At 33.6% G+C, this 68,774-nt stretch overlaps 4 protein-coding genes across 4 annotated transcripts; 1 reads left to right on the forward strand and 3 right to left on the reverse strand.

Moving 5' to 3' along the window:
- Window positions 1–12,352: 12,352 nt before the first annotated feature.
- Window positions 12,353–14,469, reverse strand: LOC132755612 (fibrinogen-like protein 1). Its single transcript, XM_060746503.1, has 4 exons — window positions 14,310–14,469; window positions 14,074–14,156; window positions 13,141–13,309; window positions 12,353–12,895 (listed from the first exon to the last, which is right to left on the reverse strand). Exons 1-4 carry the CDS (start codon window positions 14,398–14,400, stop codon window positions 12,507–12,509), a joined length of 732 nt encoding a protein of 243 aa, XP_060602486.1. The 5' UTR covers window positions 14,401–14,469; the 3' UTR covers window positions 12,353–12,506.
- A 2,128-nt stretch (window positions 14,470–16,597) lies between these two features.
- LOC132755611 (tryptase-like) lies at window positions 16,598–27,423 on the forward strand. The gene is made up of 7 exons (XM_060746502.1): window positions 16,598–17,015; window positions 22,106–22,252; window positions 22,964–23,151; window positions 23,751–23,906; window positions 24,740–24,959; window positions 25,476–25,615; window positions 26,291–27,423. The coding sequence occupies exons 1-7, from the start codon at window positions 16,955–16,957 to the stop codon at window positions 26,450–26,452; spliced, it is 1,074 nt and encodes a 357-aa protein (XP_060602485.1). The 5' UTR covers window positions 16,598–16,954; the 3' UTR covers window positions 26,453–27,423.
- A 2,301-nt stretch (window positions 27,424–29,724) lies between these two features.
- Window positions 29,725–35,398, reverse strand: LOC132755613 (filaggrin-like). Its single transcript, XM_060746504.1, has 3 exons — window positions 35,323–35,398; window positions 34,159–34,209; window positions 29,725–33,645 (listed from the first exon to the last, which is right to left on the reverse strand). Exon 3 carries the CDS (start codon window positions 33,634–33,636, stop codon window positions 30,142–30,144), a length of 3,495 nt encoding a protein of 1,164 aa, XP_060602487.1. The 5' UTR covers window positions 33,637–33,645; window positions 34,159–34,209; window positions 35,323–35,398; the 3' UTR covers window positions 29,725–30,141.
- Window positions 35,399–56,457: 21,059 nt separating this feature from the next.
- Window positions 56,458–64,729, reverse strand: LOC132755614 (histidine-rich glycoprotein-like). The gene is made up of 7 exons (XM_060746505.1): window positions 64,572–64,729; window positions 62,764–62,897; window positions 61,507–61,713; window positions 61,039–61,106; window positions 60,031–60,176; window positions 57,492–57,609; window positions 56,458–56,879 (listed from the first exon to the last, which is right to left on the reverse strand). Exons 2-7 carry the CDS (start codon window positions 62,876–62,878, stop codon window positions 56,715–56,717), a joined length of 819 nt encoding a protein of 272 aa, XP_060602488.1. The 5' UTR covers window positions 62,879–62,897; window positions 64,572–64,729; the 3' UTR covers window positions 56,458–56,714.
- Window positions 64,730–68,774: the final 4,045 nt, after the last annotated feature.

The raw sequence follows: 68,774 nt of genomic DNA on the forward strand, positions 1-68,774 counted from the left end.
GCGGTTAATTTAACTTAAGGGTTTCCCAAAGGGGTTTAATTTACGGGAACCCTTGGGTCACTTGTAAGTAAAAATGGGCCCCGTAATAACATCTAAAGTAAAAAAATGGGAAATAAATTGGGGTTCAAATTTTTTTATTTGTTTTTACATTTAAAATTCTTATTTGAAAAGGGAAACAAATTTTTTTTTAAAATTTTTAAAACGCTTTTAAAATAAAAAAGGGAAGTTTTTTTTAGTAATTTTTTAAATTTTTTTTTTGCATATTTTCTAAATTTAAGTTTCCACAACTGATTTTACGGGTTTTTTGGGCCTGTTTTAGTTCATTTAAGTAAAAAAAAAAATCATATTTTTTTGATCATAACATCAAACAAATTTATGAAAAAGATTTTATAAAATACACAAAGTTAAAGATGTATGCAAAATTGAGTGAAAGTTTTTTTTATGTCTTTAACGGGATTTTATGCTCATTTTTTTTTGTTTTGAATTTTTTCACTGGGGTTTTGGGAAAATTTTCAAAGGGAAAAAATGGAAAGGAAAAAAACAAATGATTGGGTTTTTAATCAACTTTTAAACTGTTATCTCCCGGGGTGCAGAGTTTTTGTAAAAATTATAGTAAATATATGAAAAGAGATTGTTATTGGGTGGGGGACATCGAAAAGGGTGTTTTTCTGAAAAAAATGGGGGGGCCCTAAGGTTTGAGAGATGTTTTTTTAAAAAAACAAACCCCAAAAAGTCACCCGCCAAATGTTATAAACCCTCTTTACTAAAATGTTTTTAAATTTTTTATTATTTAAAATTATAATTGTCATTGTTTTTATTCTAATAATATATAATTTTTAAAAAATTGGTAAGGCGAAAAAAGTTTTTTATTTATTAAACAAAATGGCATACGGAAATAAATCATTAGTTTTTTTTGGGTACGAAGAAAAGGGTTTGGCTAAAGAAAAAATAAGCATAAGTTCCCCTCCCTGTTGAACGGTTTTTAAATTTTGATTTGACTCCCGCCACCCGTATAGAACCAGAGAAATTTGGGGGACCTTTGGGGCTATACTAGGGAGCTCAAAATTTTTACTTGAATTTTTGAAAATCCTTTTAAGGGTTTTTTTGGGATTACCCAAAGGACAACTAGGGCTCCGTTAACTTTTTTTTTCAAGTGTTGTTATCCCCCCCGAGCATATAGTTTTTCCACCCTTTTCCTCTGTCCCCCCCTCCGTCTGTCCAACCGTTTGTTTTTGTCCGGAGCATAAACGAAACAAGGAAAATTTGCCCCCAAACTTCAAAACAGTGATAGAGGACATTGAGGGGGGGCGGTCAAAAAACCCTAAAATCTAAATTTTTTCCCGGTTTTTTTAAATTTTCTCCCTTTTTTTGAAAAAACTTTTTCCGGGACATAACTCAAACATAAAAGGGTATCAACATGAAAAATTTGTAGGTAAAAAAGATCACTATGTGTAAGGGTGTGGGAGTTTCGGGAAAAACCAAAAACTCTTTTTTTTCCTAATTTTTGAAGCTATTGGGCCTTTTTTTTAAATTTTTAAAACTTTGAACTTTGTCCGGAAAAATAAAACCCAAAAATATAAGAGATATCAACATGAAACTTTTTTTAGGCAGATTCCCCTTTTTAATTTTTAAATTTTACTTTGGGTTTTGAAAATAAATTTTAAAAATTAAAGGTTTCCTGTTTGGGTGGGGAAAAACTAAATTGTTAAAATCCATCAAAAAAACAAAATTTTTTTTTTGAAATTCCCTTTTTTTAAAAAAGCCCCGGTTTTGAAACTAAAGGGGTTTTAAAAAAAATTGAAAAATATTTTTTGATGGAAAATAAATCTGCCTTTCCAAAAATTTCCCATTTTTCTTTTTTTTTGCAATTCTCAAATTTTAAAGAAAAAACATCTTTTTAAAAAAGCTTTGTCCTTTGGAAAAAATGAATCGTAAAAAAACCGTTTTTAAGAAAATTTTCTCCCTTTTAAAAAAATTACCGGGAAAAATTAAATTTCAAGATATCCAAAATTTTTTATTAAGGGTTCAAAAGTCAGGAAAACAAACCCCCCGGGTTTTTTTAGCCCTTTGATTTTTTCATTTTTAACTTTGTCCCGGGCATAACTCGGGAAAAATAAGAGGTATAAAAAAAAACTTTGTAGGGTTTATAGATTGGGATTTTATTAGAAGTGCAGGCAAAGAACAGTAAAATCTGCCCTTGGGTTTTTTTTTGGGAAATTTTTGCACTTTGAACTTTTTTTAGAGACTAACTCTGAAAAATACAAGAGGTGTACTTTTTTTGTGTCCCCAAAAATTATTCGGGAGATTTTAACCCGGCCCCAAACCGGGGTCTTGTTTATCTTTTAAAATGTTTGGGTGGAAGCTGCTGAATTTGTATAAGGGGTAACAAATTTCCTTTGGGTTTAATCCAGAAACAGTTGTATTTCAAGTTTAAAGGCTTCAAATTTCAAAAAAAACAAGAAATTTTTTAACAGGTTTTCAAAGCCCTACCCAAAAAAAACAACAAAAAGTAATTTATAAAATTTAGGTTTGGATTCCCACCTTTTCATTTCAAAAAACTTGGGTAATGCTTTAAACTGCATATCAACCCAAAAAAAAATTTTTATAGAAATAAATGAAAAGTGTCAATGGAAAAATTTTTCACTGGAAAAAAGGGACATACAGGGAGATAATTTTTAAAATTTTAGGGTGGGTTTTGTTCTCTTCCCCGTGCATTCTCACTAGTAATTTTATATTTAAATTTAAAAAAGGAATCTCTTTTTTTAAATTTGTCACTTGGGGCAAGGAAAATACAGACCAATTTTTAATTTTGGGGCCCTTATAGGGGGGTGACTTTGATTTGGGCGGGTTTTGTGTTTTTGCAAAAATGAAAAGGTCCCTTTTTATGGTTTAATATTTGTGGGACTTTGTTTTAAAAAAAAAGTTGTTTCACCTTTTACACCAAAAAAGACCATGTAAGCCTTTTACCACTTAGTGTTTAAATTCTTTTTTCCCAGGTGGCCAAGGGAAAATGTCTTTTTTATGGGGAAATTAGAGCCCCAAATTATTTTTAAAAAACCCCTTATGGGTGGGAAAGAAGTTATGGACCGGACACGAAGGGTTGCCCCCCACCCGACTGTTTGACCATTTGTTTTCCCCCTGGGGACTTGGGGTTGGAAAAAGGGTGGGTGTTGGGGATGACAATCGTCTTTTTGATTTACCATTTTTGGGAAAAAAATTTTTAAAAAATTTTTCCCCCTTGATGAATGCCTGTTTAATGGGAAAAAAACGAAGGTTTACGGAAAGGATGGACCAAAAGGCATTTCTATTCAGAAAGGGGGGGAAAAAAAAAAAACCCCGAGCCACCAAATAAATAAAATTTTTTAAACCCCTTTTTTTTAAACAAAATATTTGAAAAAAAATAAAAAAAAATTATATCTTTTAATGCAAATATTTTGCTTTTAAATTAAAAGCGAAAACAAATGCCCTTTGGTTTAAAAAAATTTAAAATTTTAACCCTTTAAAACATTTTAAAAATAAACTAAATAAAAAAGGGAAAAAGGAATTTTTTGGAATTGTTGAATTTAGGGGACCCCAAAAATTCCCGGGGATTTTTTAAAATTTTAAAAATTTCATTAAAAAAAAATTTTTAAAAAAAATTAAGTACGGAATTTAGATCTGATAATGTTTTTTCGAAATTTTCCCGGGAAAAAAAAATGGGGAAATTAAAACAATATAAAGGGATTGGGTTGCGAAAAGGTTTTAAAAGTGATAAAAACCTAAAAATTAATTTTTATTCAGCGAATAAACCAAAACCTTTCCCCGTCTTTGTAATATATCCGTTTGTAAAAAACCTTTCCAAAGGGGTGTGTTGGACCGTAAGGGGAAAAGTGGCCCGGGCGGGGGTGTATAGCTTACAGTAGTTGTTTCACCCCCGGGTTTCCCGGTGAAGGCACAATTGTTTTGCGTCTGGGCCCAATTTTAAAGGGTTTCGAAAGGGGATGCCGTTTCTGAAAACCAAAAACGTCGGAAGAAAATGACTTGTGAAAGTAATTTTCCCAAAGCGGGAATGGAAGCGTAAACTTGGCCCGGACCCCAACACGAAAAAAATTTGTAACCCGGGGTGGGACGTTTTGTCATGATCCAGTCTTGAAGAATTTACAGCGGGATTTGATATCCTAAAAGAAATTAAAAAAAAACATCAAAAAAACCCGGGCATAACTTTTCATTTTATTTTCAAAAGGGTTTTTATAACTGTTGGACCAAAGGGTCCTTTCCCCAGCCCCGCAGCGTGAGTTTAAGGGGATATAAATTTAAAAGGGATCTGAGATGGATGACTTTACTGAAAACCAAAAACGCTGTTCTTGATAATTTTTTAAAATCCAAAGTTTTGAGCTGTTTAAAAATTGTGCCTGGGGCTGTATTTTTACATATATTATAAGTTTTTTTTTCAAAAAAAGTCTTTCTTAAAAACTTTGAAGGGCGTTTGCCCAAAGGGTTTAAAAAAACCCCAAATTGGGCCCAGGGGGAACCCTTTGAAAAGTTTCTGCTGCGGGGGGAAAAACTATAAAGGGTGGGCCAAAATTTTAAAAATTCCCCCCATAGTTTATTGTTAATTTTTTCATGGATCAATTTTTCCCCCATAAATGGTTTTAGGGGGAGAAACAACCCAAAAGGATAAAACATTGATAACAGAAAAAACTTTTGCCAAAGCGTTTGTCAAAAAAGAAAAAGAAATAAAAAAAAAAAACACTTTTCCCCCATATTCAATAAAAGTGACCCATTTTCCCTTTTTTGAAATTCGGGCGGAAAGCTTTTAAAAAGGGGAGCCAAGGAAAAAATCCTTTCGGTCCGACTTCCCAAATAATCAAAATTTTTCAAAAATCAAATCAAAACAGAAAGATGTTGTTAGCAAAATTAAAATTAAAATTTCCCAACCTTTCCTGGGGTTAAACTTTTACTTTTTGCCACAAGAATTTAAAAAACTTCAGTTTTCCCTACGTTAAATTTTTAAACCCACTTAGTTAAAAGGGGGAAAAAAACAAAAAATTGGGGTTTTACGGAAAACCAAAAATTTTGGTTAAAATCGTTGGGACCCAAAAATAAAATTCATTGAAAATTTTCTGCCATTTGGGGAAAAACCCGGGCAATACCCCAAAACGGGCGGGTTTTCCCCCAAAATAAAAAATTTTTAGTTAAAAGCCTTTTTTAAATAAACAAAAATTTTTTGTTTCAAGTTTGGTCCTTGCTTTAAATTGGGGGTTAAAAAAAAAATTTTGGGTTTCTGGGCTATTAACCCTTTTTATTTTAGAAAAACCCCCCTTTTCATATTTTTTAACCTTTTTTTAAAAAGGGCCCGGGCAACTTGGGGTTGTGGGGAAAACAAATTTTATTAAATACCAAAACCAAAAAAAATCAAATTTATATTACCCATTTTAAAAAAAAAAACGAAAAAACCTAAAACCCAATAAAAACTTTTGGCCTGTTTTCATTACATTAAAATTTAATCTTCAAGCATAAAAAAGCCTTTGGGAATTGGGCCAAGGACATTTTCGCAAAAAACCCTTTTTAAAATTAGAAAACCAAAAGGCGAAACCCCTGAAAAAGGGGGGCCCGTTGAAAAACTCCTTCCCAAAGTTTTTGGTTATTAGACGTCAAAATTAAAAATTTTTCAAAAAGGGGGAAATTTTTTGCTTGGGGCCAAAAAATTGGAAAATTTTTCCAAATTTTAAAAACAAATGCAAAATTTGAAAAAGTTATTCCGGGGAGCCAAGAATTAAAAACTCATTTTCCCAAATTTTAAAGTGTGGATGTTTTTCCGCTGTTTTAAAAAAATTCCCTTGGGTTTAAAGGAAAAAATTATTAAATTAACTTTTTCTTAAATTTAAGGGCCCTTTTTTTTTCCTTGGCAAATTAAAAATTTTTCCATTTTTAATAAAACCCCAACCAAATTTTGGCCAAAAAAAATAAAAAAAACCCAAAAAGTTTTATTAAAAAATTTTAAAATGATTATCCTTAAAGGGAAGCCCAAATTTAAGGAAAATCAAAGTTTTTAAAAAATTTCTCAAAAAAATAACTCAATCACCCGGGGGGTAAAAACCTCCTTTTTTGAAATTTAAAAACCCCCTTAAACTTTACAATTAAAAAAGTTTAAAAGGGATAAAAAATCTTAATTTTCTTGGGTTTAAATTTTAAAAATTTTTTCATTAAACCACCCAAAAAAATTTCCGGGAAATGTTTAAAAACCAAATTAAATGATTTTTTGAAACCATGGTTGGTGCATCGGAAAAATTTAAAAAAAATAAAAGAATCAAAAAGGTTGGGGTAACCGGGAAAAGGGGAAAAAACCTTTGGGGGAAAATAAACCCAAAAAAATTTAGTAAAAGGGAAAAATGTCAAAATTTCTATTGGGCCAAATTTTTTCCCCCGGTTAACCTTTAAGGAAAAAAAGTTAAAAAAGTTTGGTTTTTATACCCGTTTGAACAAACCAAACCTTTTACCCTTCCCTTTTTAAAAAAGATTTGTTTACCCCCAAAAAGGAAAGCACCCATAGGGAACCCTTTTACTTTGGGTTTGATTACCCAAAGCCCTTTTCCGTATTTTAAAAAAAACATAACCTTAGAAAATTGAAAAAATAATACAAATCACCCGGAAGGGAAAGGGGAAAAGGGGGATAAAATTTGAATTTGGGCACCCCCATAGGGGTTAAACCGGGTTTTTGGGATTTTTAAAAAACCTTCCACCCGGGGAGACCCCCGTCCCGAAAGAAATAAGAAAAAGGGAAAAGGCCCCCTTTTCCCGTTTAAATTTTTAAAAACCCGAATTTTAAAATTTCAAAGGAAAATTTTCAAAAAAGGGGGACAAAAAAAAGTTTAACCATTGGGGGAATAATTTAAAAATAACCGGAAAACCCATTTCCGTATAGAATTTGAGTTTAAAAAAAATTGTAAAGTAACTACAAATGCACCTGTGCGCATGTACGTTCATCTGTTATATGAACATGTATCCCATTAAAGTCTATTATACATTAAAGATTTTAATGGTGATAAACAAATCTATACATGTATATACAATTTCAATAAAATAATTTGTAATTATACCATACCTCAAAAGGCTCAGAAGTGTTAAAACGCACCATATAAAAGTCAGATTTGTTGTTACCATGTTGTAGGGCATCGTGACAATCTGTGAAACAAATAAAAGAACATTTAGCTTGCTGGAACCGGAAGTGGTTAGCCTTTGCCACACGTATAGACCATTGTCACCCGTATATAGCAATGTCACCCGTATTGCCACCCGTATAGAGCATTGCCACCCGTTTAACCATTGCCACCCGTATATAGAGCATTGTCACCCTTATTGTCACCTGTATAGAGCATTGCCACCCGTTTAGACCATTGCCACCCGTATATAGCATTGTCACCCGTATAGAGCATTGTCACCCGTATAGACCATTGTCACTTGTATATAGCATTGTCACCCGTATATAGCATTATCATCCGTATTGTCACCTGTATTAAGCAGTACCACACGTTTAGACCATTGTTACCATTATATAACATAATCACCCGTATTGCCATCCGTATAGAGCATTGCCACCCGTTTAGACCATTGTCACCCGTATATAGCATTATCACCCGTATTGTCACCTGTATAGAGCATTGCCACCCGTTTAGACTATTGTCAACCGTATATGGCATAATAACCCGTATTGCCACCCGTATAGAGCATTGCCACCCGTTTAGGCCATTTTCACCCGTATATAGCATTATCATCCGTATTGTCACCTGTATAGAGCATAACCACACGTTCATACCATTGTCACCATTATTTAGCATAATCACCCGTATTTTCACCCGTATAGAGCATTGCCACCCGTTTAGACCATTGTCACCCGTATATAGCATTATCACCCGTATTGTCACCCGTATAGAGCATTATCACCCGTATTGTCACCCGTATAGAGCATTGCCACCCGTTTAGACAAAAAAAAAAAAACAAAAAAAAAACGTAAAATTATTTCATCCTTCAAAAAAGTTAAAAAGCTTTTTTTGTGACTACAATGACATAATGTTCCTTGCGATTATTAAAATTAATCAATTATGAAATTTCGTAAACTTAACTTAGGATGTCTCGGAAAACGATCAGCTTTTCAGATTGTATGTTATGAAACACGACTGACACGACTCCATTTTAAATTTAAACGTTAAAATAGAATGACTTACCAAATGGAGCGCTCTTTAAAACCGTGTGATTAAATGGACATAACTACAGTGTGATTATACGGACACAACTACCGTTTGATTATATGGACACAACTACAGTTTGATTATACGGACACAACAACAGTATGATTATATGGACACCACTGCAGTTTGGATATACGGACACTACAGTTTGATTATACGGACACATAACTACAGTGTGATTATACGGACACAACTACCGTTTAATTATATGGACACAACTACAGTTTGATTATACGGACACAACAACAGTATGATTATATGGACACCACTGCAGTTTGGTTATACGGACACTACAGTTTGATTATACGGACACATAACTACAGTGTGATTATACGGACACAACTACCGTTTGATTATATGGACACAACTACAGTTTTATTATACGGACACAACAACAGTATGATTATATGGACACTACTGCAGTTTGATTATACGGACACTACAGTTTGATTATACGGACACATAACTACAGTGTGATTATACGGACAGAACTACAGTGTGTTTATACAGACACAATTACAGTGAGATTATACGGACACAATTACAGTGTGATTATTCGGACACAATTAAAGTATGATTATATGGACACAATTACAGTGTGTCTAAATGGACGATTTAATGGACACAACTACAGTGTGATAAAACGAACACAACTACAGTTTGATTATACGGACACAACTTAATGGACACAAGTACAGTATGATTATATGGTCACAACTGCAGTGTGACCTTTGTCTAATCAAAATAAATTGACCTCTTTCTGGAAAGAGCAGATAGACTATAGATAATTAATATTTTGTGCCAATTTAACGTAAAGGAGTTATTGCCTATGAAGGTAATAAAACGACTCTGATTTTGTGTTATTCATTCCTTTATTCAAGTTGTAACATTTGTTGAAAATCTATTCAATGGTGAAATTCAATATGCATCAAACTACCTCAACGTTATTTAACCGTGTCTATACGGGTTTTAAACCGACCTTATTTTATGTTTTTTTACCGGTGTTTAATCATTTTACATGTTATATATATAGGCAAACGAATGTTTAGTATGAATCAATTTACTCATTTATATGTATAATAATCAAAAGTAAATATAAGGAGTTTATGTAAGCATCTTTATTGAAAATATTGCTTGTTCTAGTAATCATATATTGTATTGTTTGTCAAATCGAAAGTACATGTATATAATATATACATGCCTCTGTGTCATGTCCTACATAATAAACCTCTTCTAATAACGAACGCGTACACATACAGCGTATACGTTTACATCAACAGACATTTTCCAACGGGGTGTAAGGATGTCTTCATCAATCAAAGATCTAATTCAGTAGTACATGTAGTTACTACTTTCGATTTTAATTGAACATAAAAATGTATATTAATGAACGTTACATACCGTTATAGATGATTCTTCCATCAGCTGTAAGTAAATCTATGGCATAAATGTCGCTGACAATTGCCAGGACAATCAGTATAATTCCTCCAATTTCCATCTTACTTTCCACTTCGAAGCGTTCAAGGCAGTATAGGATGGTCGCTCAGCTCAGTTACTAAACGGGGTATATAACATGCTGGAGTGTAGAGGGCGCTATTAATGGGGAAAATAAATGTTAGGGTGTATTTACTTAAGCTACAAAGGTCAATCACGGGACCATGACTCACTTGTAATGTATAATGACTAAATAATAACATCTAAAGTGAAAGATGAAGTATTGGCTTCATTTTTTGATTTGTTTGACATTTAAAAGTTAACATTTTTTTATATCGCTGTAAAATAAAACGCAAGTTAATTTAGTATATTTCTAAATTTTCTTTTGCATATCTTTCTAATTTAAGTGCCACAACTGATTTTACGCTTATGGACCTCAGTTGAGTTCATTTAAGTAAAAACAAAAATCATATATTTGATCATAACATCATCATTCATGAACTGCACAAGTGATGTATGCATATTATGTTAACTCATTCAAGCTCATTTTATTTGTTTGAATTTATTCACTGGTTATGAAAATTGTCACGTAAAGTGGAAAGCAAATAAACAACTGATTTTTTTAATCAACTTAATCTGTTATCTCAGCGTGCAGATTTTTGTTTATGTAATAGTTATAGTAATATTATATAGGATATAAAACACTGGTTGGGGCGACATCGAAGGATGTTTTTGCTGAAAAAATGGCGAGGCAGTAAGGCCGAGACGATATTTTTGAAGAAGTATCCCGTGATGACACCCAGCCAGTATTATATCCCCGTTACTAACGAGTTTCATATATTATTATATATTTCAATTGTCATTCATAATTTGAATTGTTGGTAAGTCGGAAACGTGTATATATTTATTAAACAATATGGCATACGGAAATAACTCATTGAGTTTTGGATACGGAAAAGGATTTCCGTTTATTGTTGTTTACTATAAAAATTATATTATTATCTCCTAAGTTATACATGCATGTGTTTTACTTTCTGTTCATTAAATGCGTTCATATCCTCATATTATTATATATTTAACCATGAAATATCGATAAATATTTATGAAATATAAAATGCGTATTTTCATATTCTGTGGTTTCACTGTAAAAAAATTATGTTTTATTGTAGTGAATCATAATTTCCGTATTTTCACTGGTGTCTTGCCGGACTACTTTTTTTCTAAATTCAATCAATATACAAGATTTAAGGGGAAGTCTTTCAAACTGTTTTATAAAAAAAAATAGAAAAATGTATATAATAAACAGAAAATTCAAGATTTTTTCTATAACTATTTTCATCTTGTGGTATAGAATTATCATATTTTACTCGTGGCTACCGCCACTCATAAAATATTTATTTTCATACCCACCTTATTATTAGCTGTAAGGAAGCTAACGACATCATTAGCTTGTGTTGGGTTATTTGATCTGGGGTTTCCATTTGAAACATAAGTGAAAGGGCACAATTAAGGGAGAGAAGCGCACATTTTTTTTTTTTTTTTTTTTTTTTTTTTTGTTTGTTTGTTTGTTTTTTTGTTTTTTTTTTCTGATTTCTATTTTAAAAATGCGATAAAACAGTTATAATATATGAAACTCGTTACTTATGGGGGTAAACACTTGCTGAGATGATATCTCGGGATGTTTCTGCAAAAGAATCGTCTCGGCCTGACGGCCTCGACATTTTTTTACAAGAAACATCCCCTCGATGTTAACAAACTCGTTTCGTTTTGACACAATAACTATTACCTAAAACGGTACCCACTTTGTACATGGATAGATCACTCTCTGCTGAAAACAAATCGGCGACGGAAACCAATCCAGTGAATGTTCATGTCGGTATGTGGTGTGAAAAGCAAGTATACCATGGAACGCTAGAATGTTTTAAATATATCTTTCTTAGAAATGTGTTCATTTTTCAATTACCACAACTCTACAATAAGCTACACAATATTGCGATATTTGCAACGCCCACAGCCTCAGCATGCTCTGTGGGCTAAAATGAACGAGTGATTTGATTAAGTACACACCATACATATTACTAGCATATGATTCCATTTTTATATAATCTTCAAACAAATGGCTAAATAGTCAAAAATGTATTCGAAATTCGTTATTGACTCTCTACTTTTGCAGCGGCACGGGTTACCTCTTTTCTGTCACTGGTACCCTCTTAGCTCGGTATACGTATAGATTAGCATGATAATAAGCAATGTTATTCTCTTTGATGTTATATACTAGTACTGCGTAAACTTTCTATTGCATACTCTTCTTCAGTCTCAACAACGCCAAATACGATAAAATAAATAATTAAAATTAAAATTGATTACTTAATTAATGAAGTGCTAAGAGGGTCCATTGTTAAACTAATCTGCTGTTCTGCAGATGTGTAGCAATAGGCGAAAATCCGAAAACACGAAGACAAAAACGCGAAAGGAAGTTTTCGCGTTTTTGTCATCGTCCCTTTTTGTTTTAGTCTTTTCGCATTTTTCATCCTTTCGTGTTTTCGCGTTTTCGTCTGAGACCCTTCTTGATTTCGTCAGCGTCTATTCGTGTTTTCAATTTTTCGTGTTTTCAACTTTTCGTGTTTTAAATTTCTTTTGGCCCTAAATGAACACCGTAGATGGCCCTAAAAGGACAAAGAACAAAGGTATTCTGCAATATTTTGTTTTATTTAAGCAGCATAAATTTAGTTACGCAAACACCAAATAGACATGTCTTAAATAATTCATGCATGTATATTTTCTTTACAGAAGCTGTTTTTTTAATGTTTGTTTTTTAACGAGAATACTATTTTAATGTCGGTTTTAAAAGTTAGACAGTTCCATTTTGAAATATTTCATCGAATACCCAAAACCATGCCAGTCTTTGTAGTAAATGCCGTCATAAAACTTTCCCGACGGCTTGTAGTAGCATCCGGCGTAGTAATGCCCCGTCGGGAGTGTAAGTGTACAATGGTTGTACCACCATCCACCTTTCTGGTAAATAGCACAACTGTGAACATCCGGACGGTCCATGGTGGAGAATGGCATGCCGTTGTTGTAGCCGAAGTCGTCGGGAAGAACATGGCTAGAGACGTAACCACCAATATGGAGTGGGTAACGTTGATGTGCCGGACCGAGAAAGAAGTAGTTATAACGGAGAACTTTGATCTGGTAATCACAGTCCTGCATCGTAACAGTTAGGACACGATAGCCTGTAAAATAGTATGTGCTCAATTTTAGGTAAAAAGGTGTTTTTATCAAAAATATAAGTATTCGATAAAAAGAATACGAGTATTGGCCGAAAACTTTCAGTTGAAAACGTTTAAGTAAGCTAAAAGATATTCGTTTTCATGTATTACGGTGAATAAATTAGGATGCCAACACCTTATCCTTATAATTATTTTATTAAGCCTTCATTGTGATTACTGTTAATTTTTCAAAGCAGAGATGAAATTACCATTGTCTGTGAGTGTCTTTATTCTTGCCAGACCTAACCAGAAGTCACCAAGCGCTTGATTCCCGAACCCGATAACATAATCACGAAAATAGCGCTTAAATGAAATGTGGCCATATTTCTGCTGCATGATGGGTACAACGGTTCTCCCAGCAGCAAAGTCACAATGCACCTTCAAGAAGATAAAAAGGAAATATTTAAAAACTAATTTTATAAATAATCGTACAATATCGTTCATAGGATTTTGATGTCGTAATAACAGATTACGATGGAAGTTAATAGTCTACACAAACCACACAAAATACACAACGATAATTAATATATTTCAACATGCAAACAATAGGGCCTAAATAGAGGATATGTCCCAGTTTTTTTTTTCTATGAATACATGATTTATTTTCATCGAGTGGTATGAAAATAAATATAGCATTGTGGCGGTAACCACGAGTGAAATGTGATAATTTTCATACCAGAAGATGAAAATAAATCCTGACTGTGTTTATGGAAAAAAACTGAAAGTTTCTGTTTATTACGCTCGTATATACATTTTTTTTCTCTTTGAAAACATTTCGATTTGAAAGAATGCCCTTATTTTTTTTGTATTGGCTGAATTTAGAAGTAAGTAGTCGGCAAGGCACCAGTGAAAGTAAGGAAAATATGTTTCACTGCAGTGAAAAGTAAATTTTTACAGTGGAAATAGGGAAAATAAAAATACGCATAAGCATGTTATTTCATCAATACGTGTAATTCTCAACATTTTATTAATAACTATAAATTAAGATTTTGTTTCGAAAACTTGAATATTTGTTTAATAAAACATGAAAACATTTTTATTTATCATATACTCTTTCTTTTAGAAATCCCAGAAATTAGAAATTTTCAATTCCCAGCTTATCATTTATCAATGATATTCATTTTATATCAGAATGTTCATACCTGAAATGGTTCTGTACTGTTTAGAAAGACATTGTAGCTGCCCGAGACGTTATAATAGCCGCTCCGGAACACATCGTCACAGCCTGGTAAATAATAATACTATTATTGAAAAAAAGAAGAAAAGTAGCAATCCACATTTCTTCATTTCGGTATTCTGGCTTCAATTTTCGGCTCTTTCCGTCAGTGATTAATTTTAGTATTATAACATACAATTAACATAAAAAAAGAAGACTTACTATTATATCTCGTTTTGTCGTCTGCATTTCTGATCTTCTTTCCATAAACAACATAGACGAGAAACAATATGCTTAAAAACTGCACGCGCATTTTGACTGTAATCAAAGTAACTGCTGGATCCGTGTTTCTGAAGTGAGTTGAGCGCGTGTTGCTTTCATTTATAACTTGTTATATTATGTTTCATGTATATATACATATTGTTTGATTTCCGAAATAAATTAACTGAAACAATTAATAAAGATAGACATCCTTTCATTGTGAGCACGTGATGTAAACAATATACATTGTATAAAAAATTTGTGAACATCATCAATTTTTATTTCAGGTTTTACACTATGTACAATAAGTAGGATGAGTTGTTATTTGAAATAAACTTTAACGGAACTAGTTAAAAAATAGTTTTATAAAAGTTGATTTGCCTATGGAAACAATATCATGATATTGGCACATATATTAAGAGAACAAATGTTTTTTTTTTTTATTATTATTCATGCGACAGATAGGACATCATCATGACGATCTCTACGTTCCCTGCGTGTAATTGAAGACACTTCCGTAATTTTTTTGCTCTATAACTCTTTAGTTCTACAAATGATACTACTTTGTACATGTAGTTGTTTTCCCGTTTGAAACAAACTTACTTAAATTTTCTAGAATGTCATTTGTTCAACTTCTTATGTCCTTATTAACATCATTTTTGTTTTTGTTTTCTTTGCTTTTGTCACGTAACCACATAATTATTGTAACGAGATTATTGTAATGTAGAAGTTATTCTGAACCGTATAGAAATACATGTTCACGTGACGCAGACTCCACAACAATTGATGATCCGTAAATAATAATATTATCGCAAATTTATCATGGGTCATTTAATAGACACAATTAAAAAAAAACAATTTTGTCAGTAAAGTGCAAACTTTCAAAGTTTCTATTGAACATGCATTGTTTACTTCTCGGTATGTCAAATGTATACATACGTGATTAGTCGTTGTAAGCTAGTCACTGATTGGCTCGATTTCCCTCTCATACATTTTTAGCAGAACGGATCGATTCGCAGGAGAGAAGATGATCTCATAAAAGTTGAACTCACCTCTATCTTTTGAAAGAAAAAAATGTTCGACGTTTCATTTTTCTCGCCTCAAATTATGTTATGATATTTTAAATAAAGCAAGTCATATATAAGAAAATGGCATACAATAATTTATTATGTGACTGAAATTCAACGCGTGATGATGCAATATTTATATTGATGATGCAATATAATATTGTTGCTTTTTGTATATTTGAAGAAATTGCTATCTTTGTATTTATATATGCTCAAAAAAGTCTTCCACTGTCCAGGGTACTTACACACTTTTCTTATGAACTTTATTAGCGAAAAATGAATCGCATCAACAAAAAAAAAACAACAAAAAAAAACAGGCCATTTACTTATATAAAACGCATTTTTAACACTTAAAATATGATACTTATCTGGATCGAGTCGTTGATGTATGTTTACAGATATATCTAAAAATAAACTTTATCAAAATTGAAACAATTAACCTAGAGTAGAAGTCGACGAATCTGTCAGCCATCTTTCTAAAAATAACATCCTCAAAACATAATATTTCAAATGGAAGGATTGTGAATTGATGAAATTAGGGTGTAGTGTTAAACAATTCAGGGCGGTTCTTATTTTTTTCAAATCTGTAGTGGAATATAAAACCACTCTGTTGTAGTACCGGATTTATTCAGCCGATGTTTTGATTTCTGAGTAAAAAAATACAGGAGCCTAGCCCCTCATTGTCAAGAAATAGTAGATAAGGACATACTAAACACATCTTTATTTACGATGCTTCCATTTTCATGTTTTCATGATATATATTTTCTCTCTCACAAGTTGAACTTTTTAGACAATGATTGAACGCGCTAACGTTATTTTTGTTGTATATAACCAACGTAACATTTACTCTTGCATCTCATGTATTCTTAGATTGCTTGTTTACTTTAATATAATTGGTGAAATACAAAAGTAATATGAAAAAGAAAATATAAATATAATTTGTGCAAAGAAAACCGTTATCATATAATATTAATAATTTCTAGTGTGTGTATACATGTACTTTTCATGTAACAAATTTTAGAATCTCTTATGTCGATATCCTTAATAACAACGGACTCAATACAATATTAAATATGATCGGATTTTTATTTCTTTTGCTTCACGTCAGAGGAAATCTCCTAAACGAGACGCATGACCGGAAAACCAAACATTGAATTAATGATAGCCTTATATTTGAGTATAATTATGAAGCTATTTTCTGTTTAATATCAACATACAGTTAGTATAGTGTTTCTAGAAGTAGTTATCTCAGCTAAATCTGAAGCTAAAGGTCATCATATCATGATTTGATAATTCAATTCCAATCATACCTATCGTGAAATCCGTGCAAATTACAGCAAAAAACAACTAACTAGCCACTTCTTATATCTATATATAACGTATTTTTGACGAAAATAAATTCTCGGATGGTGCGAGATTTTTTTCTCTCTCTCCCGATCGTTTATAAAGAAGTGGCAACAGTTTGTGAACTGTGGTCATACGGTCCGGGTGCAGGAACATTTCACACAGCAACAAGACGCTCTACTTATTAAGGCAAAAATGAGGATCTGTGACGAAAAAGTCGTTCTGCTACTGGTTGTTTTCATGCACACTGTCACCGGTATGTTGTTTATTTTATTTTATTTAATGCCATTAAAAAGAAATTATTTTTTAATGTTGTATTTTATAATTAATTCTAAAAATTACAGAATGTATTTTATATTTTTGACATAACCAAAATGTTTTATTAATGATATTATTGAACATATCTGATTTATAATACTTAATTTATTATACAAAAATACTCGTAACTTTTACGTTTATTTCAAATCGCGTTTTTTTTTTTAATTTTCTTTTATTTAGTTTTGCAGTGTTAAGCTTATTAAGACTTAAATCTTTTTTACTTTCTGAAAAAAGGTAAAAACCAACAAATGTCCTTTTCAAATATTAATCTATAATTATATTTTTAAAAGTATTTTTGCGAAAATTTTCAAAGTAAACAAATAAAATAAAGTTTCAAACAGAATACTCGTTTATTCAAAATGATTTTAAAAAAAATTAAACGGAATTAAAAACAACAACAACAAAAAATTTCATTTTTCGCATTTTGAAGAACAAACCATTTTAAATATTTATATTTCAGTTGTAAGAAATTTTACAATAGTTTTACAATATTTGCGACAGTTTAAAGTAAAGAATTCGGCAAGAATTTAAAACTCGATAATTTTTAAAATGTTTGATATCAAAAAAGGTATACTAAATATTCCAGGCTCTCAATATATAGCAAGACTCTAAGACATGTTTCCATAATCAAAGCTTGTTTTTAAAATCTAGCGTTCTTTAAGTTAAACAAGTATTTTATACTTTTTATTTCCCAAACTTTGCCTTAATATTTTTTGCATTGTCTTTTTTTTTTCATATCATAATATTTTAAAATATACAAAACGTTAAACTTAATATGCCTATAATAAATTTCATATGAAATGTTGAATGTTAAGAACAACCCCTTTTTTAATACGTAAAATCAAAAATATGATTTTGATGTATTTGTACTTTTATTTGTATTTGATTGAAATATAAAGTTTTGTCAGGGTTAACTTAAGTGGTAAATCTACAACGTGAAACGCCCCAGAAAATAATTTATTAATTACTTAAAAAGGACACTATTCCATTTTAACGTTCAAAGTACCAAAGTGTTTTGCATGGAACATTAATGGGAAGAAATCATATTGTTTTGAAAGACAACATTTCTTGTAAAATGTATTAAAAACTTTTGTTTCTTCGGTCTGATAAAACCATTATACTGCCATTATATAATGAAAGAAGGAAGACGTTAATGTAAGGTATAATAATAATATGTTAATAATATGTTAATTACGACAAAAAGGAGCAAATTTAGATCTTAAATTTTGATTGACCATTTCCAGAGAAGTTTGTTTTCATGTTCGCCCATTTTAGGAAACACAATGCGGGTTGATTTAGAAATAAAAACACACTTTGAAATTAAAGTTTTGACTTTCATAAATTATATGTCGTTGGAAATGATTAGTAGAGTAATATTTATTATACACTTATAAATGAAATATTGAGAAATAAAATGCGTATTTTCATTTTCCGTATTTTCACTGTAAAAAATTAGTTTTCACTGCACTGAAACGTATTTTCCGTATTTTCACTGGTGTCTTGCCGGACTACTTTTTTTTATTAAATTTATCCAATACACAAATTTTAAAGGGGAGTTTTTAAATTGTAATGTCAAAAAAAGTATATAGTAAACAGAAAATTCAAGTTTTTTTCCCTATAAATACAGGATTTACTTATGAAAATTATCATACCATTCAATGAAAATAAATCCTGTATTTATAGAAAAAACTTGAACATCTTCTATATATTTGTAAAACTTTGATAAAAATGACATGTTTAGATTTCAAAGAATGAGATTTGTAATAACAAGCAAAACACCTAAATAGACGTGTAATTCCGTAGTACTATATTTTTTCTGCATTTTCATAAAATTTTTAAACATATTTTCAAAGTAAAACATAGGATAATATACTTATGTTGTTGTTTTTTTTCATCAATAATCATATATATAATTTTTTGATCATTAAGTACACATTTATTTGATTTTATTAAATACTTTGTACGTTATTTTGATAAAGACAACTGTCGAAACTAGTAAAGATTAAAGAAATATGTGTTGTTTTGGTGTACTTTAACTGATTTTATTTTTATATAATTTTCAAAAATTATTTTCCTTTTTTTTTCTCGAAATTTGACCATTGACCAATTTATTCGGTATCAAAACATTTATGATTAAAGTACTAGAACCAACAATGACTTGTCCGGTGTCACCGGTATAGAGCCATGTTATTCTGTATGTCCGTGCATTCCCATCAATATATTTTATTTGTGGACTGCTTGATTTTATTATTTTGATATTGAAATCTGCACAAACTCGTAGCTTGCATTTACAAACTTAAAGCAGGACAAGATCTTTCATTTAAATTAAGCATTGTAGTTTTTGAAGTTCACCCAATGCGTTACAGCAACAAGCCAGTTAGAATTTGCCAAAGCGCATAGTTCCTGGGAAGGCTGTCAAGCACTTTATCAGGACTTTTGAAAGAAACTGTTAGTTACTTTTAGCAAAGGTACAGTGCGAATGACCGTTGAAAGGATTTCATGAAAATGACATTCATTGTCCGGGCGCTCGATTCGCAGTCCGACCCTCTACCAGTTGAGCTAACCGGACAGTTAGGGTTTCAAAGCTCTTGGTATTAAATTGCTTAATATTTCAATGTTTCTCTAAAATATAGATAATAAAAAGAATTAAAAATTAAGAAATGACAAAATAAAATAAAAAGTGTAAGGAATGCTGGAAAGTCAATTACTATACGTAGAATCATAATTAATTATTAGTACCACGTTTTCTGTATTTTCAAATCACATAGCTAAGGATTTAATGGACAAAATCGGTCGATGATCTTAGAACAATCCCGTAACATATTCAAAATAGAACGTATTTTTGATAACATAGGTAATATTTAGTAACAAAAAGTTATTTTTACATCAACCTTTTACTAGGATAGGGGAATAATCTAAAGTTACTACCGTGTGAGAAGATAAGAAATTCTCTACAAATTTGTAACATTTTTTATGAATCGGAATACTTCCGTTATCATCTTACAAGAATTCCTCAAGGTTATCTGGGAAAATCGGAAAGGTGAATGGGTTGGCATATTTCCGTTAAATAGGGCCAATTTATTGTCTGGCGAATTGTAACTATTCGATTTATTTACGGTTTATATGAACTATATGAGTCAGTTATTTTCTCGGGATGAGTTATATATTATAAGTGTTTGTATTATACATCTGCTCTGTGTATTATAATAAAAATTGCTCTCATTTCTTGTGGCATTTTTACAAAAAAAAATCAGAAATGTTTGAAATAATAACTGATGATTCGTTACTTATAAAACAAAATTGCATTAGATTTCTACAAGTTAAATGTTGATGCTGCACATCAAAGACACCGCCAAATGATGTGAACAGTCACAGGTAATATACAAAATCAACCTTGACAATTGTTCTCAATAAAAGTTGAATATCCAAAGCACTAATAAATTTTTCTATCTGCTTTTTGTTTAACAACTTACATATTTTTGCGAAAAAGTAGAAACTAATGCATAAATTCACTAAGTAATTCCATGTCTGAAATTCTAAAATGTTTGTTTGTTACGACAAAGATTGAAACGTCTGGTCGAAGCTAAATAAATTGGATAACAAGTAAAAATGAAATGATTGGTATACTTAAAATAAATTCAAGACAAAGACAGAGGTATGAAAGGAAAATATCTCCTTTGTGTCGAGAATATGTCCATTTTGCAGGCATATATAATATATAATATATAATCCTTCAAAACATTAAAAATATATGAAAAATATTCCTATTGAGTTTTAAAACTAACTTCCACAATGATTATATATTCAATATATAGAATAAATTTTAGTTTGATAATTGCAATTTATAAACATTCATTGTGCTTTTTATACAAAAATATCTCCGTTGCACTGAGATCCCGAGTAAGTCAACTTTGTAGGCATGTACAACTGTCCAAAACATTAAAATAAAAAAAATCTGTTGAAATTTACAACAACCTTTTATGTTGATACTGCATTTAATATATATAATTTATTTTAGTTTGATAATTGTTATTTATAACCATTGTTCTTTTACAGAAAACTATCTCCGTTGCACCGAGAATATGTACATTTTGCGGCCATTTTTTCCACCATAGAATCCTTCAAAACAACATATTGCCAATATTTGTGAAACATTTAAAAAAATTTTTTTACCTTTTTACACTCAGTTAATCTGTTTAATTACTGTTAATTATTCATTTTCACGACTAAACAGTCGTTGTGCCTGTTTTGAAAAAAGTCCGTTCGTTCCGCACCTTGCGACAAAAAAATCTCCTGTGTGTATTTTAGTCATACCCTTGGTTCCCTGTCCAAATTTGGTTCCCGTCATTAGAATATAGACTGGCTCATTGACACGTCATTTATTTGGTAAATGAAAATTAAGATACAAATAAAAAGAATATGATATTCAAACATGACACTATCACCTAAGCTAAACATTTGTTTAATTCCTTTAAGCTTGGTGATATGTTGTACACCAGAAAGCTATTTTTATTAAAGAATCTGAAAACAGTGTAATTTTGTTAAAACAAAAAGAAAATAAACAATAGCAAGACTTAATTTTTCTAACTTCTGAATGGACGAATGCATATCTACTAGCCGCCGCGTGGACGCGGCGTCTTATAAAATTAGAACGTGATTAATTTGTTTTAAGCTGCATGTAACCGGTGTTACGGTACTCGAAAAGCTGGAACAAAATAACTTTTATAGCACTGTCCAGTTAGCGATCCGGGTTCGATTCCCGGACGGTGCAGGTGACTGTCTTCATAAAATCCTTTCAACGATCATTTGCACTGTAACTCTGCTCTGGCATGTACAGAAGTCATCAGTTCCTCAATAGGGAAAGTGAAGGCAACTGCTTGTCAGTTGACAGCCTGCCCAGGAACGATGCGGTGGCTGAACTGTGTTCTGGTAAATTCAGTGTGGCCTACTGCCGTGATCCAGAGTGAAATCTACCAACACCATTACCACGTCTGTCTTTTATTGTATGCTTTTAAATTTTATTGACAGGATATACGTTTAACCTGTGTGAATACTTTATCAACGGTGGATGGTGCAGTAACGAATGCAGATATGAGGCTCACCATGCCTGGGGTATACCATTATGTATGCACAGCGGTGCCAGTGGGCCTAAATGCTGTATCCCAGTAAACCATAGTAAGATAATTGATCTTCTTTATTGAAACTTGTGTTTGTTTTGTTTTTATAGCATCGGATTTTTAATCGGGGGGGGGGGGGCGCTAATTCGATCATCGGGCCAAGCGGAATATCTCCGTGTCACGTGACCTCGAACTTTGAGTCTAATGGTCATTTGACAGTGATTTAAAATGATGTGGGATGAGTAGTGGTCACTAAACTTAACTCAACCAGAAAGAATAGTACAATTCTTTAAACTAACTTTTCCCTATTATGACGCGACTCTATCACAACAAACAACCTGTGTTCCAAGCCAGGTTCGGACGATTATATCATAATGGTTATATTGGGGAATTAATTATTCGTCTAATTGGCAATAAATGTCCTATTGAAATAGAAAGATCAGCGTTTCTATTGGCTTTCTACCAATTGCTTAAACTGTATTGAACAAGGTCTTCTTTTAAATTTTGTCGAGGACTTAGTGTAAGATATATATTATACGTTCTTGATTTTGTTCATACTATAACATTATGAAGTTTTGTGTGCTACATTTAACGAACATTTCAATCCGTGCTGTGTCCAGAACATTTTCTGGGAAAAAGGAACACTCGTTTCAAATTCTGTCTTGAATTTTAGTTGGTCAAAATCAATGTTACGTTACACGTATAGTTTATCCAAGCAAAAAGATCTTGTAAATCTCGTACTTCTTTTAAAACAAAGTGATATTTTCAGGACTTATCGAAACCAGGGATCCGACAACTACAGTACAACCGACAACCATTGCAACCACATTGCCACGATTAGAACAGGAAGTATCGTGTGGTCGCGCGAGATCTCTTTCACGTGTTCGGCGTGTAATTGGTGGAAATCACGCGCCATCTGGTACCTGGCCATGGCAGCTCCTTAAAATTTTAACTGGGGCAATTATATGCGGGGGGGAACTCAATTATTCAACAGCTTGGGGCTGACAGAGCACTTGACAACCGAAGTACTGGTCAAAGTATTTCCTTATTACTTATTTTTAGGGAGTGGGGGTTCGTCGCACCAACACAGTAAAGGCCATGTGGCGACTTCCGAGGAAGACTTCATTTGCTCCTCCGTGTATTATTTCAGGTACGAATCGGAACCTCAGGAGAAACACCGAAGTTCTGTAAGGAAATTGGATAGCTTCCTCACATTAAAAAATCCAAAGTCTCTGACGGGATTTGAACCTACAGCGGTGAGGGGCAAATGGTTTGAAATCAGCGACATTTATCACTCGGCCTCGGACGTTCATATTTTCCTTGATAAAGAGAATTAGCTCGTTTTCGTAGTGTGGTCTATGAATTATATACTTTACGATTGTGACGAAAAGGCCATTTGGTATTAACATATACTATATCTTTGTATGAAAATTGTGGACGGTTGTTTGCATTTTATGATAATGTTATAAAACTTTCACGTTTTGGACAACCGTTTACAACTCCTTTATAATTCCTGTGATTAAAATACTTACGAGTATGTCTTAATTCAATTGCAGTCTTTTATCTACAAAATTTATGATGTCTGTTTTTATGTATATTTTTTTTCAAGGGACGACGATTTAAACCTGTTGAGGGTGTACGTTGGGGATCAAACATTATCGTACGGACGTCATGGAAGAGAAAACTCCAAAACTATCCGTAGAATAATACGCGTAAGTATGAAATTAGTTTAACCTGACGTGTTAGCCTTTTTAAAATTTATTTATGAAACTTGGTGTATAAACAACTTACTAAATGCAGGCTTTATCCAAAACAACGAAAATGAGATACACGTTATGGCACAAAAAAAAAAAGCGGGGTTTTTAAAATATACTCACTTTTTACTGTTCCAATTTCTTTAAACTTTATCTTAAATATGATAACAGAAATATAATAAAAAACAAATAAGTAAAAAAAATTAAGTAAAAATAAATAAATAAATAAATAAAAAAGAATTTATAAAAAGATAGGTCACTGATTCACTTATGAATATTCAAAGTGAACCTAGTATCGGAATGGTCATGAAGTTATAACTCATTCGAAGTTCATTTACGATACTGTAGCCTAAACGAATTATTTCCCTTAGTTTTATAGCTGAACTTACAAAGGAAAAACATTGTGTTTTTTGTTGTACCTATGGCATTTGTCATGGCTTTTTTGCAGTATTTTAAATATTTCAGAATGTTTCTAATTTTGCGCTCTCTTCACTTGTTGAACCGGCCCGCCCGCTTAGCTCAAAAGGTAGGGAGTCGCTTGCGAGGCGAACTTTCTCCGTGATCAAGGGCATTGAGTCCAATGGTCATTATCAGAAATCAGGAATGAGTGGTCAGTCACTTTCGGAGAAATTTGTAATTAATTGTTATCCAGGAAAGCCGGTAAGGTGGAATGACCGCCAAGATACGATCTAAAATATGATAAGATCGGCGTGAAAACCATTCCAACAAGACGTTCAACGTCTTGGACCACTGGAAATATACGGGTATTGATACTATATTGTTTTTTTCAGCATGAAAACTTTGAACAGAACGTGGAGTTTCCGGTAACAAATCCACAAACCGGAGAAGCAAGTGTAATTAGACGCCATTTGCACGACATTGCTTTGATACAACTGAACGACAGCCTTGTTTATTCCGACAATCTCCGCGCTGTGTGCCTTCCGGAAATCACCGAAGCAGACGACACTGTTTTTGATGATTGTTGGGTTGCTGGATGGGGACAAAATCATGGTAGAGAATTGATTATATATGTTTAATGTTTAATTAGTTTCTGTACAGCCAGAGACTTGTTTTCAAACGGCCATCTTGCGACTTATCAATTACTAACAACGATATAAACGTTGTTCTTTGTTTATAACGATTTTTACAAAAATACAAAGATGAGTTCTGAAGTTCTTATTTTTCTAAATTAAACTTCATTGTTGTTTACAAACCATTTGACTCGTACATTTATGCCATTATTGCAACCTTTTTAAAGAGAGTTCGTATAATAAAAAATGCGCCGTTATTTTTTTTTAATTTATAACTTCTTAATATATCATCTGACTGATTACATATACCGGATATTAACTTATGTTTACTTATATTATAAAAACCATGCATCGTTCCGTTACCCGTATTTTATATATCATTTTTGAATATCATCGCCGGAAACCTAGTGATATATTCCATTTGTTGACGATTGTTAAATGGACGCGTTCATGTGACTTTAACACGACTGACCCTAACTGCTGATTTATTTTACAGAAAATACCTTAGGGTCGACAGACACACTGTATGAAGTCCAAGGACAATCGTTAAACAACCAGCAGTGTGGCCTCCAGTGGGGAGCAAACTTTGAAGACGATGTCGTCTGCTTCAGCAGTCAGGGACGTGGACCTTGCCAGGTATAAACATTTATTAAAATATCAAATTTGTAAATTGCTTAACCCATTATTGCATGAGCATATTGTAAAAATGGCTTATTCATTGAAAAGATTCCTGTTGCAAGTTCAAACAATTATGAAACTGTATAAAATGCTTCAATACTGATCAAACTTGTCGCAAATGTTGACTAGACCATAGCCTTTATAACAACATGCTCAATCCTAAATTTCATGTAACCATGGATACGGGGGCCATCTCAAAATTGCCAAAAATCACTATTTTGTTTTGATATTTTCCATTAAAACTGATTTCAAACTGCCGCTACTTCTCAATGGATTGAGATAGGGCCAAAGACTTTTCAGCGTTTGTTACACGTTACATTAAGATCGACCATTAGCCATATTTAGCCATTCACAAGTACAAAATTTGTTTGGAGATGATGGGGGCTGCTGAGCCCCTTCACACCCCAAAGCAGAAGGGTGCACATCTGGCACCCCTTTGAGAGTCGTCAAAACACGTCTGTATGAGGTTAAAGGTTAAAGTACAAGTATCTATTTATTGTCCTTGCTGGAAGATGACCTCCGATTTTGAATGAATAAATGAATGAATGAATGAATAAATGAATGAATGAATGAACGAACGAAAAATATGTATACATATTAAGATATTTAGATAAGTTTTAATTTATATGACAGGGAGATTCAGGCGGTGGTATGGTGTGTCGGGGGAGTGACGGCAGATACCGAATTAATGGTATCATATCATGGGGTAGAGAAGACTGTATTCATGACGACCATCCGAGTGTTTTAACAAAAGTTTCATCATATCGGGAGTGGATTAATATACATGTACAATAAAAATACCGGTTATGTTGTTGTTGAAGTGCACGAGGAAGGAGACAGTACGTGTTGGTCGATTCAATTGTACGAAAAGAAACAATAGAACAGAACTAGATCTTTATAATATCTTTAAACTTTGTACAAGAATGACCTGCGCTTCAAGCGTGATCTTGATCATAAAAAGATTCTTCTTCTCCAAACTGCTTTGTTAAAAAAATTCACACGTTAACAAATTTTACATCTGTACATTTTTCAATGTAGATTTCATCCAAAATTTATTTGATAAAGTCTTACAATAACTCCGCTGACTTCAAACTGGATGCTTACAATATTTATTTGTAGACTTTTACATACTTTTCGGAGAAAAGGCCTTTACTTCCGTTACATATTATTTTTACCGGAAGCTTCCGTTGCTCTGGATCTCGGCTGTTATTCATATTCCGAAGTTTGACGGAAAGGGCCGAGATCCGGATCCGTCAACATACAATAAGTTTGACTTTCGGAACATTTTTCAAATTTATTCGCTGGAACTCACTTGTTTATTTGACCCTCTTTTCAAGCTCGTTACTGTATGTTATAAAAGCTAACACTGTTAAACATTGAAGCAGTAAAACAATTGTGTAAACGAACGTTTCATAAAAATATAATCAGAATCGTTTTAGTTTGTTAATTAACAAAGTAACAAATCATATCACAGCAAATTCGACGACCCTCTTTCGGCGGAGGGAAATAATTAAAAGGATTGTTTTAAATGTGTTAATCAGAAAGGATCTTATTATCTTACTCTTCAATTATTATCTTAGTTAAAGGTTTTGTAAATTTAGAAAATGCCTTTGTCAGCATCGGTTCTATAAAAAAAAACATCACTGTTAAACTGACCCAAAATAAATCTTATTGTACAAATATTATAGTCATGTATCTATGTATACATGCATGTTTTCAGTATTTTTTATCTGTAAAGTTACACTAAATAAACATCTGAATTCTGACATTTTTATGTTGATTTATATTCACATGACAACAACGTGACGTGCCTGGTAACTGATATCGTCGTCACGTTATCGAACAAATATCATAAAAATACTTTCTAATTGTCATTATTTTATAAGCCTTTTAAGAACTTCATAAACTTGGGCGTTCCTTTCGATTGGTTTAAAGGTCGCCAACAAGACACACCAAATTTACTAGCATCTTTATTTAAAAAACCACGCATTTTAAAACCATATTTTTTTCCTCGCCCGTGGGTGGTTCTAACCCCAGTTTCCGCCGTCCCTAGAAATAAAGGGGCACCTGAGGACTTCCACCACCAGTCAAGCTGGAAAGTCGCCATATGACAATTGCAGTATCAGAGTGAAAACTTCATTATCATTTTCAAGCTCATATCTTGATATTGTGACCTAACAATATAGTTTAAATTAAAACATAAAGCATCAATTTAAGCGTTATCTATTTTCAGCCAATGGAATTGCTCGATGGTAGTTAAAGTTATTGTCCTTTATTATATAGAATTTTTGTTGCTTACAGTTTTAGCGGTTTATGAAGCTCCCTTGCTACTGTACCATATGCTTTTACATAAATTATTTGTTGATACTCCGGGCAAAAATAAAGGCCCAAGCAATTTAGAATATATGACTTACTGACCGGAAGACGCACATAAAAGGGTCCGGTCAGCTCAATAGGTAGAGCGTTGGGATTCGATTCCCGGACGGTGCAGGTCACTTTCGTCATGACTGATCATGAAATGCTTTCTACGGTCATTCGCACTGTACCACAGAACGCTGGGGGTCAGATCCTGCCCCCCCCCCCCTGTGATACGCCCCTGTTAACACTTCTACCAAAACTATTTTAATATTTAAACACGGAATTGTACATCTGTTACAACGATAAAAATGGTTTTCAAACAATTTTAACGTATATGAAAAAAATACCGTATACCATCAAGTCTCAATAAAGTAAAGATTGCAGACTCCAAAATGTAAAACACGATCACCCTTGTATAATAAAAACCTTTATAAATCATTATTAAATGAACCTTACCGTGACTTTTTCCGGTGTAAATCAATAGAAAAATAGAATTATCTCCTAGATGCAATCAGAATAAACATTTCTACATCTCATTGTAATATGAAAATCAACATTTAATTAAAACCGAAAGTAAATTTTGCGTTCTGTCCAACCAATACGAGACCTGAGCCCGGCTCTGCGTGGAGCGCTTGTCAAGCCGGTATCCAAAACGGTGTACATACTTTCGACTAGATATCTACTCGAGCATTATACTCCTCATGTCCAAATTCAAAATATTTAAATTGTGCATTTATAGAATCAAAATAAAACTTGGGAAACAACACACTGTGCATCTTGGTAATATTTTTATTACAAATAAATTTGTCTTTTAAAGGAGTGTTTTTTGCAGACAGCTAATACGCGGGACACGAAGGATATAATGCCTCGAGTAGATATCTAGTCGAAAGCATGTACACCGTTTGGATACCGGTTTGACAAGCGCTTCACGCAGAGCCGGGCTCAGGTTTTTCTCGTATTGGTTGTTACTCGAACAGAACGCAAAATTTACTTTCGGTTTTAATTAAAATGTTGATTTTCATATTACAATGAGATGTATAAATGTTTATTCTGAATTGCATCTAGGAGATAATTCTATTTTCTATTGATTTACACCGGAAAAAGTCACAGGTTTTTAGGGTTCATTTAAATTTAATGATTTATAAAGGTTTTATTAATTTGCAAGGGTGATCGTGTGTTTACATTTTGGAGTCTGCAATCTTTACTTTATTGAGACTTGATGGTATACGGTATTTTTTTCATATACGTTAAAATTGTTTGAAAACCATTTTTATCGTTGTAACAGATGTACAATTCGTGTTTAAATATTAAAATAGTTTTGGTAGAGTGTTTACAGGGGCGTATCACGGGGGGGGGGGGGGCAGGATCTGACCCCCAAGCGTCTGTGCACTGTACCTCTGCTCTGGCATGTACAGAAGTTATCAGTTCCTTTCGGAAGTGAAGGCAACTGGTACTGGTAAACTGGTGACCGCATGCCCAGGTACGATGCTGTGGCTGAAAACTACACAGCTAACTTCACCACCACCACCACCAACAACAACAACCTTTATAATTTCTAGGGAAAATATACGCCTGATTTATATTCATTTACTGACTGGACTGACTGTCGTTGCGAAGAATGCAGATATACACTAGATATGGACAGGCCAAGCCAATACCCCATTCTCAAAAATAAGTCTTTCTTGGCAGCATTTAATCCAACGAAAACATAACATTTATATTTTTATTACATTCTAAGAGTTAGAGATACAATTTGTCAAGAATTAAGTATTAAAACCATACATAAAGTCGGTACTCATAAAGAAGCAGTTTTCTAAACATTGCAATATAATAAAAACAATATAAAAGCACTATTATATCGTATCTATACCCAAATAAGTAACATCGCTTCAAAAAATGATATTGATACACTTAATGAAATATTTGTAAACATATTTAATGTTTGTCAGAAGAGAGAATTGATTTTATTTGAAACAAACAACTAATTTATGATATTCATCATCAATATTTTAGTGTTACAAAGGTTACATTTCTTGAAATTTGTATTGTCGAAACCGCTATTTTAGGAACGTTTAGTTAATTTGAAATCTATCACTACTGTCATCAGTGTTATTTTATTGAGGAATCTAGTGACGTACATGGACATGAGTGTCAACTTCTACAGACAAATCAGATTCATGCAGGGAATGTTCAGCGTGGTGTGAGTGATCAGATCCAGAATGGTGAGAATCATCATGATGTGAGTGGTGAGAATCATCATGTGAGTGGTGTGATCCAGAATGGTGAGAATCATCATGGTGTGATCCAGAATGGTGGGAATCATCATGGTGCGAGTGGTGAGATCCAGAATGGTGAGATCCATCATGGTGTGAGTGGTGAGATCCAGAATGGTGGGAATCGTCATGTGAATGGTGAGATCCAGAATGATGAGAATCATCATGTGAGTGGTGTGATCCAGAATGGTGAGAATCATCATGGTGTGATCCAGAATGGTGGGAATCATCATGGTGTGAGTGGTGAGATCCAGAATGGTGAGATCCATCATGGTGTGAGTGGTGAGATCCAGAATGATGGGAATCATCATGTGAGTGGTGGGATCCAGAATGATGAGAATCATCATGGTGGGAGCCAGAATGGTGAGAGTCATCATGGTGCGAGTGGTGAGATCCAGAGTGGTGGGAGTCATCATGTGAGTGGTGAGATCCATCATGGTGTGAGTGGTGGGATCCAGAATGGTGAGAGTCATCATGGTGTGAGTGGTGAGATCCAGAATGGTGAGAATCACCATGGTGCGAGTGGTGAGATCCAGAGTGGTGGGAATCATCATGTGAGTGGTGAGATCCATCATGGTGTGAGTGGTGGGATCCAGAATGGTGAGAATCACCATGGTGTGATCCAGAGTGGTGGGAATCATCATGGTGCGAGTGATGAGATCCAGAATGATGAGAATCACCATGGTGTGATCCAGAATGGTGAGAGTCATCATGGTGTGAGTGGTGAGATCCAGAATGATGAGAATCACCATGGTGTGAGTGATGGGATCCAGAATGATGGGAATCATCATGTGAGTGGTGAGATCCAGAGTGGTGAGAATCATCATGTGAGTGATGAGATCCAGAATGGTGAGAATCGTCATGTGAGTGATGAGATCCAGAATGGTGAGAATCATCATGTGAGTGGTGTGATCCAGAGTGGTGAGAATCATCATGGTGTGAGTGGTGAGATCCAGAATGGTGGGATCCGTCATGGTGTGAATGATGAGATCCAGAATGATGGGAATCATCATGTGAGTGGTGAGATCCGGAATGATGAGATCCATCATGGTGTGAGTGGTGGGATCCAGAATGATGAGAATCATCATGGTGTGAGTGGTGAGATCCATCGTGATGTGATGAGTCAGAACTTGATGACGAACTATCATGGTGAGAACCAGAATGGTGGGATCCATCATGGTGTGAGTGATGTGATCCAGAATGGTGAGAGTCGTCATGATGTGAGTGATGTGATCCAGAATGGTGAGATCCATCATGATGTGAGTGATGTGATCCAGAATGATGAGAATCATCATGGTGTGAGTGGTGAGATCCATCGTGATGTGATGAGTCAGAACTTGATGACGAACTATCATGGTGAGAACCAGAATGGTGGGATCCATCATGGTGTGAGTGATGTGATCCAGAATGGTGAGATCCATCATGATGTGAGTGATGTGATCCAGAATGATGAGAATCATCATGGTGTGAGTGGTGAGATCCATCGTGATGTGATGAGTCAGAACTTGATGACGAACTATCATGGTGAGAACCAGAATGGTGGGATCCATCATGGTGTGAGTGATGTGATCCAGAATGGTGAGAGTCGTCATGATGTGAGTGATGTGATCCAGAATGGTGAGATCCATCATGATGTGAGTGATGTGATCCAGAATGGTGAGAGTCGTCATGGTGTGAGTGATGTGATCCAGAATGGTGAGATCCATCATGGTGTGAGTGGTCTGAGCTATCAGATGATGAACTTGAGCTGTGGGAACTATCAGAATGGGAATTATGGTGAGAATGATGAGAATGATTAGAATCATGCATATCTTCATGTTCTACTGAATGGTTAGAGTGGTGGGAATCCTCATGGTGAGAATGGTGTGAATCATTGTCATGAGAATGGTGACTTCCATCATGATGAGAGTGGTGAGAATCATGTGATGAGTCAGAACTTGATGACGAACTATCGTGATGAGAACCATGATGGGAGTGGTGAGAATCGTCATGTGAGTGGTGGGAGCCAGAGTGGTGAGATCCAGAATGATGGGAATCATCATGTGAGTGGTGAGAGCCAGAGTGTGATGAGTCAGAACTTGATGACGAACTATCGTGATGAGAACCATGATGGGAGTGGTGAGAATCGTCATGTGAGTGGTGGGAGCCAGAGTGGTGAGATCCAGAATGATGGGAATCATCATGTGAGTGGTGAGAGCCAGAGTGTGATGAGTCAGAACTTGATGACGAACTATCGTGATGAGAACCATGATGGGAGTGGTGAGAATCGTCATGTGAGTGGTGGGAGCCAGAGTGGTGAGATCCAGAATGATGGGAATCATCATGTGAGTGGTGAGAGCCAGAGTGGTGCGATCCAGAATGATGGGAATCATCATGTGAGTGGTGAGAGCCAGAGTGGTGGGATCCATCATGATGTGATGAGTCAGAACTTGATGACGAACTATCATGGTGAGAACCAGAATGGTGGGATCCGTCATGGTGTGAGTGGTGGGATCCAGAATGATGGGAATCATCATGTGAGTGGTGAGAGCCAGAATGGTGGGATCCGTCATGATGTGAGTGGTGGGATCCAGAATGATGGGAATCATCATGTGAGTGGTGTGAGCCAGAATGGTGGGGATCCGTCATGGTGTGAGTGGTGGGATCCAGAATGATGGGAATCATCATGTGAGTGGTGAGAGCCAGAATGGTGGGATCCACCATGATGTGAGTGGTGAGATCCAGAATGATGAGATCCATCATGGTGTGAGTGGTGAGATCCAGAATGATGGGATCCGTCATGGTGTGAGTGGTGAGATCCAGAATGGTGGGATCCGTCATGGTGTGAGTGGTGAGATCCAGAATGATGAGAATCATCATGTGAGTGGTGAGATCCAGAATGATGGGAATCATCATGTGAGTGGTGAGATCCAGAATGATGGGAATCATCATGTGAGTGGTGAGAGCCAGAATGATGAGATCCATCATGGTGTGAGTGGTGAGATCCATCATGGTGTGATGAGTCAGAACTTGATGACGAACTATCATGGTGAGAACCAGAATGGTGGGATCCATCATGGTGTGAGTGGTGAGATCCAGAATGATGGGAATCATCATGTGAGTGGTGAGAGCCAGAATGGTGGGATCCATCATGATGTGAGTGGTGAGATCCATCATGGTGTGATGAGTCAGAACTTGATGACGAACTATCATGGTGAGAACCAGAATGGTGGGATCCGTCATGGTGTGAGTGGTGAGATCCATGGGTTGAATGTTGTGAGTCAGGACCATGAGTGTGTGAGTGATGGTGATGGTGGTCATGGTTGTGAGAGTGTTCCTCGTGGTCATCAGTTGAATTTTCATGGCCATTTACCTCAGCTGAAAAGAGAAAATAAGAAAATAAATACTCAAATTGTAATCAAATATATGAAATTGATAAAGTAAAAATTATCATACAAATGTTATCTAATTTCGAAAAATACAAACACGCTATTGCTTTACGCAATATTGGAAGCCCCTGGCATGTGCATTCTAAACTCCCGGTATAACGTATAGTCATTCTTTTGTTTAGATACCATTTTTTCTGATACAAAAGTTTAAGCCGAAAATAACATATAGAATAGTCGCTATACAAGTGTAAAATATTTACGAAGTCCTGTAAGGGTCATTCAAAGACTTACTTTCTTTGCTAAATGCCTTGCATGCTTTTTTTTTATAATTTATACTTATCAACATGTTTAATACATGTAAATTCAAAAATAATTTATTTCTTTAATCATAAATACAAACGAATTAAGAGATAATTGCTCTGATACAGTTCAGTAGAATTTAGCAATTCAAAATAGATGACATTAAAAACAAAACAAACAAACAAACAAAACCAAAACTCACCTAAAAGGTTATCGACATCTAACGGTGCCCTTTTTTCTCTTTTGAAGGCATCTGCCACACCGGAAATATATAAAAATATTCAATAATATCTATCGTTTAACAGGTTAATTGTCCTGACAAAAAAGTACCTGACAAAAAAGTAAATATCTTAATTAAGAGTTCCTTCTCCTTTTTTAAAAAAAAAATAACAAAAGGAAAAAAGAGAAGAAAGTGGTGAAATATTCAAATTTAGTGATGCCACAACCGAGAATATAGTGCAGTGGTGAACGCCTATATGAAACTAAACCTAAATCGTTTGTATCTTAAATATTGACAATGCAAATTTGATAAATGTAGTTTACTTTGTTTAAAATTTGATAAATATCAGAATTTTTATTTCGTGTAAATAGTTGAGGGTTGAAAAATAAAAGTTGTAGTATTGTGATTTTTGGAAACGCTTTTCTGACTCTTTGTAATACTGCCCTCACACATACCTAGGACATAGAGAAAACGTACTGAACACAAGACTGCAGAGCCCCGGACCGTCTGCGAGAGAAATTTTCTGCGAGAGAAATTTGGAAATTTGAAAGAAAACCAATGATTTTCGAAAGAAAAATGCTATTTTACAAGTTTTCAGGTCGCAGTAAGGTCGTGGTTTATGTGTGAGGGCAGCATAAGTTTTGCGCCTTTTTCTCGTCTGCGGATGAACGCAAGCGGTCGATACTTAAACAGCATGACGTAACGTCTAATTAGGTTGGTTGGAATGGTGTACCGTTTAGATATTCAAGCATCAAGAAGCAAATACGCAATAACAAAATTCACAAGTTTGCAACTTTTACTGACTCAATTTAGTTACTGATAATTCTGATTTTATCATATATAAACCACCGTGTAGTCAACACATTTTTGTGGGCAAACTTTGATACCAGAGTTGCCAAAATTTAGCTGAAATAAGTTGTAACAAAGTGCATTCTTTTTCTTCTTTTTTTGCAAATCAGTACTTTTCTTTTCTTCTGGGTTTCGCGTTCATTTTCCTTGTTAAGATTATTATTCTTGTTTACTTGACAATGTTTTTAAACATTTGGAGGTGTGATACTTTAAAATGAATCGTAAATAATTTATTTAAAAATTTGGAGGTGCGATACTTTAAAATGAATCGTAAATAATTCAAATATTGGATCCTACCTTCAACAGCTGGTCTACACAGCACTGTTGTCACCAACATACAACCGACAGCTAACAACAGCAGCTTCATCTTGTCCTGAAAACAACAACAACAATTATAAAAATAATCATTTGTGTTGATATCAACATAAACACTTAAAAGCTGATTGATTCACATATTCGGAAATGTCTCATCTTTCTCCCTTACAGCAGCATGCCTCCACATTCATGCTAATTTTCACGAAATTTTAAAAATGATTTAAAAAGTAAAGTATTGTCATGCAAACGGCACTTAAAGACAGTTAAAGTGTATAAAGCTATATATCTGCTGCAAAAATTATTATTTGCATTTTAAAGAATACATCCAAAATGCTCATAATTATGACATAAACATGGTAGTTAATTGCCTTAAAAACGAATGGGGCATGCACAGAATCATTGATAAACGGAAAAAACGACTTAATTTAGCAAATAATATTTTATTCGGAACATTTTATTCTGTTTGTGTACAATATTCATGTGTGTTAAATAACTGAGACATTCTTTTTATCAACATTTTCGGGAATCAACCATATAATAATGTAACCAATATAATTTTACTGCTGATAGATTTTATAAAAATATTTCATTAGAGAAAGATTAAATCTACGAAAATTACAAAAATAAATAAATAAATAATAATAAATAATAAATATATGGTGACTAATATTGCAAAATTAGTCATTAATTGCATATCTGCATATCATGTTAATTATTTCTTGAATTGTGAATAATTTTACAGTTCTTAAAATCTTAATGAATTTTTCTCAAGTTTGATCATCTTGGGGAGTTAACAACTTAAAAAATTTCTGAGACAGTGACTTCAGTATAAACAGAAGGTGTGACTTGAAACACTCTCGCAATTTTTGTACAGAAGCGATCATCATCACATAAGACTAATTTGATATTAAGATTGTTTTTATTTTCTATAAAAGTACAATAGTGTAACGGGTCCCGGTCTTGATATGGGTGCATTTTTTTACTTTTGTAGGTAAAATAATTCTCAATTTGTCACAGCCTAATAGAAGGAAAATAATTAAAGACAAATGTATTTAAACATGTACGAAATATCAATGTCTATAATCAAAGAGAAATGCTTAAAACTCTATACATGATCATAATTTCTGCTGCCAACAACGTCTTGAAAATAAAGCATACGTTTTTAAGAACGATTGTTAACTGTTGTTTGTGCACATTATGCCCATACGAGAGTATATAGTTAGTGAACATGTGAATATATAAATAAGTTTTCATTTTGCAATAATTCCTTTTGATTTAATAATTGACTTCGCAAAACAATAAATAACGCACGGATCCTAAGGAATTTTCTGTAAATATCCATTAGAATTACATGTAACGTGTACCGTTCAGTTTATGAAAAGAGGGGGGCAGTCTTTTTATATTTTAGGCAGATTTATAATTTTATCCTAAACATTTTCAAATATCACCTGTTGGTCAAACACCAGTTTAACAGTCAATCTTTTGAAATATAAAGTCAATTCAATTCAACTTGACTATGAAAATATGAGCATAATGTCACATTAAGCAAAACAAAAAACAAACTACTCCAACAACATTTTAATCTAAATGCAAAAGGCTCTTTCAAAAGTTGCAGAGCTTTAAAACATACAGATAACAAATAATTATGTTACGCCTATCATATACAATGTATATATACGTATGCTTATTTGAGTAAATAGAAAAAGAGGGTAAGAAATCAAACTTACTTTTTTTGTAGTTTAGTATCTAGGAGTCCAAGTATGATAATACCAGTTACTCGCTAGTATCGAGGTCTGTAATAAACTGAGACGTCATCAACACGAGTCTTTTATAGTCTCCTAGTTTCAGCCACATGGCACTTGACAAAATGTTGACTTAAGCAAATGTCAAGAGAAAGTACGACTAACAATATACATGTAGTTTGGTAAAAAACTTAGATTTTGGAACGCTGTTATTAGTTCATAAGTTCAACGGCTAGTCAAATTAGCTTACGTATTTTTTTCCACAAGTATTGCATTTTTAAGACTAGCTAGAGATACGGTATGTTACTTTCCTAACGACAATAACAAAAACAACAATATATTGTGGTATGAAAATTATCATATTTCACTCATATTTATTTTATACGACTTGATGAAAAAAAAATCTGTATTTATGGATAAACATTTTAATAACTTTCATGTATCTTTTGGGTGTGGTGGGGGGGGGGGGGGGGCAAATGAGTCGCGTGCATGCAATGGCGTCATTTTATAGATAAACCGCGTTAAATGACATCATTTTGGCGTATTTAAGAATGAAACTACACTCTTAGGTTGACGTTATTTCGTCGTTATGAATGAAGTTGTAATGTTCATACGTTGTTATAAGAAAATAGTTATGGGTGGTAATGAAAGAAATGTCTAACAAAAATATCTCATTGAGGTTAACCATTTTGAATGAGATAGAATATGGCAAAATATGCAAGAAAAAATATCTAACATCTGTTTGCGGTTCAGATCTGAATATCCGTCGAAATTCGGCATGTCTCGTTACCGCCCAAAGGGCAGAGTACGCTGGGGACGAATATTCCGACCAGAACAGATATAATTATTATAGAGAAAAAGTCAATATATGACGGAAGCGTTGAAAAGAAAAAAAATGTTAAATTTTTATGGAAAACTCAATTTCAAATTGCAAAGAGAAAAAGTTAAAATTGAACGGAATTGTTGTACATAAAGAGAAACATTAAAATATTAGGGAAGCGTTGTAAAGAAATAGAATTAAATGAGTGTAGGCTCAATACTGAATTTATTGAACGATTTGAATTCAATCATATTATGCGAGCCTTTGGCGAGCATAATATTGTTAAATTCAACGAGTTCAATAAATTTCGTACCGAATTTGCACGAATATAATATTCTATTAAACACATACCCAAAATTATAACTGTTTACAATGAAAAAGAATTATTCTTTCATTAACGCGCCTATAATGTAGCCTAATTAATTTGGCGTGAACGGTTTGACCCATTTTACAGACTTTGTTTTTTCTTACTGTCAAACGGAAAAAGACAGCGCCCGTCCAAAATTATCTCGGTGTCTCTTTGACAAGTCTAATTAGTTGGACTACCTATAATGTAAAGCTAACATTTAGCGCTTTTATACGGAATTCCATAAACGACAGCCTACTGTTTACTGTCAACTGCCTACTGTCAACTGCTTACTGTCAACTGCCTACTGTCAACTGCTTACTTTCAACTGCTCAATGCTTACAGCGACTGTTTACTGTTTAATGCTTACTGTTAATTGATAAATGCCGACTGTTACACCTGTCTAATACCCGATTAATTGCCTGAAAGTAAATGTTGGCTTTTTATGTCCTTCTTCCAATGTGTTTATTTGTTACAATGAGGCCGTTTGAAACAGTATTAGTCAAGGAATTACTCTGTATCATTTATGAAGACTTTGACTGAAACCTTGGAACTTGTTACATTTATACATGTACATGTATAATTCTCGTTTTACTAAGCAGAAAAATAAGTATATATCTTTGCAGGCATCTGGAACTTTTCCAAATCATAGACCTGTAAACTTTATAAAAATGTTATCAAACCAAATATTACAAGTTTGTCTGTCATTAAATCTTGTTCGGTAATTTTGAGCTAACAAATATAACTGCTTGCTTAATAATATTACATATTAATACATGTTTATCCCTGTTCAAGCTTAGATACATCTAACATATAACATGTATATTATATTATTTGTTCAATGATATTAACCTTACCCTATAACTATAGAGCTTAATGATTTTTTTAAACGGAGGCTTTGTAATGTCATCACAACGGTCAGTTTAATGTTCGTATTTTGAAAATAATGCTATAATGTTTTGTTAAAAAAATAATCTAGATAATGAATGGTGCTCAAAACATAGATATATAGATTTTCAGACACAATTATATATATCAAAGCACAGAAGGCGCTGAATTTGTTTGGGTCTCAGAATGTCAGAAAGGTGAGGGTTGTGAGGTTATAAACCAATTTGTTTTTGTATAGCAACCAATGCTTTCCAGCGTTGTGACGACCCAAACAAATAACCAGTAACGTCTCGAATTACCAGTAGTTTATTCTGATAAACGTTAAACGTACTGGGAGAGTATACACACTTCATGATCCAAATCATACATGGAACCGTTTAGTTCTATCTAAAAAAAAGTTCATACTTGTTCTAGTGATTGTAGACCGTACATGTATAACTTAATTCTACAAAGCCTTAGATTTGACTAAAAAAAATGTTTCTTTAGTAGATGTTAAAAACTTATTCGACAGATGGAAGCATGATGACTAACATGTCAATTATTGTGTTATAATCGGAAAGTCGATGCATAATAAAATTATTGAAAGCTCTTTGAGTGACTTGGGCATTATTAATACAAAGTGATGTTAGTATTTGTTTAACGATATGATGAACTGCGATATCCTAAATTTGAGTCAATGTAATGCCTTTCGCATGTAACCAGTATTGCCTCTGTTATATTCTAATTTTTATAACTTATGATAAAGGCATTAAAACCACAGGATAGAAAACAGACTAATCAATATATTGCTGTACGTCCGTAATTTCATTTCATTGTCTTAAGAAAAGAGTGTTTATGTTAACTTGTAAAGCTGTTTTGAAAAAAAATATTCAGATAACTTGCCAGACATTGGAGCTTCAGATGTATTTCTTGTGAAACTAATAATATAACGTAATCTTGATCTTCCTAATGCATACTTTTCGCGATCCCATGCATTAAAAATTTATGGACTAAGACACTGTTTAAATGTGGACAATGTTGGGGTTTTTTCCCAAATTGGTCATGTTACAACATTCAACAAACAAACTTTGCTTTATGGTTAACAAATATATAACCATTTTCAATTCATTTTGTCATTACATTTTTGTATTTTGTTTTCCGGGGGGGGGGGGGGGTAGGGCTAAACATAAACAAAATTAAAAGAAAATTATGATATTTTATTTTTAAAGAATTTTTTTATTTTCGATTAAAACGAAAACAAAATACACTTATTGATAAAAACACCACATAAAAAGTATGTTTAGACCAGTAAGCTAATATTTTCTTGTATACGCCTGTAAAAAATCAAAATCTATATAAAATATTTGTAAAGTTTCGGGGAAAGCAATTAATATAAAAGCAGAATCATAATTAAAAGTTTTAAAAGTTCTGTTATGAATAATAATTGTTATGAAATTATATTAATGTAAATATACTCTGCAATATAAAGTGATCTACACGTTGTTAGAATGGTTACTTAAAAATGCTTCATATTATACCATAGAAGTTCTACACTATCACGATGTTTTAGAACTGTTTACCTTAGTTGTCAAACCTTTAAAACCCTGATACAAATAGCAATGACTTTCATTGGATGATTCTGGCAAATACGAAGGAAGATTTGCTCATTGGTTTTACTTGCGGTAATTGCAAAAAGAAATAGAAAAAATAACCAACCTTAAAGTTCACTTTTAAGTGTGTTTGTTAACAAGATACATGTAATTATAAAAATTATATAAAAGATGGATTTTAAACAAACACGTCAAAAAAATATATTGTAACATTAACATGATCATTTTGTCTATCAGAAATGTTTAAGTAAATTTAAATAGTTAAGAATCTATTATTTCTCAGAGTTTTTCAATAGCACAATTGAATTTAAACAAGAGAATAACGATGGCTTTTCATAAAAGTAAAATAAGCTGGTCCAAACTGTAAGTTATCACTTCATGTTTGCACTTTTTATGTCATTGAAATATTGAACGTTTTTGAAACAATTTGAATACAGCCAAGTTTGTCTTTGTTTATGCTTTCAGAATGAAGCCGAGTTAAACTCGCCTATAAGAACCAATACATTTATGTAGTCCTTTTCCTCTTCCATTGCAATTTCAATATTTTCATACAGGTGTATTGGTTCTGTTACTTGTCTGTGAAGTAAATGAAAGTATAGGCTGTTCCTCCATTGAAATGTTTCTGTCAGATTTATCATCCTCTGTACTGGAATAAAATTGATTCTATAATTAACCTTCAAAGCACATATCTTTGCAACATAAACTAAAGAGTGCAATCAACTTAACAAAAATGCATTACATAACATCTAATAAGGAATTACACATTTATAAGCTATAACTAACAGCCAATGAAAACTGAACCAAAATGACCTCGTAAATGAACTCACACATTTTTGATTATGAGAGAATGTTTAGCCTAAATTTCACCCGTGATTTCACCAGTATATTACAGATATTCTTCTAGAAATGTATTACATTGTCAAATGAAAGTTTAATAAACTATGAAATTCTAAATAAAATAAGGGAGTGTTGACATAATGGTCCAGATCTCCGCCTCTCAACCGAGGAATAGTGGGCTCAAGTACGTCCATGTTGATTGTTGAACAAAGATTCTTTGTGAATAAAATATTATTAAGTTGATTTACCCTAAAATGAGTCCTATATTTGACAATTTATCAATCACCTGTGCAAGAGGCACGTGGAACCATTTCATAACATAATCAATGCAGTGTGCAATGGTGGGACGTACACAAGTCATTGCAATGAATTCGAAATTACAAATTATTAGGCTTAATTATAAAATAATCCTTTTTAATTTACTTACCATTGTTTTCCAAGAAAATGGCGGGCGCACATGTGTGTACATTCGGAATACTTCTATTTGATCCATACATAGACTTAGACTGCCAATAAGCAGTTAGCAGTAGGCAGTGAGCAGCAGGCTGTCCAGTTAGCAGTAGGCAGTGAGCAGTAGGCTGTCGTTTATGGAATTCCGTACTTTTATGATCCAAATGACGTCACGTCAAACTATATGCACGGTCTTGCAATACTGTTTTTACGGAGTCGCATGTGACAAAGAGAGGACATTGAATGAGTGAAAGTTTGATACTGAATTTATTGAACGAATTAAATAAAATTCTAACACGACCCGCATTTTTCCCTATTGAACATAGAAGAACAGAAAGTGTGTGTTATTATGCAACAGAATGCACATTTTGACGTTCTATATTTAGACATGTGACGTAATCATTATACACGTGACGTAACCACTAAAAATCCGACGCGCTGAAAATAAGTTCGGAAACAAATCAGACGGAATTTTGCTTAACTATCATGTACCGCAACATTTATTTGTTAATGTCGTGTTAGAATCGAAATAATATATCCAAAGTCGTGATTTTATCGCTTGATAACACCACTGTTTGTCGTTCGGATGCGCATCATTATATCACTCGGGCTACGCCCTCGTGATATAATTCGTCGCATCCGAACTCCAAACAGTGATGTTATTGAGCGATAAAATCACTGTTTGGGATAAATTATTTCTTAATTATATTTTGCAAGCCTCTATTTTATTCAACGAGTTCAATAAGTTTAGTAATGAACTTACACGGACTTAATATTCTATTTATCACATACCAAAAAGTAAAGACCGTTTGAAATGATGAAGAAACATTTTTCATTGACGCGCGTATAGTATAACGCTTACGCCATGTTTATATTATTAGTTATAAAGATCGTTGGCAGGTTATATGGCCCTATATAAACGGCTATTTGTAAATATAACCCGAGCCGTTAGGCCATATAACCTGTCAACAATCTTTATAACGAATTTTTAATACAGCAGACATCATTTTTAGAGAAAAAAGTAAGATTTCTTCATGAATCGACAGCAGCCGTGTATATAAACGTCACGATTATCCAATGAAAAACGGCTCGGGTTATATTTACAAATAGCCGTTCATATAGGGCCATATAACATGCCAACGATCTTTATAACTAATATTCTAACACGACCCGCATTTTTCCCTATTGAACATAGAAGAACCGAAAGTGTGTATTATTATGCTATAAAGTCACTGTTTGACGTTCTATATTTAGATATGTGACGTAATCGTTATACACGTGACGTAACCACTAAAAATGTGACGCGCTGAAAATAAGTACGGAAAAAAATCAGGCGCAGTTTATCTAATTATCATGTACGGCAGCATTTATTTGTTGATGTCGTGTTAGAATCGAAATAATATATCCAAATCTGTGATTTTATTGCTTGATAACATCACTGTTTGTCGTTCGGATGCGCATCATTATATCACTCGGGCTACGCCCTCGTGATATAATTCCCCGCATCCGAACTCCAAACAGTGATGTTATTGAGCAATAAAATCACAGTTTGGGATATATTATTTCTTAAATATAAACGTCACGATTATCCAATGAAAAATGACGTCACAAACGTGCAGTATTATAAATCGCAAATGACGTCACGTCAAAATATATGCACGGCCGTGCAATTTCATTCTTACGGAGTCGCACAAGCGGCACGGGTATGTGATAAATAGAGGATATTGGATGAGTGTAAGTTTAATACTGAATTTATGGAACAACTTAAATGAAATTCTAACACGACCCGTATTTTTCCCTATTGAACATAGAAGAACCGAAAGTGTGTGTTATTATGCTATAAAGTCACTGTTTGACGTTCTATATTTAGATATGTGACGTAATCATTATAAACGTGACGTAACCACTAAAATGTTACGCGCTGAAAATAAGTACGGAAACAAATCAAGCGCAATTTTGCTTAATATCAGGTACAGCAGCATTTATTTGTTGATATCGTGTTAGAATCGAAATAATATATCCAAATCGGTGATTTTATCGCTTGATAACTTCACAGTTTGTCGTTCGGATGCGCATCATTATATCACTCGGGCTACGCCCTCGTGATATAATTCGTCGCATCCGAACTCCAAACAGTGATGTTATTGAGCGATAAAATCACTGTTTGGGATATATTATTTCTTAATTATATTATGCGAGACTCTGGCGAGCATGATATAATTTTATTCAACGAGTTCAATAAATTCAATAAAGACTATACACGAATATAATTACTCTATTTATCACCTACCCGACATAAAGACTGTTTAAAGTGAAAAATGAATATTTTTCATTGACCCCCCTATTGGGTAATGCTTACATTTAGCGCGACTTTACGCTATGTTTGTATATAGAGAATAATAGGTTGGTGCCGTGGATGGAGAAAGTTTATCTGGCGAGGCGGAGGAATTTATTGGGTGAGCCGAAGGCGAACCCAATAAATTCCGGAGCAGAGCCAGATAAACTTTCTCCATCCACGGCACCAATCTATTATTCTATTTATCCTGTCACCGTTTTTTTAAAGAATTTTATTAGACAAACAACCTTTAATCACACTATCGGAAATGTTTCTATATAAACAAAGAAGGTCCTAATTTTTCTACACCAATGCACTCGCCGTTCTTATTATCTCCCCGTGTATTTTCACATTGAGGGCGCCATTTTGTTTGAAAAATGTGATAAATAAAAACAAATTTTTGTCGAATTTTGTTGTGAAAACTATCTAGAATGAAAGAAAATGGTCTAACTAAGAAAATGAATTCGAATACCAATATCTTTTATTCAGTCGTTAACGCTGTACAGACGTTTAAAGTATTGTTTACGTGACGTCACAATGTAGCGCCAAACAGCACGTGCAAAACAATCAAATCAAGTACGCTATTCTAAAATGTCGCAAACAGTTAAGTTTTACATTTATTTCACTTTAAATAATTTTTATTTCGCTTGAAAAATTATAGAGTTAAATAAAATAAACAAACAAAGTTTTATCAACGTTTCCAAAATTCGTTATTCTACACACAGAAGATTTAACGACAGTTTTTATATTTTTTCTTGAAAAGTAGTCCGGCAAACATGCATACCACGTGATCAAGTGCCGTAGATCAGTAAAAATATACGGCACCTTGTTATCGGGCCGAAATTGATACAAGTGACAGGATAAAACGCAAATGACGTCATAAGATATATGCACGGCCTAGCAATACCGTTTTTACGGAGACGGGTGTGTGATAAAAAAACGTTCAAATATAATGGGACCGTTGTAAATAGAAAACTTTAAGATATATAACGGAAGCGTTGTACGTAAAGGAAATAGAAATCAACTTTAAATGCGTTGTTATAGAAATTCAAATGTACAGGAATATATTCACCAAGGCCGATAGGCCTAAAAAACGTTAACAGTGTAAAAAGAATAAATAATGAGAAAACATTAACTGTTGTAGATAGGAATGTCACATGATTAAAAGTATTATGAAGCAAAATTTTAGATGAAACGCTGTACAAACATAGAGATACATGTGCAATGATATATTAACTGTTTCAGTAATACATGTATATTATCGCGCCTATGTGTTATAAAAATGTTCTCCTTTTAGACATTATAAGGAGCAGTCACGTGGTGTATGCACACTTGGGTTTATATATTTCATAACAAAAGTGGAACACGACAAGCCTCTCATTTATTTTCTCATTAATTTTGAACTCGAAGGTCATTGAACGAGTTTTAGTAGAAGGTCGCCTTGTCGTGGTTTTCTTAACTAACTACTTTCTTGACATACATGTACTTGTATGTTTAGTTCTTCATTATAGAATGTATAGAAAATATGAACATTTTTGGTTGGTTTGAAAGTTATGGTTAACACTGACACTTTAAGGCGTATATGGCGACTGTGAAAAGAAGCATTATAGGTGTCGTGTCCCTACATGTATAAAAGAAACCCGACCCGAACCCCACAGCGGTGAGTGGCAAGTTATTTTCCGTCAGTTACATTAAACACTCTGCAATTAAATGTATGTACAGTGTTAAAACTTTTTTCAGCTTAAATATAACGTTAGGTAAAATACGATGTAACTATATATACGTTCTAGTGATCTAAACTATGAATATACTAAAATCATTTTGGCTTGCCTATATGGATCTCGAAACTGAGCATCAGTAAAAGATATATAATTATGAATTTCCTGTGCTCCCGATTAACTCGACATGTGAAGGAGAAAATAGGTCAATTACATGGTAAGTTATATAATTATGAAATTCAAAGCTGTTTATAAGAAAATCGAAAAATGATTCTACCCTCCTGGCTTTCTACATTCCCCATTTATTTCGTGTTTTATGCAGTCTTCAACGAAATATTCTTTCCGACGTGGGTTCTGGAGTGCTCAAAATATGCAATGTGTGCTAAACGGACTCCAAATACAGAGCTTTCACCAAACGATGCTTAACATTCTCACAAACCCTTATTGAAACGTCTATTGAAAATGGACTCAAAATAAAGGAATTGCTGGTCAAAATTCCATTTTTTACCGCTGCTCAATTTTGAGATCCATATGGGGTATCACCCCCGTTACAATAATAATAGTCGGTTAGGCATTTTGGCCTGACCTACGCAAAAGAACTAAATACGTAAACAAATAGTACGTGAATAATTGGATTTGTCGAGTTAGTCTATTCTTTATAACGTGTTACAGTCAACTTAAATTAAATGAATTTATAGTGTACAATATTTATAGACTATACCGGAAGTACAAACAGCACACATGTTGGCTATATTTCTGATTGATTCTCATTGTCAGGCATATTCTTAAATCATGATGCTTCCGAAATTAACTTTATTTTAAAGCCAAGTCCTTTGACATATCAACCTCTAGCAATATCACAAATTCTTCATGTGAACCTAGCACCTTTAAATTTGTGATATTTTGGCATGATGTATAGGGAGCTGTTCAAGCAATGTTTTCTTCTTTTTAATTTGATAATATTGTATTTGTCTTCTCTCTATTGAAGCAGACACCCACAAGCCTGTTTCCTCGCTGTCATATATAAACCTGTTGTACTGACCATATAAGAACTTCAAACCCATGATTCCTGGGATAAGATGCAGGGGCCTTAACCATGATTCATGGGATAAGATGCAGGGGCCTTAACCATGATTCCTGGGATAAGATGCAGGGGCCTTAACCATGATTCCTGGGATAAGATGCAGGGGCCTTAACCATGATTCCTGGGATAAGATGCAGGGGCCTTAACCATGATTCCTGGGATAAGATGCAGGGGCCTTAACCATTAAAATCACTAGATCTATGATCATTATAGACAGGGGCTACTTACAACTACATGTACCAAGATTTACTCTCAGATAAGCATTAAAGGGGCTGCACTGAGGCTTTTTGACATGACAGGACTGGTAATAATTTTTTGAGATTACATTTGTATTTGATGCAGATCCAGATCAATCGTTCAATCGAATCGCTCATCCCGTTTTTTCGAGATTAAGTATTCTTATTGTGCAAAATGACACAAAATTGAATAGCGTTACAACGCTTTTCATGCAAAAAATGCAAATATGGCTAAGAAAAGCGCAATAAAACGATTTTAAATTAAATCTTAGTATATTTCTTGTTTATCTTTTCCATATATTTCAATTACAGTGCCCTAGCTGATCTATGAAGGAAATTCAAATTATGTTTTTAAGCTTTAGGACCGTAGTGGAGTTCCTTTAAGCATATAAAATTAGATACAACGTCCATGATTTAGCCTTATTAATGAATATATGGCAATGCAAGCACTTATACAGCGTTAAGAGACTTGTCCGTCAACCAGGTTGCATGGCGTGATCTTATAATATATAAAAAAATATAGAAAATAATTACATAAATTGAAACGTAACCTATTAAGCAGTTAATATGTTAAGTGGCACTCGAATTCAAGGCTACTGGTTCCTCTAATTAAGCGTAAGAATTTGCTGAAAACGCAAATTCTTTGTTAGTAAATGTCTGCTTATTTTATACCCCACCCAGAAATTTAAAACTTGTAGACAGATTTATGGAGCAATAATAACGACATAGAACTTATATTTTTGTTATTGCCTATTTTCATAATTCTCGTTTTAGCTATAAAGATTCGTTATAGGCGATGGTTATATAGCAGACAACCGTTTATACAAGGTTATATAACCTGTAAAATTCTTTATATACAACAAATTCTTTTATTAAAAGGAAAAAAAAATAAACAACAAAAAACAAACTGCCATGTATATAGCTTATAATTTCATAGAATACACGATTACTTACTTCAAAGCGTTTATTGAATTCTGATAGCACATGTTCATTCAACTATTTTCACTTCTTTACAAAAGAAGTCACAATATAAGTTGCTGAAGATATATATAAACGGGAATGTAATCTTAAGTTACCGAAGTATAATCCAATGAGTTAAACAAGTGTTATATAGATTTCAATGGTTATATAGATTTCAGTGGGTTATATAGAATTCCATAGCTTAGCCAAGGGATATAAAAGCCTATACATAATACAAACCCACGTATAGGCCCGAAAATATAAATCAAAATAAAGGCCCATATTATACAAACTCACATATATGCCACATAATACAAACCCACATATAGGCCCTCAATATAAAGGCCCTTATTATACAAACTCATATAGGCCTACATAATACAAACCCAAATATAGGTCTGCAACTTACAAACCCACATATAGGCCCATATAATACAAATCCACATGTAGGGACCAACAAAATACAAACCCACATCTAGACCCACAAGTACAAAACCATATGTAGGCCTACATGGTACAAACCCCAAAATACAAACTTTCATGTAGACTCACATTAAAACAAACCATATGTAGTTCTTAGAATTGAAAACCACATGTAGGCTCACAAATTACAGACCTATATAATACAAACCAACATGTAGACCAACGTAATATAATCGGTCACTGAATCCCATCGGAACCACCTAATGTATACAATCCAAACGTTTGGAATGAAAATAAATAAAGTTTTATTTAATTGTAAGCAACTTGAGAAATACCAAAGAGGGTCATCAATTTGAAGTTTTGATATTGTATAATGCAAATCGTACAACTAAATGATATCTAGTTAAAATTTAGTGCATCGGCAAAACAAATTTACCATTAGTGGTTAAACCTTAAACCTGCTGGTTCTTAAAGTGAACGAGTTTTGTCACCAGTAAAGAACCATGGACAGACTCAGCTCTATTTAATATCACAATATCATTTATTTCGATATTGAAATCATTTAAAGGAACTCCACCTGAAGTACAAAAGAAAAAAAAAAATAAATAAAAAATAAAAAAAAATTACAAAAAAATGTACTCGGAAATATATCCAAGTACTCGTTACTATTTTTAATCCTGTTTTCAGTGGAAAGCGTTGCGATAGCTTTTCAACTTTGGGTCATATTTCATAATACGAATAATTATTCAGTATAAACGGAGTGGGCGAATGATATGAAATTTTGCACACAAATTATTGGTCTAGACCTTCATCAAATGGAAACTAATTTCAAACTATATTTTCAGTCCAGTCATGTCAAGTTGAGTCCCTTTAAACTTAATTAAAGAAGGCAGCTGGGCAAATCCATTTCACAAAAACAGCAGGTTCAATTTCTACTTGATAACCAGAATCCAATCGATGAGGTGAATAAGGTTATTTTTTTTTCTCAAGTATTGACTGAGATGTATAATATAGATTTTTGATATTTTGAAAGTACATGTATATAGCTATTCTGATATACATTTATGATATAAAACATATTAACCATAGTCTACAAAACATATACTGACTAAGAAACAAACGCTGTATGGGTCCAATGACATGTGAAATACCAGATTAACGTTTTTGATTGGTGAATATGAAATATATACACTCACGAACACACGCACGCACATTATATATACAATAACAACACAAAATCTAGCTTCCTAACAACAATTCATTGCCTCAAAAGTGGCACACATGTTATCAGTTATCTTAGTGTCCGTGTTGATAAATAATCATGTACAATTACTTGTACATTTTTAACTTTGAATATATGTGCTTCTTAATATCGACTCAGTATTTCAGACGAAATTCAATTTTGATAATTTCACCGTGAAATTGCCAATATTTAATTCACTATTTGCATTAAATTAGTTTAATCATATTTTATTGCTATATACATGTATATACAATACAGATACAAATTTCGTATGTATTCTAAACAGCAAAAGCAAACGGGTTGGGCCCAAGTTCTTACAACATTAGCGGTCGGCCCTCCCCGGTAGATAATGAAACGAAAAAACTATATTCAATACTTAATGGCATATAACATAAACATAGTGTATATCATGTATAATTGCTGATGGAAACGATTTTTAACAATATACAATTAAGTAATCGAACAGATAGAAATCAACGTTCGTGTATTTTATAAGTTTATAAATTTGCATTAAAGCATATAAAATACGTATAATTAAAAACATCACGTGAACTTTGTGGAAAAAATGTATCATATTTATCAAGTGTGACATTTATGTACATTTGTATGTTTTTTAACACTATTAAAATCAGCAGTATAGTTTGAAGTAAAAAAAAGATTAAGCTAGGGAAAAAATAACAGAACAAAAGTTAATGATTCTAATATACAAACAGTCAAATTCTTTGGACAAATCCGTATAACAAGAGCTGTCGGTAGGACAGCACGCTCGACAATTCTTAGTGCTTGATAGTAAAAGATATTTGATAATGTAAAATTGTCGAAGTTCATAAAAGGGTCGTTTTTTTCAAATCCATGTTACAGTTATAGGCCTTGGAGAGAGTCCTATTATGCACTCAAAGAAGTGTATAAAGTTCCAATTTGTTTTAAAGCAAGATGCTAATGAAATATGAAAATATCTGAGGTATTTCGCAAACTAACATACATTCTAAGTCGTAAAAGGGGGATTATTCGGTCAAGATACTTGCTATAGTTACATTCTCCTGTCTACAGGGATGAACAAGTGTAAAACGTTTCAAAACCATATTTCAATGGACTTTGAAAATATTTGAGGTGGTACGCAAACTTTAACATAAATTCTAAGTGGAGAAAGGAGCATAATTCTGTCAAAATGGTTGATAGAGTTACCTCCTCCTGTCTACAGGTTGGGGTCATGATGGTGTGCACAGTTTCAAAGCCATATGTCAATGTACTTTGAAAATATTTGAGTTATTACAAAAACTTTAACATAAGTGGTTACGCCGACGCCGATGCTCGGGTAACTAGGATAGCTCTACGTATTCTTATCGAATAGTCAAGCTAAAAAGCACATAAAGAGAGAGAGAGAGAGAGAGAGGGAGAGAGAGAGAGAGAGAGAGGGAGAGAGAGAGAGAGAGAGAGAGAGAGAGAGAGAGAGAGAGAGAGAGGAAAAATAAAGTCAATGTGAGCACAAGAATTTTGTTTGTTTGTTGTGTAGTTTGTCTGTATTTTTTTATTGGTTTAAAGAAGGGCACATAGCGCATTATATTATACCATGTTTGGATGAAAAGTTAAGTCCCTTTGATTTTGTATATTATCTTTTTTTTACCAAATTGCATGTTTAAGAATACACGCTTAACTTATTTCCAATTACCGTTACAATTTGTAATTTTGTCATTGTTTGCTGATAGTATAACTGATACTGAACTACTCGATTCTTGAAAATGCGCTTGACTTTAAAGCAGCATGCCTACAGATTCATGCTAATTGTGCATGAAACTTTTGAAAACCTATCAAAACATTATTTTCAAGTAAACAAATCTTGTAATTTACACATTGCAAATGACACATACAATCAACGTAAATTACCAAAAAGAAGTCATATATGCAAAAATAGCCCTTATTGCCTTAGACACACAGTAGAAATATGGTGATAAACACTGCAAAATCAGTCATGAATCGTACATAACATAATTTGAATTTCTTTATATGTTTTATACCTAACAAGCCCCATACATAGATGTTTAGATATACATTGTATGTCTTTATGTGTATTGTACGTATATACATGTATGTTGTAGTGTAAAACAATTTTGCAAGCCCTTGGCATTTTTCATTAGAATATACTTCAAATATAAAGAAAGAATAGGTCTTAAAACAATGGCAAAAAATCAACAACAATAAAACAACAAACATCAGGGATCGAACCATAGACCTCTGACATATTAGGTAATCACTTAACTGACTGTGCAATTGCAGATGTGACGAGAACCTATACCTTAAGCTAGTGTGACCTTTCCTAACACCATATTAATTCTCGTAATCTATACGGACAGAACCGAAATGGGGTCGAATATTTAAATGAGTGCTGTAATGTATTCATAATTGACAGGTCAATAAAATCAGATTATACGTATAAGTTAGTAGCACTATGATTATAAAAAATAAAAACAAAATTTAATGTAAAGGTTTCAAATCATACACTGGTCTTACTTTTATCAAATGTGAAGCATAATGTGCGCTCAAATATATATCTTAAAATAAACATTTGTTTTATTTGTATAATTTCAATGTTTTGTGCCATAACTTCTTGTTTATCGAAATGTCGGAAAAAGAGGTTTCCAGTTTGTAAAATAATACTTCGATTAGTAATTGAACAACATAGATCAGTGTATGGAAGAAACGTTTTATTCATGTTTTACAGTATACATTTATCTTTAACTTTATGGATACTCTATCATAGATGCTGACACTGTCTCTCCAGAGATTGCAAGTATTAACACTATACTAGTATTTATAATTGGTACTTTTACATATTTGACTGAAGAATCTCTAAAATGACTTATAAATTGAATAGTACATGAGTCATAACCATTTATCATACGAATGACATATTTTAATTAGTGGCAACGGCAGCGCGTTTTTTATAAATTAGTCATACCTGTAAAATATGATTTGCAGAGTCCTTCAACATATTCACCGGAACTCTACACATTTTCCAGCTTCAGAATTCATTCCGTCAAAGCATTTTTGAACTGTTATTTGGGTTTACTGGTAGAGAGCGATTCCGAAGGCACTACGGATTTCTAACCGGCGACAGCAAAGACAAGATTTGATGTATGGATGTAACCAAAAGTCACAAGGAGAGAAGTCAGGACTATAAGCAGGATATAGCAAAACCACCATTCTCTGCTCCTCTAAATTAGCATGAATCAAGGCTGACCGGTGTGCAGACCTGTGCATTATCGTGGAAAATTTGATCCTGCACACCCCGGACCTTGGGTTCTTTGTAATGTAGTGATAACTACAGCAGTAAGAAGATGGTCACAGTAAACAGTTCCAGTGTCCCAGTGACACTTTCTCTCTGAGGCACAGCGACACGGTCACGGACCACTATTCCATCGCTGTCAAAAAATAGAGCGTACAAAACACTTTTAACACTCCTGCTACGTCGAGCAAAAGCTAGGCGATAGCGGTTAGCACTTACCTATATTTTGTCACTGAGTTTACTGTATAGTTCTTTGTATCTAGTCATTAAGGCCGAGGCTTTTCAACCCGCTTCCTTTTCAGATCAGAAGTTAGCAAATACGGGATCCAACGGGCGTACACTTTTCTTGGCGTTTACTTTTCTTTCAATATGGAATACACAAATGACGCACTAAGGCCCAATATGTTACTTATCTCCTTCACGGTATATCGTGTATCTACATCAACTATGATTTTGATAGTGCCGATGTCTTTTTCAGATATAGCGGAAATTGGCTGCTCAGGGCGGGAATCATCCTCAACAGCTACCTTCCTTAAACATTGACACCCATCTGGCAATCGTACGATATGGAAGGGCGTTTTTTTCCAAAAAAGTAAATCTAAAATCGTTTTTATTTCTGATGCGCATTTTCCCAATAACCCACGAATTTTACAATAAGTTCTTTGCCCTCTCTCTCAAATCACAATGCAACTCGGCCTTATCAAAATGATCTTGCACGGGCAAATCTTGCGAAAATAGACAATCAATAATCTTTAAAACGGTATATTTTACATGTACTTTCCCGTGCAAATCGTGGTTAAATTGAGTTGTTGCCACTAATTAAAATATGCCATGCGTTTAAAAAAAATCAGACCACCATGCTATGTAATTAGTAATTTACTTATATTGTATACTATTTCTATAGGTATTTTAAGTACAAATTTATAACAAGAACGATTTGATTGTGTTTTTACATTAACTACTGCGCTATCTCTTATACCATATGTACGGAGACGAGCGCCTGAGCTTTAACACGAACGAAAAAAATCATTCGTTTATCCTAGCTTCCAAACGTTTTACCAACTAATATCAACTTTTTTCTGTTCATCATTTCCCGATAATATTGTGTGCAGACATATATTCTCTATTCTTTATCTTAATTCAAAACTTTATGTAAATATTTTTGTCTCTTTTTTCTTCGAAACATTCTATATGTATATAAAATCATCTGAAACATTAACTTAAATTGAATACTAGTTAAAAACAATATTTTACTTTGTAATAATAATTTCACAATATTATGAAATAATCTTGAAACAGTTTTTTTTATTCTACTACTCTAGATAATAATGTTCTTTTTAATTATTTATCTGATTTCCCTTTTTTCTGTATTATTCTAACCAAATACATGTATATGCATATCTTTTTATTGCAAGTAGCTTATTTGTGGAAAGGAATTTAAAAAATGTCACATTTGACTTGTTTTCCAATCCACGAAATATATCAGTGTGATTGTATATGCTTACTGTATTATATTTATGTTGTATAAATTGAAATAAATATTATTTAAACTAACTACTGCCCAAATTTCGTAAAACTACCCAAACCATGAACATGAGATTGAAAGATTCTTATTTCGTAAATCTCTTATTCTAACTTAAGTCAAAACAAGCAGACGGATACTACTTACAACAGTAAACACATGCATCTTACATATTTTCACCTTTTATGTAAAAAAAAATAAAAAATGACGTTGCAGACTAAAATCTTAGAAGTGCGTGTTTTTGAATTTTAAGTATGTGTTATTATCAATTATCTCTAGAATAGTATTTAATAATGGAAATCTTAGCAGATCTGACAAAAACTCGAGACAATTATATGTAATTATGTAAGTCTACGTTTACAATACTGCGTGATATACATGTTTTTCAGAAGATAATTTAATGATATATAATTATAAGGTACAATTTGTTATTTCACAGAGAAAAGTTCAGACTATAATTTCATTGTTGCCGAACTGTATTTTACAGCTGTTGAATTTCATGTACCATACATGAATGGAAATTTTCAGTAGAATTACTTACTTACTATTCAATGTAAGCTTTGCGTTCTGGACAATTATATACATGTTATATAACAATTCCAGGATCGGAATAGAATTGAAGATAAAAAGACGATAAATATTTTTACGGACATTAAATATATGTTGACATACTTATTTTGTTTATTTGTATTTTTGATATAATAAAAACTTTATTGTTTAAAGTAAAATACTTAGTACTCCATATAATACAAGGATTTATTTTCATATGAATTTTACTAATCTTGCTTTCTGTTTAAGAGTAGGCAACTACCCATTTTTGATATTTATATCAAAGCATGGCTACTGAAGGTCACTGAAGGTCACCGGTTCACCTCGTAAACTGAGGTCACGTGGTTGCCCGTATATATGGCGGTTATATATTCCATAAAAAGGTATTGGGTTTGTCTCTTAAAAGGAAGGTCACTGATTCGAAACCGATTGTATCATATTGAAGATGAATATAAAATAGTTAAAACAGCCTCTTCGCCTGGCACTCACTCGAAATGAGGTAGATAGTTCGAGTATCGATTGATTTGCTATCATTATAATTTGATTGGAAAGATAATTGAGCCGCGCCATGACAAAACTAACATAATGTGTTTGCGACCAGCATGAATCCAGACCGGCCTGTGCATCCGCAGGCTCAGTGGTAAAGTGCATTACTAGTTATTTAGGGATCGCAGATTCGATCCCTTACTTTATCAATATTAGTTCTTATGGTCTTTTGAATGCAAGAATTAAATAGCGGGCAAGTAAAATGAGTGTCGGCTCTGGAACAGGGTAATTAACATAGGGTTTCATTGGCTTAGTGGTTATGGGGTGCTAAATTTTTACACCACTGCCACTTTACCGTAGAGTTTGAATCCCGTCAGGGAATCGAGATTCTTAAATATGAGTAAACTAACCAGCTAAGTAACGAAAGGCTGGTAGCTGCAGCTCGTATCTGAGGTCTTCCTCCACCAGCCAGGCTTAAATGTCGCCTTATGACATGTGTAGTGTTGGTAGTGTGACTTTACAAATTCACCTACTACATGTACATGTTTTGAAATTAACTTTGTGTCATGATAGGATTCAGTATAAAAGAAAAACAAAAAACAAAAATATAATTTCTTTATGTTTTCTTCTACGGTTTTAAAAAATATTTCAAGTGTGCATAATATATGAAATCATTCATGTATATAACTGTGAATAAATGATATTAAAACAAAGAATAAATTAATCTGGACACGACCGTTTTTTCCAAAATATATCATTTTTGTAGAATGTGTACATGTATCTTGTCAATGTATAGAACTTGATCTGCTCTGCTCAATGTAAACAGCAAAAGTACAAGACGTAAATAAAAGGCTTCTTCTTGTTTAATGTCTGTGGGAGTGGCCATCGGTGTGGGAGTGGTCATGCGCCGAGTGATCGTGGGCGGAGTGATCGTGATCGTGGGCGTGACTGTGATCCTCATGATGGTCATGTGTCTCTGGACTCCAGCCAATCGTACAACACGACACGTGTTTATGTTCGTCATGTACCTGGAAAAATAAGTATTGTGCATTAATGGTTATAAAATTATATATAAAGACTAAAAATTGAATTCTTCGTTTTGAGATGAATGTTTAAGCTAGGGCAAACAAAAGTAAAAAATAATGAACTCGGTGTAAGTTAATGCATCACGTTTCTGCTAAAGACAAAATTTTAGGGGAAAAAAGCAGAGCACCTGTAAATTTGGGATAATTAAAAAAAAAGAAAGTTCAAATTGGTCTGAATATTGTCAGGTTTACAAATCAATTGACATTACATAGCCAAGATACATATACTTACCACACATAGTATAATATTATCGATATGCAAACTATAACATCATATAATCAAAACAGTACACCAAATACTAGTACTAGCCATTTCTAATGTGAATAATTTTTACATCTGCATAATTAAATATTATATATTTCACAAAAGCCACTCTCTCTTTATAGACAAAATTTTCATAAAAGTGATACTGACTACAAGTCCGTGTATGTAGGACCTTAATGTATGCATAATGTAACCTGTATGCATGCATAATAATGAGTCATTACCTTTCATAAATGTATGCTAATGACCTGAAATTGAAAGGTACAATTCATGAATATAATAATATTTACCATTATACTTCTACCAACAATAGAATACTCTCCGAACAGTGTCAGGTGAGTTTCATTCTTCCATGCATCCATAGCACCATCTTTACCAGACTGTAGTGTCCCCAAGTCACCTACATCACTGAAAAACAACAATAACATAATAAACCTTACTGAGCTAGTGTAAATTAATTTAAATCATACCAAGTTAACCTTACTGAGCTAGCGTAAATTAATTTAAATCATACCAAGTTAGCCCGGGTCTCCACGATACCGGTGTACATATTTTATACAAGGTGTTTTTCATATAAAAATTTACTTACTTGAAAAAAATAAGGAATGAACAACTTCATTAACATTTAATCCTCTTAAAAATACATTACAGAGTTCTGTTAATCTGAAATTCTTGCTCACAAGAAATGTAAACAATGGTCGACCATTTTGTATGACGTAGTTAAACAGACTTCATGCTACCGGTGCACTGGTAAAAATGTTATTTATATGGAAAGCCATTGCAGTTTTAATAGCAAAAATATCATTTTAGCATTCTTGTATTCACATCTAAAACAATAACTTAAAAACAACATAAAAAATGTGTGTTTCAATAGTTAACTGTTCATCTTTTATAACCCCCCAAGGGATCTCTGTTTAAGAATCTTTTACTTCCAATTACAGGTGTATATTATACCATGTGACTGGATTAAAAAAATCCCCTTCACCTAATCTTAGTGTTGTTGTGATTTTCTGGTCCTTTTATATCATTGAATCTATTTTATTTCTATATGATGCAGATAAAATATCAATTTGGCACTTTACACAGGCTCCCTTAAAAGACAGAATGAAACTGACTTTTCAATTTTCACAAACTGTTTTATATGCACTAATGGCTTTCCATAGATTAATTTTTTCCCGCCAAAAATGATGTCAAAAGGTCAAGTAACATGTAATGGAGGTTGAATGACGTCAGCACCTGTCATTTTTTTATTTTCTTGGAAAAGAAAGTGTTTTGTAGAGAGACTAATTTATGCAATGGTAAAATAGGATAGTAAAATAAAAATAAGGTAGGATATGTGAAATATTTCCTTCAGAAACTCATGAAAATGTTTAAAAACTTTGAAATAGCCAATATTACTGGGAGCATGTCAATATAAACACTCGGTAGGTGGTGTTGACAAAAATATCGCGAGATTTGTGAATATACCGGTACCGAGGAGTCACCGGTATCATGGGGTTTGAGTATACCTGACCTTGAATTTAAAAATAGTGCTGATTTCGAGGGCAAATAATTCACAGTTAAGGAAGCAATGCCTTATTATTTTCTGCTTTTCATTATGTTGACTTCCTTCCAAGTGAGTATGCCAAATTTCAGGAATTGGTATTTACATTGTAGGACGTTTTTTTTTTAATTTACTTTTCGTCTGGCAATTTTCTTTTAAAAATGGCTTATTTTAAAGGATTTACAGTATCGGAACTGAATATGACATTCTATGAAATTTTCCACATTTATCAATAGTAATCATAAGGTTTGTAAAACTTATGTGTAAGTCATCTGCCCTTAAACCGACCTTAAATAAATAAATAAAAGATCAAAACGAATTTTAAAAAATCCAGATAAATCTGTGGACCCCAATTATTTTTTCGCTTAAATTGTTTCTGTACTTATATTTTAATGTCATGGAAAATTTAAATTAGTGTTACGCAGTTTTCACTATAAGCAGTCCTTGCTTTTAGCCAATAATTTACAACATTTATAAACAGTGGAACCTTTTCTTGTTCCGGTGTTGCCAGATTTCAGTATCTTCTTGCAAAATTTGAGATGATTTCGCTTTTGTTCATACTTCACAAGAGTTATTAAAAAGGTAGCCACAAAATGTGTCAAATAATTGACACAATAATAATCAAATATTATTTCATAAAGAATTCACAGCTTTAAGTCCTTTACACATCAATTTATTTTGATTTATTTTGAAAACTCCTGATAAGCTAAAAACGGAGGTTCACCCTGTTCCAAGCCTATAACTGCGGACTCTGTATTTTTCCACGCCTTCCACTTCAGCATGCAATGATCTCCATAAATTTATAAAGGTATGTTCTGTGCTAATCTGTTTTGTCTTCTGATAAACCAAACGCGAGACCGATTGTTTAAAGGCACAATGATATTGAACAACAACAAACAAACAAAAAAACCCAAACATTTTTTTTCATCTTAAAGGGATATCATTTGTTTTAATTCCATTATTTTATTGATTTATTTTGATAATATAGTGGTAAAAACACTGAATGTGATATAATATCATGAAAAGAAGCAAAACGTAAACAAAAGTGGTATTTTCACTTTCATACACGATAATTCTTCTAAATACCAAAATGCAAATGTAGCCGAAGATGGGTCAGTTATATGGCCGGGAAATTGCAACAGAACACCAAATATTAAAATATTTAAATAAGTATAACAATAATTTTTTGAGGGGGAGGGGGACCAGATGGGGGGGGGGGTATGGGGGCGCTTAATGTACCTTTAAAGTAAAGAAAAACATGTATAATTTACTCTACAATGACTCACTTATCGTGATAAGGATCGTAATGTCCACCGACATTTGCACAATCGTCGGAAAGGTCGCCATATTGGTGCACGTGGAACTCGAATTCGCTGTTTTCATGTGCTAGCTTATTGTAATGAAAATGGAAGCTAGCCGACCGGTCGTGGTCCTAAACAGAATAAAAAACAATTTATTAAGTAAACAAGAAAAAGTCTTTGGCACCCCTACTTGTATAAATGTAAACGTCTAATGGTATAAATATAAACACTATAATATAAATGTATATACATAAAAGTATATATATTTGAACGTCAAATAGTATGAAAGTGAACGTCTGATAGTATAAATGTAAACATCGAATAGCATATATGTGAACTCTAGACAACTTATTATGTAAACATTATAATATGATAATATGATTTTAGGCTATGTTTGACGCCGCGTCAGCAGAATAGAGGTGATATGGCGACTTTTCAGTTTTATTGATGCAGGAAGACGTCATGCTTTCCTCCGTGCAGGTTCGAGCAAGCACCAGTGTAGAACCACCAATGCTAGCTGGATAACTTCCACACATTGAAAAAATCCAAAGTCTCTGGCAAGATTCGAACCTGCAGTGGTGAGGGACAAGTGGTTTGAAATCAACGACCTTAACATAAAACAAGTAATGTATACGCCTACTACTATGTAATGTTGAACCGCGTAGTGAGATGGTTATTGTCAGGTCCTAATAACATAAATGTAAACGCACGTTGATACATATAATAATAATAATAATAATAATAATAATAATAATAATAATAATAATAATAATAATAATAATAATAATAATAATTATAATAATAATAATGATAAAAATAATGATGATAATAATAATAATGATAATAATGATGATGCTTTGATGATGATGATGATGATGATGAGGATGATAATAATGATGATAATAATAATAATAATAATCATAATATTAATAATCATAATAGTATAATAAAAAATTAAAGCGCTGATTAAACAATAGATATATATCTATATACCCCTTGATAGATGGTGACTGTACCGTCGGCAATTTTATCATCCATTCTGCAAAAAGCAATATGGTCATCTGAAAAAAAAATCATCCTACCCTATCATTCTTATATATTTCTGTTTCTAATTAGCAAATGAGGGATATTGAACATGTGTGACGGTGATAAGTAAATACGAAGGACGCCTTTTTAAGCTTTTGATTTCAATCACAGAGTTTACGGTTTTTATTCACAAAATTATAATATAAATATATGATACATTTTTTGAATCCTTATAATCATTATTTTTTACAATCGACAAAAGTTGACACGCAAGCAAACATACAACCCCATTTTTCAAAAGCAGTCTTCGCTTTAATGAAACTCGAATCTTTCTCGTTAGTGTCTATAGAGAGCTATTGTATCAAAAGTAAAAATAAAACATTTTCTAAAAACAACATAAACATTTCTATACACGCGTTTATTTCAATCACTTACGATGCACGTGGCCGTCTTCGCCATGACTACCATGGCCATGGTCATTGTCTGACACGTGTACGTCAACATGCACGTGCGCGTCACCGTCGTCATGATGACTATGATCGCCATCACCATGGAAATAGAAATGCACGTTGTTTCCAGAAGAACCACCAGACTGCTTCTCCAAAGCCTCTACTCTTGACTGCAATTCATCAAATGCAGCGCCTGAAAAAACAACGTGACAATGCCGCCAAACAAGGTTTTCAACAAGAGACACCACAAATGGGCCGACGCGATATCCGCTTTTAATCGTGTAAATGTAATTATAAAGTTTACTTGTTCTGTCGTATGTGATGTTTTGTACAAATATAAATCACATTCCTTAAACTATTTATGCACCATAAAGCCTATTGTTCTATTTTTAATAAGACTGGGCTTGTCCTAGGGTGCTGAAAAGCAATTTCTGGCACAAGGTCTGCTCTTCAGCTTGTTATAATCTCAGTTTTCATTACAATATATTTCATTTTGTTTATTTAAAATTATTCCTTACTCTGCTTATGCACCGGAAACTATTTGAGCCGCGTCATGACAAAACCAACGTAATGTGTTTGCGACCAGCATGGATCCAGACCAGCCTGCGCATCCGCGCAGTCTGATCGGGATCCATGCTGTTCTCTACTTGTTATAGGGTTTGTAAGCGAACAGCATGGATCCTGATCAGACTGCGCAGTTGCGCAGGCTGGTCTGGATCCATGCTGGTTGCAAACCCATCATGTTGGTTTTGTCATGACGCGGCTCATTTAAACTATGTTTTATACTTGATCATTGGTGGATGAAAACAATTCTTTGCGAGGTCTTACAGATCTACAGATTTTCAAATGTCGCATTATTTGTTTGTTTGTTTGTTTGTTTGTAATACTCTGCGACAACTAAGATTTCGAAGCGTGGCTCGACAGACATTTTGATAAAATTGCTGCGACATTTTGACAATTTTGCCTTGCATTGTCATGTGTCTATAGAGGACTATTTTGCACATCGATTTTTTTTCACATTGTATTGCATTTTGTACCGCACACAAACTGTAGTGAACGGTAATCCAACCTGATATGGATCACAAAAGTGTGCTGTCAATTACGTTGGTTTCCGTTAATACATTAATCAAACAATATCAGGTTCGCATCGCGTATAAAAAATATAACATTTTGAAAAGAAAACAACAAAAAGCAACAACAACAGATATCATAAATGGTTAATTGTGTTAATTTATCTACAAACCATCAATCTTCGAGTATTTCACTTTCTTTTTCTTTTCTCCCTTTCCGGCCAATACTTCTGTCATCAGCATGACGACAAAAACAGAAAGAACTACCAGTCTAGTGAACGCCATCATTAACAATGCTTCACAGAACCTAACACGAGAAAATATATGCATGTTGATTATATTAATTTATCACTTAAATTGCTGAAGTAAACTTGATTAGTCTTTACCGCCAGTATAGTGTCAGGTTAGCCTGTACATCCATGCATTCTGGTGACAGTATACTGTTAATAGTATAATTAATTTATTTTATCATTGACCGTTGAATTTGAAATAATTTGTCACTATAGTAGCAAGATGCTCATAGTGTGGAATTTTGTCTCCCATTAGAATAATGTATTTTACTTAATTTTAAGGTAATAGCTGTAATAACATAACAAGTGACCAAAAGCCGGTTCAGCAACATGGATAATAAGTACACTTTTGGAAACCAAGAATAAATAATTATATGAGCCGCGTCACGACAAAACCAATATAGTGTGTTTGCGACCGGCATGGATCCAGACCAGCATGCGCATCCGCGCAGTCTGATCAGGATCCATGCTGTTCGCTTATCGACTGTATAACAAGCAGAGAAACTGATAGCGAACAGCATGGATCCTGATCAGACTGCGCGGATACACAGGCTGGTCTGGATCCATGCTGGTCGTGACGCGGCTCATTTCATTTCATTTGTAAAGTAATACCAGTCCGAATCTCGAAATATCTGACTTCTGTTTTCTTTTCCGTAAAATTCCAAAGATAAAAAAATAAATGTAAATTTATACTTATAAAATAATTTAGGATGGTTCCTAAATCATCTAAGACTTCAGACTATCTTTCATGAAATGAGCTGTGTCATGACAAAACCAACATAGTGCGTTTGCGACCAGCATGGATCCAGACCAGCCTGCGCATCCGCGAAGTCTGATCAGGATCCATGCTGTTCGATTACCAACCCTTTTACAAGTATAGAAAATTATAGCGAACACTATGGATCCAGATCAGACTGCGCGGATGCGCATCCTGGTCTGGATCCATGCTGGTCGCAAACCCATTATGTTGGTTTTATCGTGACGCGGCTCAAATAACTTTACGTCGTCAATTCGGACCCACAACGACGAGGGACAAGTAAAATCAGAGTAAGCTAAATAAGCAATCGCTAATTTCTTGAAAACGGGGACAAGTTAAACTGTAATCTCCTGGTATTTTGCATTATATAAACATAGGATCACATAGTTATTGAAATAATTCAATGCTTATAAACCTTTATTTTTCTATCATTTGTAAAATATTTAGTTTACTGTAATAAACGTTTGAATTGAATTGAAATAACAATCAGTAACATGTATGTCATGTCATAAACAATTACGTGCGTAGTTATACTTAATGCCCCATCCAACAACAAACATTCTTTAAAGTACAACCGTTGAAACAAGTTATGCCTATTACACTATAATTACAGCACAAATTTTTTTTAAGGCCCGTTATGCTCCCAGAAATGCTTTTGTGTTTTACTTCTCAAAAGATTATTCTTAAATTCGCAAATACATAGTAATTCAATATTTTATATGGAAGTCAAAATACTACCTTGTCTTTAATTTGGCTACTTTTTTGACAAATTATTTCGCATTAGGTGCTACATTCGTGAGTGATAAGCACCTTACATGATATAAAAAAATATTGAATTCATGTCTGCCTTTTCTAAAGAAGGAAAAATGCATTTCTTTTTTAAAACATAATGTGCATAAAACGATCGTTCAAGAATTTGTAGATAAAAACTTACCTTTAGTTTTGTTATGTAAAACCCTGCCTGGCGACCAGTGTCCACAATAAACAGAATGTGTCTGGTTATTTTATTTTATATGTAAAACGCACGCGGGTTAATTGGTGATAATTGGCACCACCACTCAGACTCGGTTTCAAGTGTTTTACCGTTTCCAACGTCAAAAGTTGTCGCTAATGTTTAATTAAGAATGAATGCCGTTTAATGAAACTTATGAATTTTGCGAGCAATGCCCTCTAATGAGGAGGGAAACTTAAAAACTTCAAGACATTATATTATTTGTTTCCAATTAAGAAAGTCAAAGTCCTAAAAAAAACTAGGACAAAATGGGCGTAAAGTCAATGTCTACATTAGTGCACATGAATCAAAACAATTGTAAAAATGTTAACAAGGTCATTTCTAGATTCGTGAATAATAGAATCGGACCTATAATGTCCGTATAATTATCCTTACGAAAAATGTTCTACAATTATTCATATTCATGTTTTCAAAGAAAATTTAATATTATAAGGCATTTTCTCCCTGAATGAATTTATTGTTTTTTTATTTACAAATGTATACGCACCGGAAACGGTAAGGCTGTAGACCTTATTGCTGGACGTTGTCCTCTTTTTGCGAAAGCGGACATCATCACTACTGAAAATTAGTCATTGCGTCTGCGCTGACAAGGGACAAAGGTCAACGAACAAGTACGTAAGATCAATGCTAGAGTATTTTACATTTTATATTCATTAACTTGAAAAGAAAACTGTGAAACTTAATGCAAGTGTTTGAAATATTTATTAATGAATTCTCTCAGACAGTCTATGTTTGTTTTCAGAATTTTAATCTGCTTTTTTTTTCAGAAAGTTTAATTTTGTTGTGACACCGAATATATTGCCCCCCTTTGAAAATGCCCTTCTTTTGATACACAGTAAAGAAGTCCTGTAGAGTACAAACAAAAAATCTTTATAAGTCCTTATATAACAAGCAAAAACTACACATATATGTTATAGATAAACTCCAAATATGAACCCAATTTTGGGGTGACTTATATTGGAGCACATTGTTTAAGAATTGTTTTCTTGAATACAACTCGGTATGAGCTCGCCACATAATATAACCGATACAACTCTATGTTTACATTGGTGGAATGTTGTCACAGACTTGTTTGTAAACGGCATGTTTGCCTCTAGGAACCATATAAGTGCTATAGTTATCTGCTACACGCTGAAAAATATTACAATCGCCGTTCTCCAGTTTAATGCACTACAGAAAATATGTGGGGGAATAGATGTTGTTGTTCAAATAAGTACCATCACATTAGTTAAGAAAGCATGCTTTTGTTTCTTGATTGGGTTTTACGTCGCACTGACACCGTAGAGGTCATAATTATAGCGATTTTCCAGCGTTACTGGTTGAGGAAGACCACAGGTGCCTTTCGTTCATTATTTCAGGCACGAGTGGCAACTGACGTTCCGTAACTTTGGCATCACGTCTGTTTACCATACTCATTCTTAACAATTAGCTGTTTAATTCACTTGCCTCAGCTCTTCCTCAACTTTTGAGACATTTCCCACTCATTGTTTTTAAATAAAACTTCGAGAGTACACTACGGTTTTAAACCCTTTTAAACATTTTACATATAAATGACCTTTCAAACAAAACTGGTGACAAATTTATAAGAGATGTACATAACTATTCAAAAACTTTTAAATCGAATAAGTCATCAAAGAATTAATTTACCAGTAGTCTGGTTTAAGACATATCGTACGACGGAAAACAGACTTGATCAATTACTAAGTACTAAGAAAGCATCACCCCGCCACTACATATTGATGCCACTTTAAAAACCCTGATTAAATATTTTTCACCACAGTTATTTTTGACTTGGTACCAGGGTTATATATAACATGTACCGGTACATTACATCTAAAACCCCAGTCACACTAGAGCTTACGATTACTTGCCACCACCGGCGACTTGTAAAACTGACGATCATCAGCGATTGTCTGCGACCAAAACCATTTTTGCACAGATAAATTTACTTTTGCGAGTATCGTAAGACAAGTCATCATTGACAATCGCACGACAGGTCATAAGTAAACGTACGATGGTCTCAAGATTGCCTGGGATTACTTACGACTACCCGTGGCATAACATGCGATCACCTATAACTTGTCGTACGACCATCACACGGTTACTAAAGACTACTTAAGATTATCAGTGACTGGTGACTGTCGCCAGATTGTCACACTTCCGAACGACCATCGTGCGACAGCCTTAAGACCTTATCAGATCACTAGCGACCTGTTTGATCGCAAGGAGGTTTTTGTGTAAGCTCAAAAACCTCTCTACGACTGAAATTGGTCGTGGGACTGCGATTGTCGAAGATCGTAAGACGTTTTAAAGATGATCGTGAACTGGTCTTCACTGGTCGTAAGCTCTAATGTGACTGGGGCTTTAAACCCCAGTCACACTAGAGCTTACGATTACTTGCGACCAGAGGCGACTTGTAAAACTGACGATCATCAGCGATTGTCTGCGACCAAAACCATTTATGCACAGATAAATTTACGTTTGCGAGTATCGTAAGACAAGTCATCATTGACAATCGTACGACAGGTCATAAGTAAACGTACGATGGTCTCAAGATTGCCTGGGATTACTTACGACTACCCGTGTCATAACATGCGACCACCTACAACTTGTCGTACGACCATCACACGATTACTAAAGACTACTTAGGATTATCAGTGACTAGTGGCAATTTGTAAAGACTGTCGTAAGATTGTCGCACTTCCAAACGACCATCGTGCGACAGTCTTAAGACCTTATAAGATCACTAGCGACCTGTTTGATCGCAAGGAGGTTTTTGTGCAAGCTCAAAAACCTCTTTACGACTGAAATTGGTCGTGGGACCTAAATAAGATAACCTGCGACTGTCAAAGATCACCGATGACCGTCGTAAGACGTTTTAAAGATTGTCCGCGACCAGAGGTCACTGGTGATCGTGAACTGGTCTTCACTGGTCGTAAGCTCTAGTGTGACTGGGGCTTTAAGAAACTTTAAAAGGCACGTGTTAATTAATAATGCTCTCAATCATCAATATATGAGCCGCGTCACGACAAAACCAACGTAATGCGTTTGCGACCAACGCGGATTCAGACCAGCCTGCGCATCCACGCAGTCTGTTCAGGATCCATGCTGTTCGCTATCAGTTTCTCTACTTGTTATAGGTTTTGTAAGCGAGCAGCATGGATCCTGATCACACTGCGCGCATGCGCAGGCTGGTCTGGATCCATGCTGGTCGCAAACACACTATACGCGGCTTATATATATTTGGCTATTTCATTGCCAAAACTGAAAAATGTATCTCCTGATTGGACGGATGTATCAGTCAAAATAAACAAAACCATGAAGACCGAAACCATGACATCTGACCCAGTGACCGAAAGTTTAATACGGAGAGTCTCAATATGACCTTCCGGTCTGAAATATTGAACCTTTATCAACTACCTTTCCTTGTCTGACTGCATATGTCATGAAATGTAAAACACTTTTTAAAACTCGATAGAATATCGTACTTTCGACCTTCCTCCGGCGTGGTTTGTTGTTTCGTTATTTCGATTTTTCATTATCGTGGTTTCGACTTTTCATCGTTGTTGGTGTATCGCGATGGTCCTAATGGGACATCGTATATCCACACTTTTCCCAACCGCTGGACGACATTGCACGACACTCCTGTATTATGTATCCATGGTATCTCCAAGGAACCTGATAACATTCAATTATCATCTTGGTCACATTTACAGACATTCCCGTTGATAAAATGTTGAAACAACATTGTTAAAGATAAAAATAAGATATTTACAGAGAGAAATATAGGTGTTTGTGTGTGTTGTATTACGAATTGGAAGGGGCGAAATTTGACTGAGTAAGTAACTTATAGATATTTATCATATATCATAGATATACTATTTATGTATCTGATCATGATTTGAATGTAGAAGAAAGTAAACTTCAACAAAATTTGGATACCATGTATCGATGGTGAAATTTAAACAAGATGTTAATCCAAATAAAACAAAAATGCATGATGGTATGTACGAAACAAAATAAGTAATTATTGAAATGAACTATCTTTAAGCAAAATGTAAAATAGAAAAAAATATTAGGTGTTTATATAAATTATACTTTGTCCTGGAACTACCGAAATGAAGC

The sequence above is a fragment of the Ruditapes philippinarum genome, unplaced genomic scaffold (assembly GCF_026571515.1).
Source record: "Ruditapes philippinarum isolate M1 unplaced genomic scaffold, ASM2657151v2 ctg1836_1_1_1_1, whole genome shotgun sequence".
NCBI lineage: Eukaryota > Metazoa > Mollusca > Bivalvia > Venerida > Veneridae > Ruditapes > Ruditapes philippinarum.

Excerpts from the sequence above, each read along its gene's own strand:
- LOC132755611 (XM_060746502.1), top strand. The coding sequence starts at position 16,955 with ATGAGGATCTGTGACGAAAAAGTCGTTCTGCTACTGGTTGTTTTCATG. Across the intron at positions 22,253-22,963 it reads CTGTATCCCAGTAAACCATA|GACTTATCGAAACCAGGGAT; the intron begins GTAAGATAATTG and ends TGATATTTTCAG. Across the intron at positions 23,907-24,739 it reads CTATCCGTAGAATAATACGC|CATGAAAACTTTGAACAGAA; the intron begins GTAAGTATGAAA and ends TGTTTTTTTCAG.
- LOC132755613 (XM_060746504.1), bottom strand. The coding sequence starts at position 33,636 with ATGGCCATGAAAATTCAACTGATGACCACGAGGAACACTCTCACAACC.
- LOC132755612 (XM_060746503.1), bottom strand. The coding sequence starts at position 14,400 with ATGCGCGTGCAGTTTTTAAGCATATTGTTTCTCGTCTATGTTGTTTAT. Across the intron at positions 13,310-14,073 it reads ACAGTACAGAACCATTTCAG|GTGCATTGTGACTTTGCTGC; the intron begins GTATGAACATTC and ends ATCTTCTTGAAG. Across the intron at positions 12,896-13,140 it reads AAAGACACTCACAGACAATG|GCTATCGTGTCCTAACTGTT; the intron begins GTAATTTCATCT and ends ACTATTTTACAG.
- LOC132755614 (XM_060746505.1), bottom strand. The coding sequence starts at position 62,878 with ATGATGGCGTTCACTAGACTGGTAGTTCTTTCTGTTTTTGTCGTCATG. Across the intron at positions 61,107-61,506 it reads CGAAGACGGCCACGTGCATC|ATGACCATATTGCTTTTTGC; the intron begins GTAAGTGATTGA and ends TTTTTTTTTCAG. Across the intron at positions 60,177-61,038 it reads CAGTCACCATCTATCAAGGG|GACCACGACCGGTCGGCTAG; the intron begins GTATATAGATAT and ends TATTCTGTTTAG.